Source organism: Nansenia antarctica (genome assembly GCF_963989245.1).
Source record: "Nansenia antarctica genome assembly, chromosome: 3".
Classification (NCBI taxonomy): Eukaryota; Metazoa; Chordata; class Actinopteri; order Argentiniformes; family Microstomatidae; genus Nansenia; species Nansenia antarctica.
In genome coordinates, this window is record NC_137688.1 from 29,366,696 (window position 1) to 29,438,784 (window position 72,089).

General features: G+C 41.1%; 4 protein-coding genes across 5 annotated transcripts; all 4 read right to left on the reverse strand.

The window, feature by feature from the left end:
• Positions 1 to 16,095: 16,095 nt before the first annotated feature.
• On the reverse strand, positions 16,096 to 24,563 carry emx3 (empty spiracles homeobox 3; the record flags this gene model as incomplete). Its single annotated transcript, XM_080525543.1, has 3 exons — positions 16,096 to 16,263; positions 18,522 to 18,706; positions 24,218 to 24,563. 3 exons carry the CDS (start codon positions 24,561 to 24,563, stop codon positions 16,096 to 16,098), a joined length of 699 nt encoding a protein of 232 aa, XP_080381669.1.
• A 5,335-nt stretch (positions 24,564 to 29,898) lies between these two features.
• On the reverse strand, positions 29,899 to 36,694 carry b4galt7 (xylosylprotein beta 1,4-galactosyltransferase, polypeptide 7 (galactosyltransferase I)). Its single transcript, XM_080526737.1, has 6 exons — positions 36,248 to 36,694; positions 35,162 to 35,494; positions 34,662 to 34,887; positions 34,423 to 34,506; positions 31,599 to 31,703; positions 29,899 to 31,006 (listed from the first exon to the last, which is right to left on the reverse strand). Exons 1-6 carry the CDS (start codon positions 36,298 to 36,300, stop codon positions 30,851 to 30,853), a joined length of 957 nt encoding a protein of 318 aa, XP_080382863.1. The 5' UTR covers positions 36,301 to 36,694; the 3' UTR covers positions 29,899 to 30,850.
• Positions 36,695 to 37,046: 352 nt separating this feature from the next.
• On the reverse strand, positions 37,047 to 40,975 carry tmed9 (transmembrane p24 trafficking protein 9). The gene is made up of 5 exons (XM_080525078.1): positions 40,824 to 40,975; positions 39,876 to 39,976; positions 39,622 to 39,747; positions 39,382 to 39,528; positions 37,047 to 38,818 (listed from the first exon to the last, which is right to left on the reverse strand). The coding sequence occupies exons 1-5, from the start codon at positions 40,969 to 40,971 to the stop codon at positions 38,669 to 38,671; spliced, it is 672 nt and encodes a 223-aa protein (XP_080381204.1). The 5' UTR covers positions 40,972 to 40,975; the 3' UTR covers positions 37,047 to 38,668.
• A 1,428-nt stretch (positions 40,976 to 42,403) lies between these two features.
• On the reverse strand, positions 42,404 to 55,616 carry lman2 (lectin, mannose-binding 2). 2 transcript variants are annotated; one of them, XM_080526569.1, is made up of 8 exons: positions 55,429 to 55,616; positions 45,647 to 45,765; positions 45,445 to 45,562; positions 45,059 to 45,138; positions 44,376 to 44,537; positions 44,133 to 44,247; positions 43,862 to 43,981; positions 42,404 to 43,724 (listed from the first exon to the last, which is right to left on the reverse strand). In XM_080526569.1, the coding sequence occupies exons 1-8, from the start codon at positions 55,562 to 55,564 to the stop codon at positions 43,564 to 43,566; spliced, it is 1,011 nt and encodes a 336-aa protein (XP_080382695.1). In that variant the 5' UTR covers positions 55,565 to 55,616; the 3' UTR covers positions 42,404 to 43,563. The 2 variants fall into 2 exon arrangements, with proteins under 2 accessions (XP_080382695.1, XP_080382694.1); XM_080526568.1 differs by lacking the exon at positions 45,059 to 45,138 and adding an exon at positions 45,183 to 45,265.
• Between the last annotated feature and the right edge of the window lie 16,473 nt (positions 55,617 to 72,089).

The window sequence follows — 72,089 nt, forward strand, 5'->3', positions numbered from 1 at the left end:
ACTCCACCGAGAGCCAAAGGGTTCAGAAGTCTTGAAGTATGTCTTATCAGGTGGATTTGCAATCTGACTCCCCTTGGAGCGGGAGCAGGGAGGAAATCCTTGAAGAAGTGTGTTGAGGGGTCGGCAGAGCTTAGAGAAATCCTTGACAAAGCGGCGATAGTAGCCACAAAATCCAAGAAAGGATCTGAGCTCTGTCACAGTTCGGGGTCGTGGCCAGGAGACAACAGCCTCGATCTTGGATGGGTCTGTCGCTATTCCGTCCTGCGACACCACATGTCCGACGTAAGTGACAGATGTCCTGCCAAACTGGCACTTGTCAAGTGATAGCTTCAGACCTTCCTCTTGAAGCCTGTCGAGCACCTTGAGCAGCCGTTCTTCATGCTCTTCGAGTGTTCGTCCAAACACAGTTAGGTCATCCAGGTATACTAACACCTCCAGAAAGTTCATATCACCAACCGTACGCTCCATGACTCTCTGGAAAGTGGCCGGTGCACCTGAAACTCCCTGGGGCATGCGTTCAAACTGATAGAAGCCCAACGGACAGATAAAAGCAGTCTTCTCCTTGTCAGCCTCATCCATGGGTATTTGATAGTACCCGCTCCTCAGGTCGAGCAGTGAAGAGCGTCTTCTATCCGCGGGACAGTGTACTGGTCCGGTATTGTTCGAAGGTCAAGACTTCGGTAGTCCACGCACATTCGTACTTTGCCTGTTTTCTTGCGGACAACTACTATGGGTGATGCATAAGGACTTCGCGATGCAGAGATGATGCCATGATTTTGTAGGTTCTGTAGATGCTGGCGCACATCCTCAAAGTCCGCAGGTGACAAGCGACGTGACCTCTCTCGGAAGGGCCTGGCATCTTTTAGTCTTATTTCATGTCGGGTACTTTTAGAACAACCTACATCCCATTCGTGCAGAGAGAAAACCTCTTTCCTTTCCATCATTTTCTCACAGAGATACCTTTTTGCCTCCTCTGGCATAGGAGATGCTCCAAAATCAAAAGATGAAAGGGTCAATTTGGTTGCAATCTGCTCCTTATACGTTGCTCTTGGCGTAGGAACAGGTGCTACTGGAAAAATATGGGCTAGTGGAGTCCCACGTTTCAATGAGATTCCTCTTGATGACAAGTTCTTCACCGTCACAGCAATACGCTTACTGGAGACGATGGATGCAGGGTGACCCTCAGGCCTCACCCACAACTCTTCAGGGGAAAAGGTGTCATTATGCTGATCTATCAGCACTAGCTGGCCTGTGAGAACACAAGGAAACTTTGGTAGTCCAGGGACACTAAACACTTGTCCTGGTTGCAAGATGATTGGCTTGTGTTGTGTGTAAACCACACAGTTCCACAATTGTCTGTCTGTCCTGATGCTTCAGACTTGGTGAATGTTTCATAAGCTTCTCGTAAGACGTAGGGTCAAAATTCCCAGAAAGCTTTCTCCAGCCTGTTCTTTACAAGACTCCACCAACTTTCTCACCAGCTGAGTATTTGTCCCCACCAGAACAGCAATGTTGCCATTTTTCACACGGTCTGGACACACTAAAGCCAAAGTGTCAACCGTCTGCGGCACTCCAGTTACAGTGGCAGTAAACTCAAGTTGAATGGACAGATAACCATCATAGGGGTATTGGTGAGAGCTTAAACCCCATATTTCCAGGTCTTTGAGTGGCTGAAGAGGCAAGTGTTTCAGATAGGTGTTATAGAATCTGCGATACAAAATAGTTACTTGGGAACCACTGTCAAGCAAAGCTCTTGCATAAACTCCTTCTATTTGGACAGGTACATCCGAGGTGGGCCCCACCAACCCTGCAGGTAACTGTTTTGATCCTTGCTTTGCTGGGGGTGAACACTGGGTAGAACGTATTTCATATGGAGCCGAGGACCGTTCCTTCACCTGGCTCCGGAGAAGTTTCCCGGCTGCCTGGTTGCTTTGATCAGCTTCTGATTCACTTTCCTCAGATCCTCAGGTTCCTTGCACTCTCTCCTAGTATGTCCATCTTGTCCACACTTGTAGCAGAAGATTCCTAATGGCAGCGGTCTGGCAGACCAAGTGGGTTTCCAAATTTTCTCTCTGGGTGACGTGTCCCGAACAACAGGTTCTGGTGCTGGCTGAACCCAGTTCTTGCTAGTTCTTGTAGATGTCGGGGTGATTCTCAACAGTCTGGCCACCTGAGAAGTCAAATCCTTTACCTCATTTCTTAGGCTGTTCAGCTCAGATGTAACCGAGGACTGTGGTGCAATAGCTATGGCGGCGGTAGCAATAGCCTTTACCCCTTCTCTGGCACTAATCCAATCCTCTTCTTCTCTTACGTGACGCATCAGCTGAGAAAAGGAAGCAGGATTGGTCAAGGTGTGGCTCATCCTGACACGGAGCGCAGCCATGTCTCGAGTGAGTGCACCCTTAATAAGCTGTTCCATCCGAGCTCGATTCATGTGTGCCGCTGCAATTCCTCCCTTTAGAAGGGCACAATGGAGAAGTTTGTCCAAGCGATATAGAAACGCAGAGAGTTTCTCTCCATCATTCTGGTAGGTGTGTCTGAACTTAGTGAAGATGTCTGCTCCACTCTCTGTGTTGCCATAAGCAATGTCAAGAGCAGATAGATAATCAGTGGCCGTGGCAGTACTAACTTTAAAAAATCGGACAATATCAGTAGCAGACCCTTTTAAACTCTCCACTATACGCTGTCTCTTGGCGGCATCAGTACATTGCCATTCACTGATCATTTGGGTAGCCTGTTCCATCCAGGCATCATATTCCTCCTCACCTGGAGGTATAGGTCTCAGTCCTGAAAACACTCAGTTTTCTGTAGCTAGGCCCATCAGTAGACGCTTGGTTGCACTAGTTTGCCAATAGCAGTTACTAAATCAATGTTCACATCACCTTTGGGAGCTTTATCCTCTGAAAACATAGCCTTAAAATCATCCATTGACTTGCCCTCCTGCTCCAACAGTAACACCAGCTTTGCATGGAAAGCGTCCTTTTCTGGAGCATGTGTCTCGAGGTCTTTCAATAAATGGACAGTCCATGGCCCAGCTTCTCCTTCAATACCTACTAGTTCAGGTACAGTATACTGGGTTAAATCAATAGTAGTCTCCGACTCTCCACTAATATGAACAACTGTGTACCAGACTACCAGTGGAATCCCCACGGCATCCTCGAATCTTGGTACGACCCAAGACTTTCACTGTGTTTAAGACCTCAGCAATGGTCTTCTTACTAGTCTCTATGGGCACATTTCCCAATAGTAGGCCAGTAGAGAGACTGATATTCTCCTGCTGGGCCCAGTCTATAGCCTGAGTCAAATCCATTGTCTTGGTACACTGTTACTGATTGATGAAAATACAAAATCTGACCTGTCTGGTAAACAACAAGGGAATCTCAGCGGAGCCTCCAAAATGTAACCCTCTCCTGAGGTACTATTTCAATAAATTAAGATATAACAGGATTCTGAGTCTTAGCTGTTGATGGTGAACTGACTAACTCTCCTTGTTTACAAACAAATCAGATACGTGTATGTAATTGTAATTGTGTGTCCCCATAAACCAAGTAAGCATATAAACCGATATACAAACAAAATACAAAGGACAGCAATTTAGAAGGAATATCAAAAATATGTTTCTTTTATTTTAGGTATATGCTGTGAGCTACACTATGTGCTAGGGTTTGTATGTCAGTGTGCTATACTATGTGTAGGCCTATGTGTTGGTATGTAAGCTGGTGTGTGTGTGTGTGTGTGTGTGTGTGTGTGTGTGTGTGTGTGTGTGTGTGTGTGTGTGTGTGTGTGTGTGTGTGTGTGTGTGTGTGTGTGTGTGTGTGCGCGTGTGCGTGTGTGCGTGTGCGTGTGTGCGTGTGTGTGTATGCAAAACAAAAATAACAATGAAGTTGAAACAAACACAAACCTTACTACAATCAATGAAAAATAATAAAGAAAGTCCAGAGTTCTAGATTCACAGTTTGAGGATTACCAAGCGCTTGGGTTTTGTTGGTGCACATATGAAAGAAAAATAAGTCTGTGGTATCAATAATCCGGTAACTCCCAATTACTCACGGACGGTAGAATGGTGGAGGTGAAGCAGATGGGGTTGAGTTGTAAAATGAGTTGGGTTGACACGTTGCACACACGGACTCAGTCCTGATGGCAGCAATGTTGATAACAATCTTCTGGTTCAGTCTAGGGTACAAGTTGCTGCTCCGGTAGCAGGCAGAACGTCCCCGGTTTGGTCGTTGTACACGGTACACGTTTATCATAAAATGAAAAATAACAAACCGGCTAACCCCTTTAAACTGAAACAAAACCCGAAATTGCTAAATGTCAAACAGTAGTCCAAACTTAAATCACAAAATAGTCGCACGCTCTCCAAACACACAGCCAACTCTGCCACAGGTGTCTGTTGTCCTCTCAATCATTCAATCATCTGTCACCCCCTTGCACTTCCTCAAACTCTCAACATATAACTTCTCAAGTGATCTGATTGGCTTAGGAGCACATCCATCAAACAAACAAGTATTTTCTCAAAAATACAAAATAATGAAATGTGGAAAATACACACTTTTGGTTTCTGTTTATATTACATTTTCAGATCTCTACAAGTATACTAAACAGGTGGTAAAAAAGGTGGCTGAAGAAGCTTGCCATTGGGTCCAAGATCCCGAGGGCCTTCCGCAGAGGCACAACCAAGAGCATTCTGACTGGGTTCATCACTGTCTGGCACGGCAACTGCACTGCCATCAACTGCAAAACGCTACAGAGGGTGGTGTGGACAGCCGAGAGCATCAGTAGATGTGAACTTCCCTCCATCCAGGATATATATATATATATATATACAACAAACGGTGTGTCCGCAAAGCCTGGAGGATCATCAAAGTACCCAGCTACCCCAACTCTTCCGGAGCCTCAGGGCCAAAACTTAGAGCTACTTCCCCCAGGAGATCGGACTCATAAACAAGCCTACAGTAGACAATTGACTATCATCCCCAAGCACATCCCATGTATACGGACTACCTAAACCTTAAGCTTTACTCAACATTACCTCTCACACTCACTGCCACTGAGTGCAATACTCATGACATCCTACTTGTACTATTTTATTTATGTTACTATTTGTACTGCTAATTGTATCCTGTCTTATTTGTCACTTATGTCTTGTACTATTGTCACTTTTTTATCTCGACTTTTCTTGCCTTTTGCCTTATTGTCTTGTGCTGCAATGTCAGGAACCAAAGCCTACACATGTTATTCTCTTACACTTGTGTAATGTGTTGTAACAATAAAACTTGAAACTTAAACTTGAAACATGAAACTTTATGCTTACAGGCCCTGGAATAAAATATTGTAACAATGTTGTTTATGCTAAGTTACATGCCACAGGGTAATCAATAGCTAACTAATGCTGAGGATGATAATGGGATAACCAAACACAGGAACACATGTGCCATGATAATCCTGGAATGCACATTAACACAATAGCGATATTAGATTAATCATTTTGTCTTGTCTTTGACAGCTGTGCTTCTTCACCCCGCTCTACCATTGCTGCACAAATCAAGAACACCTTTGGGATGTAGTAGAACAGGAGATTCACAGCTTGAAAGTGCAACTAAAAAATCTTGAAGAATTCTGAAGAATTGTGTGATGCAATCATGTCATCATGGACCATAATCTCAAAGGAATGTTTCCAACATCTTGTGGAATCAATGCGACAAAGAATTGAGACTGTTTTGAGAGCAAAGGGAGGCCCTACCCAGTATTAGTATAGTGTTCCTAAAAGTATTCCTATAAGTGTACCTAAAGTGTTCGTGAGTATAATCTAGATATACCAAGGCAACTACATTTGCCAGACCAGTTTCCAGGTCAGAACACACTCTTGATGTTCTTGGATAAGAATATTCAGAAAGGCATACTATGAGTCACACACAGGTAGAGAGCACATGGCAGCCACAAGTGACTGAAGGAAAATTTAGAATTTGCGTAATCCTTCCTTGCAAAAAACACCTCTGCTGTGTTTTGCTCAGGTGCCTTGCTCAACCACCGCGACCATGGCGACCATGGCCATCCTCTCTAGGCTCTGGCGTCACGCTTGGTCATCTGCTGTTAAAACTCTTTGAGGGAAAGTAGCCCTGCTAATTTGCAGGATGTGGGAGCACCCTGCTACTTAGCATGCATGGATGCAGCTTTGAAAGCACCAGGAGGCTGGGAAAAGGTTTGGCTTTCAATGTGGACGGGCAGAGGCCTCAATTTCACCTACTTTCCTTTTTAAGCAAATAATCCCTCCTCACTAATAGGCAAGGCCAAGTAGCCAGTGTCTTGACAGCAGGGGAGGCTGGTGGAGTTAGAAATCAGAGGACTGGCTCATTGTAATGCATGGAACGGAATGAGGAATGGTATCAAACTAGTTTGATACCATTCCATTCTATCTTTTTACTTCACCAGCCACTCATGCTCAGCATCCCTCATACACTTTAAATACCACAGAGTGTATCTGGACAACTTGTTGATGTTGTGTTCCTATCATGCTGCTGGCCTGTATTGATGCCCTGTCTGTGTAGTTGTAACCTTTTTTAATGTTTTACTTATCCAGAGCAAGTTACAAGTACATTAGTCTAAAGTAAGTGAATTGACCGTACACCACAACCATCGCAAGTAAGATTTTCTATTAGAATAAGTGGCAGCGAGAAAGAGAAGAAAACTATTGTTGCAACTGTTACAGGGAATGTTATCACAAAAACAATTCCCTATAAATCATATCGATTAGCAATGAAAGTATATTCTATTCAATTCTAATTCAGTTTTAAATATTGCACAGCTCTAGACAATAACCTCTTCCAGGGACAGGGAGGCGTAGGATAAGCCAGTGTTATTGGTGATGCTTTGGTGTGTTCACATAGGCTGTGTTTACACAAAACACCGGGTCCTGGATGCACCAGCACCCATATTTGCTTTGGATTTCTTGTAGTACAGTGGCTATGGAAATAAGTTGTTGATAATATCACCAAATCTGTCAGAAAGGTAGATTCATGTACCCTGAAAAGATTTACATACAGTATGGAGCCACCACAGATTTGGTCCCTGGTGGCCATAGCAAAACGGTGGCTGACAGCACCACTATTTTACAAACCTCTCATTCTCAAAGTGACGATTGTGACAATATCACCAATTTAGCAAAGAGGTAGATTTACCCTGAAATGTGTTGCACCGCAGAGACCATATATTTATCATTAGACCAAATAATTAAAAAGAGAACCAAAATAAATATACACATTCTGAGCAAAGTATCGCAAATAGACATAAAAAGCACATACAAAAATGACAATTTCCCAAGGTAGTTTTAATTTGTGGTTGACTTTGCACAGAGCATAATTTATTATTAATAATTAGCTATTGTTTCTTCAATATCTTCCGCTGTGACTGTTGCCACCAATGAGAACGTCAGGTGACAAAAGAGCTTCAAGGCACAAAGCAACACAACTGAGCAGAATACAGGTTGTGCTACAAGACCTCCGACAAATAGAGGATATTGGATACTCACAGGCAGTTTTTGTTTTGGCACAGGTTATGCAAATGAGCTGACGTCGACTCACGCTCTTGTTATAACATTAATTAACACAGTGCTACCTTGCTCAATATTTGGTAACAGAACCACTGTCTGCGGATGTAGAAATTTACAGGATTCCACTTTTAATTAGGCAGTCAAGCACAGGTGTTTCATCCTGTTTAGGACAAAATTAATTAGTGATGCTCAATGACATTTCTGAGAAGAAACGGCAGAATGTGCCAAAATGCAAATTGTCCCTCCAATGGCGTTGTGGGTTATTATGCATTGTTTGAACCAATTATTTCAGTTAGTTAATCATTCGCTAACTATTACAAAATTAATATACCACAAAATAATGGAAATACCCCCACTTGGGAGTTGTTGTGGATGTGCTATTAGACCTACAACATAACACCACACATATTAGCCTAATGGCTCATTATGTTGACTATTGACCCCCTGTAATACAGTATGTACTTATCAAAGTTCAATCATGATGAAACTAAAGGACAATTTACCCAAACCCCATCTTAAACATGTAAATTTACCCTCAGAGATTACCATGTTTAAGTGTTAATTTTCATCGAACATAAAGTAATAGCGGCTCATTACAGTTAGTCAGATGACGTGGAGCAGAGCTGTTAAGGTGAAGTACAGTTGTGTAGATGAGAAACAAGTTGAAGTACACTTCTGTAGATGAGAAGCAAGGGGAAAACCAAGATTTTGGTTGTTGGAACATCGTCGAATGTTGACTTAACCCCAGGCTTGATATTAAAATGTTCTCCTTGTCTGCTTAAAGCAGCAATTAGAGTGTTGTGAAACAAAATGTTAGATACAACAAAAATCTCTCTCACACGATATCTCTTCTCACTCATTTGGGGGCAAACACTTTTTTATCTAAGTTAGGCTCCTCCTCACATTTGTACATTGATAAAAAAGACCACAAAGTGAGCTCTTTTTATCCCAATCGTACCACCTAAAAAGACCAAAGACTTCCAACAAAAGGGCCCTGACTAGACAGCAGTACAGCAAGCCTCTGGCTACAGCGATGAAGAAGTAGTCACTATCCTGTGTGGTATGTCTGCAAATTAATGATAGAGAAACGTGCCTTCGGAACTTTACCAGCACTCACGTCACCATTACCTGCAGTGAGCCAACCAGGAACCTGTATTACCTTTTCATTGGTCTGGCCCCATTCCAGCCAGGATACAGCCCACTCATGTTCATCACAGGCGTCACTGCTCCTCCCCTCATCATTTATCTTATTCTCATCGTCACTTTGCTGTTAATCATACCAGTTTGGACTGTAGCCTGTGTGTGGGATGATTGTTCAATGGCTTCTGTTGAATCTCCATCACGAGTGCACAGTATGCAGTATGCAGTATGCATGGCATGGGTCATCTGAGGAGAGCGTGGATGTTTCCTCTCTCCCTACTGTCCTGTTTACAAAATGGCCTCAAGAGCTAAACAATGAATACCATGTGTGGACCTGAGTCGTCCATACAGTACAAACACCAAGTACACCTAACCGTGCATCACCACTGGTTTACACATACAACAATGCCTTGCAGGTCAGAAGAACATGAAGTGGAAGAAAAGAAAAAAGAAAGAAGAAACAGCCGGGCCCCTTTAAATAGTAATGCAACAGCAACACAAACAAGGGATGCGTGATCGCATCGAAGGAAACCTGCTGTCGAGTGTTGAATCTGGCTGTCTGGGAAGTGCCAATGGGGAAGCGTGTCAGTTTTATAGCCCAGCCTGGAGGAGAGGCGTTGGCAGGGGAAGAGAAGGCACTCATCAATGTTTATTAATCATCAGCAAGATATGATACTGTAATAGCTGTGGTATTTTTACACCCCATGAAACATACACAAAGCGGCTCTGGCTACAAGTGGAATTTACTTAATTAGTCATAAGTCTGCGTTAAAAGCCACGCAAAACTGTTGCTGGTATAAACAAGAAGACTAAGTTGTCAACTCATCAACTGTCAGTCAAGGACGTGGCTAAGATGTCTGATTCACAGAGTTGTGATTGCAAACAGTCTGGCTAAGAGTTGGCGACTGAGAAACACTGAATAAGCAGGAAAGGTCTTTCTGTGCCTGAGGTGAATCTTTGCTTGTCAATCCCAACGGCAGCAGCAGGTCTGAATGGATGTTGCAGCACTTCTTCTGTCCTTGTTTCTGAGTTGTGATAGTTACATGGGCTGGCCAGCTCCAGACCTCAACCATCCAAATTGGTGTCACACTTTTTCTGAAGCTCAGCATTGACATTAATCGATCAATAAATTGTTGGTGTTTAATAGGCTGCAGTTATTGTTGTATATTTAGGTGTGTTAAAGCCAGGCCTATAGCCTACTATTGTGCCTGGAGAATAACATATTGTGTGGAACAACCTTTTCAAACAGGTGTAAACAGGGATCAGTCATTATAAGCTCATATGCTATCAAATAATCATTAACAGTAAACAAACATTTATCACGCTAAACATGCTAGACTGAGTCATTAGAACTGTGAAATTGGTATTTGTATTCCAAACATGTAAACATCTAAAAAATAGATATGTTTATATATTTTCCTTACTTGGAATCTGCTGCACACTAGTACATCTGGTTCTGTTACATTCTTGGTCATCCAAAATGTCTGTTTAAACGCAAAGCGACAGTTAAAATAACACGTGTGTGCTGTGTGCAGACGTACAGTATCATATTAGTTTCGACCTTGAGTGGCAATTATAAGCATGTTCTAATACTGGTGCATGGCGTGCCACGGTTTGCTGAATCCCATAAAACAGCTTTGCTTACTGTACAGTGTGTACAGTGTGTTCTTACCAGTGTAACACCCGGTACAGAGTAGAGCCGACACAAAAACACGTAGGCCGACTTAAATGTTCTTTCGCTGACGATTTCTTTAAAAATCTGTATTGTGCAAATAGCATCTTTTTTATTTGCAACATTCATTACACTTTAATTTAAGCTCTTTTCTGATTTATAAAACTAATCAATTACGATCCCGGGCCCGACTGGCAGCACCCTATAATTGGGTGGCTGCTTTCCTTTTCTCAAGTGCCCTTCAGCCAATCGTTGCAGACTAAACAGGTGGCGTCTGAGGAAACAAGCTCTTCCAGTCCATAAAACGAGCTAACTAGCTCCCCGAGATTACCAGCCTGTAATTATCCTATCATTTGGGTTGTAAATCACAGGTTCTTGTCATGGTATCATCAGATCCACAGCAATTTTGGGGCTACAAATCTACCTGGTCATTTGGGGAGCTCACGTGATGCCATAGCTAGCATGGCTAGCACCCAGTGGTGGGAGACTTTGCTGGGCGTAGCAACAACTTTTGGTAATACATTTGAAATGAAATGTATCTTTATTAAATCAAATTGTCCTTATATATTACAATGTTCAATATACAATACAATATATACAATATATAATTCAATGTTTATATCTCATGACCAGTCTATATTGTATATCCCATGAGAAAATTAGGTCATAGGCCTAGAGCATTCAACTGTTATTATTATTATTCTTGAGAAGTCTGTATCCATCCATACATATCCATCTATGATGTGTAATTGAGGGGGGAAGAAAAAGGCATACCGATGCCCAAAGGAGAGCACACTAGAAATATTCTGGAATTTCCCTTAGTCAAGTCATGACATTAACAGTTCCTTGGTGCCCACCCATCTCCGTTCTCTTGTCTCAACAGCTAACCCTAGATACCAATGATACACTCCACCCATTATCACAACTATCAATCATTTGCGTGTGTCCTGATTATTTGAGACAATGCCAAATACATAAAAATATCTGAAAGGAGTCAAGAATAAAATCTCAGATCCACTTATTAGATCTATGTGTAGTATCCACTCTTATAAATGTAATGCATGTATTGTCATTAAATTCTTTGCTGTACTAGCATTGGTTCCATAGAAAAGACTAACATTGGTTCCAACAATATATCATCCTGATAATATAAATATAGAATAGAATATATATATATATATATATATATATATAAAAATATCAGAATATGATATAGAAAAGGCTAAATTTGAAGTAGTAGTAGTAGTTTGGCTTGTTCTGAGTATTTGTAAAGACACCCAAATCTATTAACTTAACCCTTTCCTCCTCCAAACCTAGCTACTTGTTGTGTCACTTTCACATACCCATATCTTCCAAACACAGCCGACTACACTCTGTTCTGTCTGCTACGTTTCTGTTTGCTAGAGGACTTGGCTATATCACAATTGGCCATAAATAAGTGTATAACTACTGGGTCTTAGAAGTAATTGGATAATGTTGATTGCAACATTTCACTAATAAAACTGATTAAAGGGTCAGTGAAGAGCGGGCCACAGGGAGTGTTTTTAATTTGTATTAAATAACTTATTTAATTACAGCTGTCTGAGCCTATTGTCCTGTTTCTGATCAACAGGCGCCACACACATGCACGCATGTGTCTGAGTAGTGCAATCACTTATATCATTATTTGACACTTTCCCTCATAAAACACCCTCTCTATCACATAGAGCTAAGCAGGAAAAGATTGTGAAACAATTTCTGAGAAGAGGACAAATCTACTCATATGTGAACACACAACCTTCACCAAAGGAAGACCTAATCATATTTTGTGTTACTTAACTTCATCAGTCAAACAGGAGAGAACAGTGCAGTTGAAAAGAAAATAGCTTCAAACATGAGAGAACCTAAATAAAAACATCTACAGTATGTCATGTCAAGTTGTTCTGCTTTCTTTGACATACATACTGACACACAGGTGCCACACAGGGGGCCTCCTGATATCATTGTGATTAATTACATACATCTTTGAATGTGCCTCAGAGAAGAGACGTTTAGAAGATCTACACCACGGAGCTACGGTACATGAATGCAATAAATATAAGTGTTGCAGTGGATAACATTGTTACTTGACAGTACTACAAGAAACTACATTAATGTATATTTGGAATGGGAGATGGCTGTACAGAATTGTATCTGAAACTTCATCTAACTAGTTTCAAATCAATAGCATAGCATAATCATGAAAGAGATTTATCTTGAAATACTGTGGCATACAAAGCTGAACATGTTGTGCACCTACATGCATTCTACCATCTGTTATTGTATTTGCGCCTCTACAGTAAATTTCCAATTTCCATGGCAACACCAAAGAGGCAGGTAGCAGGAGCGTTGTAAATGTTTGTGCTTGAGTATGGCCGTTTGGGTGCATGTGCTTCAGTAGTGTGCTTAGTAGTTTAATTGAGTTAGTGCAGAAACTTGAGCTCTATGGTTTAGATCATATAGGCATTTTAGGACAGACTTTACTCAGTGTGAATACAACACAGTGTGTGTGTGTGTGTGTGTGTGTGTGTGTGTGTGTGTGTGTGTGTGTGTGTGTGTGTGTGTGTGTGTGTGTGTGTGTACACGTGTGTACGTGTGTGTGATAGCACACAATTAAACAATTAAAACAATTTAATTTAGGGTTAGGAATACAATATTTACAATATTTAACATGAATATTTGTTGTATTATGTATGCTAACCATGCATTTATTGCAATGGCTGTTTTCAATATATCTCAGGTTGAACCCAGAACAATATTCAGCCGCAATTAACAGGAATATGAATAGTTTGCTCATACAATTTCTTCATAGTTTATGTGCATAACTTCCGATAATGAGACTGTCTATTGTAAAAAGGTGACGAAAATGATGCAAATCTAACACCTCTCAATTGCTCTGCGTTTGAAGAATTAGCAGGTGTAAATCACAACGCATGAAGGTGACATGAATTAATTTTCCAGCTGGTAATGGAATCCCACAGTCCTATCTGAAAACCCCTCTGAGCAATGCTTTATCAACCTATTGTATTAACCTACTGTAGAACAAAAACAAGCTATTTCAAGTTACAATCACATAATGAATGAAATGCAGGACAGCCTGAATAACAACAATGTAGGTATTACATCATTGTCCATTCGGGGCCTAATTGTATAACTGCTCACTGCCATGCTGTGCTAATAGATAAAAAATAAAAAATAAATCAACAATGTGTTTACAGCAAAATGTAAATCTAATGGATATAATATGAAGATCCACAATGTGTTTACAGGAAACGTAAATCAAACTCGCACAACACAAGACTATTTGTCTTGACATTCCAAACAGTTGTGAGTCTGACTGTGTAGCTGTTTAGCAAAACGCCTCTTTTCACTTTGTTTTAAAAGATTGCTTATTGCATCGCATAATTATATAATTCTGACTTCATTTGCAAAGAAGGTATATGTCTGGATAGTCTATCACCTTCTCCCTAAGTCGAAAAAGGGGAACAAATGTGGTTAGGGCTAGTATAGGCCTGCTGTAAGTTTACTGTTTATGATTAACAATGGGGTACAACTTCTGCTAAACTTGATATTCGTATATATATATTTAATTAAAATGTACTTACTTTGGATTGTGTTGTTGCTGCCGTATGCCGTAGGCCTAGTCTTGAAAGTCCGCGGGGAAGTCCAGAAAGAAGGCGAAATATTTACATTTAACTGCGCGAACAGACTGTGACTTGACATCCGAATGTTAAATGCCTTATCACTCTGACTAGGCTATATTACAATTTTCAATAGCCTATTATTGTCATTTGATGCATACATGTTTTGCCCGATTTCATATGAATTTCTTAACATTTGAACAATTATTCATTACATCAGGTGTATTTACTCATCGAAATTACAGAAAATAATTTCAAAAACGTTGTTCCAGAAGAAAATATTGCCTAATATGCCTGCCAAACTACCACATAGCGGGAACAAGTCGTCTCAGTTTGAAACGGTGATTAATGAGTTGGCTCGGTGGACTAATAAATCTGTGACACAATGGACAATTGACAGGCCTACTTACCATCGACACTGGATTATACATGTCTTGGATAGTTTTGACATAAAAGCATATCTAATATAAAGCTAAAGTCTGTAATTGCAGTCCCTCTCTATTCAAATATACGATTTCTAAAATTATCACTAAAATAGGCCTAATACAAAGATGCATATTTGTTGTTATAAATACTGGTCGGTGATATTATACTAAAGAGAAAACCCTCCCCTCTGTGAGTGTGTAAGAAACACGTTATTAGCCATGTTTTCAAGCGTCTTGTTTATCTTCAGAACACGGAGGTGTGTATGTCTCACGCAATTCTAATGACAGTGTAATTTAAGTAACCTATGTCGTTTGTTTCGTGTCATGTCTTTTATTGAAACAAATAAAGCAAAATACGAATTATTGGCGCATTATTGACTCATTTCATGTTTTATCTTGCGGACAATGTTGTTTTTATGCATGTGATTGGGCGTCTGTTTTTGATAGAAACAAATCCTTTTCTCATATATTTGTTTGTTGTTTAAAAAAAACAATTCATAGAATGGTTTCAATGTAAAACCCAAAGCTTAGAGAATAAATCCTCTCATACACATTTGCACATAATGTATCACTATATATGTTTCTGAAAATAATGTAATATTGATGCTTTTATTTTCCTAATGTCTGAGTACATGGTTGAAAGTACAAAAACGTTCACTCTCAGGCAGGGTTAAAAGAAAATCGAAGTGTACTTATAGTGCATTACTTCTATCTATTAAAACAAATACAAAAATATATTTCACTACTAAGTGCTACATAACATCATGATATCCCAGGTATGGTTATGGTTGCTGAAACAAATGCATCATGTTGAGGTAATTTAGTTTTTCATGTTATTATTGGACCAATAATCCCCATCCACTACACATTCTAGATGGTCTCTGAGTTGGATTAATCCACAATTATTTAATCGAAGACCAAAACAATCTTGTGACAAAATAAAGAAAGAGTACACAATAGCCTTAGACAAAAAAAAAAAAGTAAAAACAGGAAATCCGATGCATAGAATACCTTTGTTACAATGTACATATATACCTACAATTCAAATTGCCTAAATTAAATGAGAGACTCAAAACATATTCAAAGGGTGTGTGGCATCTGGATAATTGATAATCACCAGCGGCAGCTTGCTTTTTACTGAGACTCGTCCAATTCTGTTGACCACCAGACAAAATGACCAACATGTGTACATATTTAGCATTGAATAATGAGATACAATTATACACCCCAACAAATGAAAAACACTAAAAACAATCATGATGTTTTGTTTAATGCAAGTGTACAGTATGTAACATAAGGACAATCTCACACTCAGGTACAGTCAGAAAAAGTCAACTGTATAGGATAGTTCTTGCAATGGTAAAACAGTCACTCTTCAGAGGGTTTGGCAAGTCCATATTGACAGCGGTCTGGGGTGTGATCAAAGTCACCAAAGACCCTATAGCCCAGCAACATCAAATGTGTCTCTCTCTGGATCAGAGAGTGCTGTTCGTGATCGTTCATCTGTTTTATCTCAGCCCAGGATGTGCCATAGAACATCCTGATCGTTAGAGCACACAATGCATGTCATGTACATGTCAACAGTCAGAGTGTACAGGATGCTTGATTGATGGGAGGTGACTCAAGGTGATGTCGGCTATGTGAGTGACGTCAGTCCTCTGAAATGACATCAATGTCCTCGGAGCTGCCCTGCTGCGTGGCGGACCGCCAGCGGCTGACATGCTGGCTACCTTTCCTCTTCTGCAGCGACTCGGGGGACTCCTCCTCCAGCTTCTGCCTCTTGTGCTTGGTCCTTCTGTTCTGGAACCAGACTTTCACCTGCAAGGAGACATCACGTTATTTTGTTTTGCATTTAACCGTTATTTTTTCTCATCAAGATCATATCTGAATGAGAAGAGATACCTGGTCCATATTAAGTAGTACATCAGATCTACTACAGGATCTAGACTTAGCATCACATTGCCTAAGGCATTCACAGTAATACTTTACCGCGGCTCATTTATCTGCATTGGAAATCATATACTATTTCTGTTTCATATTTTGGATGTCGTATAATTATCATTGGTATGCCATATCGATTGTTAATTTAAGTGTTGGTCTTGAAAGGTTGGGCACATTACAATACAGTGGGGTGCAAACATTTGGGCACCCCTGGTTTAAATGTCTATTACAATTAATCTCCAAGTGATTGAAAGCAAACCTGAACACTAAATGCTACAAAGTTAAACATGACACCTTTCTGCACATTTTAAAGCAAGGTTTCTTTTTAAATGATAAAAAAGGAAAAGGGCCCTATGCAACAGTTTGGGAACCCTTTTGGATTTTGCTGTGTTACCTTTAGAGAAGATGATTACTAAGGCCCAGACCAAGGTGATTTACTCGTTAGGGCTTCAATGAGTCAGGTGAATATAATTCCAGGGTTGAACTATATATTCTGAAGTAACTCCATGCCTCTAAAGTATCCGACTGCACCTCTAAACAGTTGTCCAAGGATGTCAGAATCAAGATAGTTCACTTCCACCATCAAGGAGAAGGCTACAAAAAACTCTCGCAATGTTTCAAACTACACATTTCCACTGTCAGAAACTTCATCAGAAAATGGAAAATAAATGGGAAAATTGATGTCAAGGCAAGATCTGGAAGACCAAGAAAACTTTCAGATAGAATGGCCCGAGATCTGGTGAGAAATGCTCAGAAGAACCCACACATCACTGCAAAAGAGCTGCAAAAAAGAGTAGCAGACACCGGTCTAGTTGTTCACAGGACAACAATACAGCGTACCTTAAACAACAAAGACCTACATGGCAGAGTTGCCAGAAAGAAGCCTTTCCTACGACCTCACACAAAATGAAGCGTCTGAAGTATGCAAAAGAAAACCTTGAGGAACCTGAAGCCTATTGGAACAATGTGCTTTGGACTGACGAAACCAAAATTGAACTTTTTGGCCACAACCAAAAAAGGTATGTTTGGAGAAAAAAGTGAGAAACATTTGTAGAAAAAAACACATTGCCAACTTTTAAGCATGGAGGTGGATCCATTATGCTTTGGGATCCATTATGCTGGGGGCACAGGCAACATTGTGCGGGTGGAAGGAAGAATGGATTCCACCAAATATCATGACATTCTAGAGGCTAATGTTCTAAGGTCAGTCCAGAAATTGAAGTTGAAGAGAGGTTGGGTATTCCAGCAAGATAATGACCCGAAGCCGAAGCATACCTCGAAATCAACCATGAAATACCTCCAGGAAAGACGGATGATGGTTTTGGAATGGCCATCACAGTCCACAGACTTGAATATTATTGAAAATCTGTGGAGAGATCTCAAACATGCCGTACATGCAAGAAGGCGGAAGAATATTTCTGAGCTAGAGGTGTTCTGCCAGGAAGAATAAGGAAAAATTCACAAAACAAGAATTGAAAGACTCTAACCCTAACCCTGGCTACAGGAAGCGTTTACAAGCTGTTATAGTTGACTGAGGAGGAGTTACAAAGTTCAAGCTGACAGGATTCCCAAACTTTTGCACAAGGCCTTTTTCATTGTTTTATTATTTTGAAACTGTAAAAAGTACAAAATAAAAATGTATCTTGCTTTAAAATGTGATGAAACGTGTCATGTTTAACTTTGCACCATTTAGAGGTTAGGTTTGCTTTCTTTCACTTAGATATTAATTGTAAAAGGCATTTTGACTAGGGGTGCCCAAGGTTTTGCACCCCACTGTACATCAAAAAATCAAAATGTAAGTTTGATGCATGCCAAAAGATCATTGAGCATCAGTATATCAAATGAGGTGATTGTAAATACCTAAATCACTGTTGATTAAGCATGTCTTTGGCAAATTAGGTCATAAATGATTGTGAAATATGCGTTGTTAGCAGTGCCTTCCCCATCTCCCTAGCTACACGCCAACAAACAATCTCCCATGGTTGAGAAACCTTGTGTTGCTGGAGCCTATGCTCGTAAAGGAGGTGTAGCAGGTCTGACTAAACGCATACTCATATCCCCTGTTTCAGTATTCTGGAATGCAGCCCATGCCTTTGGGGGGTTAGGGTGCATCAACATCGCCGTGCCTCCTTTACCTGTGTCTCTGTTAGGCAGAGCACGCTGGCGAGCTGCTTCCGTTCTGCGCCCACCACGTAGTGGTTCTTCTCGAAGGCCCGCTCCAGTCGCAAGAGCTGAGAAGGAGAGAATGCCGTGCGGATGCGCTTGGGCTTGCGGGAGAAGGGCCCATGGAGGAGCAGGTTCTCTGGGCTGTTGTCCTCACCTAGGGAGAGAAGAGAGGAGAGGAAGGGAGAGAAGGAGGAGAGGGAAGGAAGTAGAGGTTTTGAGATGACAGACAGGAATGACACTAGCTCTTGTGTAAGTGTTCAGAAGTTTGACTACAAAGAGCGAAACCTCATGTTCTATTGTAACCCAAGCAGTAAACTGACACCAATGACAATAGCTGCTGCAAAACAACCTAAGGCAGAGCCTTGACGCAGACCTCAGAGTGGATTCGCATGGCATGCTCCCCAGTGCAATATTAGCCATACAAATGTGTCCCTGTGGAGCTCTTGACTTGTGTGTCTTACAGTGAGTAGCAGCATGAGTAATTAATAAACAGGTAAATAATGATGTTACATCCTTCTGCTGTCCTGTCATTTCGCAATGCTGCTACCACACCTCATTCCAATGATACATGCTTGCTCTAGTAGTGTATGTGCTGTACGTTTTCACATTTCTGGGGTTTGGAGATGCCAAATGGAGATGATATACTGCATCAGCTCACGTTTGTCATCACACAGTCAGTAAATGGTGTTGTGTAATTGACATAGCTACGTATGCCCTGGTCCCACTGACAACCATCTTCAGAACAATCTTTACTGGTGACTGATACATATAGGCCTACTGATCCTACGTAAATACATACTACGTATTGGGAGCGATCAAGATTAACGTTAAAAAAATAAAGTTACTGGATTCAATGAGTCACTGATCTAGTTTCAATGAGTCACATTTCATTGAAAAGCTTAACGGTGTACTACCACTGTGGATACCAGCTCAGTGACTTAATCTCTCCATAGAGTGATGTTAAGCTCATTTGTATACACAAGTGGGGCCTTTAGTGCATTCAATGTTCCGCATTAAGTAGTAATGCCTCGTGTGACATCATACGTAAATATCTTAGGTCTGAGAGATGCAAAAACCATTTGTTGTGAAGATGGTGATGTGCGATTAAGCAAATCTAATCTTGTGCCCATGTCTGATTTCATTCAACACAAGACAATAGCAAAATGTCGTTGTTTTTCTGTTTCATGATAGTGTACGTGACTTTTTTAACCCCAAAGGCAACATCTGGGGTGTCTGGTTTATGGTCCGTTTATTAAAATCATGCATAAAAAACAAGAGACATTTTACATAAACAAATAGACATAGAACTTCTTTGACCGCCATATGTAAAAGGTTGAATCATGCTTGAAAGGAATATTCAGCACAAATATAACCTCAAACACGTGTACGCAAAGTTGGTTGAATCTAGGCTGTTGGGGGACAGTTTGTGGGATACACGAAAGGCTCTAAACAATGATCGCCTGTCAAACCTAAATGAAAGGCAGTAGTGATGTCCAGTATACATTGTTATGCAAAAAAAAAATATATATGCCTGAAAATTACCTACTGACAACGACTTATGGCAGGCCATCATCTTGCAAATATGTATGGTTGCAATACGTTTTCCTACTTTTATGGAAGACTGTAAAAAGAATAAAATTATCTTGTAATGATATTGATAAGATACACCATAGCCACAATATATTAATATTCACTCATTTCAGATGAGGATAATGTGACATAATAGTCACGAAGGATTGACTCTCTTTGTTGGTTCATACATTGTTAGACATTGATCTGTTATTTGCCTGCTAGGGGTGAAAATGTGTGTATCCAAACAACTGTATATTTGAGAACATTATTAATGCATATGGTCAATATCTATTATAGATAGGATCTGCACTCCTCTCACACAATTGTTTTCTATTTACAAACCCACTGTCTTTTTCCTTAGCACCAGGTAATGATGTTTCCTTTGCTTCTACATGTATAGCTATTAGGTAGATTTTACAGGTCACAAAAGACAAGTCATGGGGCTTCCTACTAACCAAAACGATCTACTATATCGATACTATATATTTTTCTGCCCATTGCACAGATTGATATCACTTATTGCCTCATTAAATATATCTTCTCTGTTCGTCAGAAGCCATTAACAGTCAAGGTGCTAGTTTCAAATAAATGTATGTGCAATTCGCCTCCGCTGACTAAAGAGTGTATTATTTCACAGTCCATCGTTGACAACAGTTCTCAGCTGGTGTGCTGAAAAACCTTTGAACATCAGAGCCTGGGCCAAAACAATAGAGACATCTCAAGAGGCAAAAATGTGAGGAGCACGGCTCACATGGTGCACAAGAATGTAAATAGCGAGCTCTCCAAGACCCACGGGTGTTGAAAGAGAATCCTTAATGCTTCTCAAGGAGCAGTGAACATCAACCAGCCAAAATGACCCCGACCAGAAGCCTGGAGTTGTCTTGGCCAACTTACTATGCCCTAAAAAAAATAAAAAGTCAAATATTTTCTAAACTTCCCTGACCTCATAGAAATACTTATTCTATGGTGCATATGGCTTGTAAATTGAGGAATCAAACACAATATTGTATTTAAAACGTAGCAAAAACTTTATGGACAAAAACATATGATTTTTCTTTCCCCCTGCGATTCCTCTTCCTCCCTCACACACTTGCGCATGGCTGTTCTGGCTGGCTGTTCTCTCATGCAGTCTTCGAGTCTGGCATCATCTGCTGTGTGTGGCGTCGCTTCCAGCTTTCCCCTGAGAAGACTAAACGGGGGGGGGGGTGTCCTCTAAAGCACTACAGTAGGCTTCAGCTCTAATTGTGGCACAGCCCTCCTGAAGAGAGGGGGGGGAACCCTCTGGGGGGGATGGACTCAGCGACTCAAACAGACAGAGGCCTTCTACTGGGTGAACATGCCCCCGACATGACTACCAGGGAGCAGATGGCACCCCCGAGCTGCGTTGCTACCAGTCCCCTGGCACAAACAAGCTTGGTCTTGTCAGCACTATAGGTGGGGGTCCAATCTCTCATTAGAGCCTTTGGAGCTGGAGTCTCATGTACATGGCAGGCTGTATACAGAGAATGGATTATTTTGTCTTTCATGACCTGATTTGATCCATGCATGTAAAGTTTCAGAATGCGTCAGTATACAGTAGAAGGGAAAAGGAAACAGCATATTCTCAAATGAGGCATAAAGGGTTCTAATGTAGCCACAGTCATATGATGATATAAAAGCCTGATTTAGGATTTTATAAGCAAAAACAAATTTTTGCAAGAAAAATACGTGTTTTCTGATATAGGCTACCATTATATCACCATTAGAACATACCACTATATATCTTCTAGCTGAATTGATCTCTCTAAATAATAATATTAAAATATTTTTTGGTCAATGATTATTCTGAAATAATAGTTTTTAGCCACTCTAATATACCCTTGCACAAGTGTTATACAATATCATTGTCTGTCTGTCTGTCCGTCCATCTGTCCGTCTGGAACAAACGCGCTAAAATGAACTCTAAAATTGACTTTTTTTCTCCTATGAGTCAAGCTCTTCCGCATATCTGCTGACATTTGATGCTACCTAATGAATGACAAAGTGTCAGCTCAGAAGACATCTCCAGACGGAAAAGAAAGAGGGGTGGGTGAAGTGTCTGCCCTCTTTCCTGATAATAACAACTCTACACTGAAATGTACCCTAATCAAAAGAGATGCTCTCACACATAGGACCTGGTCAGTCTAAGATCCTGTTTATATTGTGCTGCATGATAGCACCAAAGGATTGCTACCCTCTCTCTCTCTCTCTCTCTCTCTCTCTCTCTCTCTCTCTCTCTCTCTCTCTCTCTCTCTCTCTCTCTCTCTCTCTCTCTCTCTCTCTCTCTCTCTCTCTCTCTCTCTCTCTCTCTCTCTCTCTCTCTCTCTCTCTCTCTCTCTCTCTCTCTCTCTCTCTCTCTCTCTCTCTCTCTCTCTCTCTCTCTCTCTCAAGACCACTCAGGAAGTGGCAAAGTTGGAGAAAAGATTCACATGCATTTTCCAACAGTAATTGACACTTGTGATAAGTAATCCTTTCCCACTCAATCCTCTTGGCTGTATTTAGCCTTGTCTAAACAGTCGTTTTCATGGTCATTGGACACCATCAGTGAGTGGATCTGGGCCTGTCTGTAAACAAAGGGACTTTATCTGATCCCCTGATCTGAGTAGCATTGACAACAACATCTGACTTCTGTTGATCAGATGATATACCCTGAAGGACTACCTGGGCCCTGACTACAGCCTTAGAGCACACCTGATGTGGCTAACCTTCCACTGAGTCAACCAGTCAAATGTGAGGGTTATTGATCTGCTTGGTTTAACAAATTGCTCTGTTTTTGGGACCACCCAGCATCAGTTTCAGCGTGGGATGTTAACATAAGCAGCCCTGAAAACAGATTTTTTTTGTGCACCTGGAAATGTAAATGTTTTTTCTCTACAATATTAAAGTACTGGTATCGCTTCGAAATGCATGGATTAATTTATTAATTAATTTCAGAGCTTTTTTTCCACTTTCACTTTTCCGTTTCTCCCTGTAATGCCAAAGTGTACTCATTTCATTTCTTTATCTAAAGTTGAACACAATTTGCAGATTTAAATGTGCAGTTTTTCCCAATGTATCAATTTATATATTTACATTTATTATTATACATGTATTACTATTACTAGTATTATTATAATTAATATTGTTATTATTATTATTGTTGTTGTTGTTGTTATTGTTATTATTATTATCATCACATTATTAACACCATTACCAGTAATAGAATTGCTAACGTAGGCTATGTATTACAATATTATTAATATGCATTACTGTTTTATTGTACACATTAATTAAAAGCAATCTAAATTCGAAAGGAAACTATTTGTATATGATTGTCTTCTTATGTAATCACACTGCAACATATATTTTGATCCAAATTGTGATTTGGTCATTTTCATCGACTAACAGCATAATAATCCATAGAAAATAACAAATCTATTTTACGGTTGTTTAATAATTTAATTTAAGAGATAAAGATTATAATGCAAGTTTTGGAGAAATCGTACTGTCTTGGATGTGGCTACGTCTTTCCTATTACCGCCGGGATGAGGACTATGTTTTTTTTTTCTTCTTCTTCTTCTGTTTTTTTTTAAACAATATCACCACTGGAACAACAAATACATAACTTAAAATGTCAAATTACTCATTATCCATTTACAATGAGTATATTTGAAAACACTCACTGCTAAATAGAAGAAGAAAAATAAGCCTACACATGGGGATGCTGACACGTTCCTGCATGGACGGACATCGCTCATAGTTGTAGTGTTGGTGAGTCCATAGACTCTATGGAGAATATTTGATGTGCAATAGCCTTCAGTTTGTCTTGCTCTGATGATTAATGCAATATTCTCAAATTGTTTGAAGCTTGCAGACACAACACGTCCTCCCTGGAATAGGCATACACGGTAACATCTCGCGTCTTCTCTCCTCTTTCAGCAGTGCATCAGTGCATTTTCTATTATTTAACATCTTAATGTCATGAGTAACGTGCGCGTCAAACGTGTGTCTTATGACATACAACAATAAGGTTAAGCTCTAAGATATTCTTCTAAATTAAATTGCAATGATGACCTATACAGGCAACATGACCTACCTTGGAACCTGTGCCCAAGATATCGGTTTCGAAGAACCCACGGATAGAAATTCAAAGCTTCTCTCTGATGCTGGTGGAAGAAAGGCTGGGAGGGCATCTGGAGTGGATGCAGAGGCAGTGCGGAGTTGGTTGTGTGTGTCCCCGGGTCTGGAAACATCAGATCTGGGCTGCTGTACAAAGTCCTGCCGGAGTTCTGAAAGCAACTCCCAAAGGGAGCAGTATGGTGAATTGATTCCGTGAATCTCAACGCCGTTGGTCTAATAGGTTCTTCCCCTGCAGCCGAGGAGTTTGCGTCTTTGCCGACCAGGGATTCGATGGTAAAACATTTCTTACTGTTTTGGTACATGATATCAAATATGTAATGAGTTCTCCAACTCAATAAAAAAATATATAATATGATGAAAAAAGAACCAGTGAAAGTCCGGCCACTGTCTCAAAAATGCTCACAGTGGTTCCTGAGCAGTCCCCGGGAAATCCATAACTTCCCTTGCCCGTAAATACCGAGGAGCCTGTGTTGTCCTTCTGAAAGCAGTTCGCCTGTCAACTATTCTTGTTACTCTTGTATTCAATATGAACGTTTTTTCGCTCCTGGAACAAAACGCCAAAATCAGATTCTTATAGCCAAGTGCAAATCAAATTGCCATAAATCATTCGCGATATAAAGCGTCAGATCAATTCGTTTATGATGACTTCAGGTGTATGACAGACTAGCGCTTGTCTCATCACTCCTGAGAACCATTTTTGGACTTTGCTCTATAAGGATCGAGGATCAGTAGCTTAGCTAAGCCTTTGAGAACGAGCTTGTCACTCATCAGGCTCAATACCTGCCTTCAACTGGCGGTGACAGAGGTGTGGTGAGCATGCGCAGATGTCACCACAGAGCGCATGACAGCCATTTTGTTAAATGAGTGGTCTCTAGTTATGCATTTATTTGAGTCTTATTTGAGCCATTATCTTGAAATAGACTAACAGAAGCCTGATATAGGCTACATGCTGTTAGTTGTTAGTGAAGTGTATTTAGTAGTCAGTCATATAGGCTAAATGGTTCAATTGTCTCAAAAGCAATTTAAAGTAGGCAACATCATACAAAATAATAACACAGTTATCCCAACTATTGGGTAGGCTACTGACTTTTTTTCTATTTGCTTGAAATGTGAAGTTATGAGACTAGCAGCTGCATAGCCGACATCTAGCAGGCCGAGCAGGAACGAGCAGTTGACAGTTCCACCTGCAACGTATTCAATCACTTCAATCTCAGGGCCAAAGATCAGGCTGACTTGAGGAAATGTGTTTACCACTCCTACATCCATGGCCTCTAGAACCTCTTTGAGGGAATTATCTAGCCTATTTGTAGGCCACATACTGACTATGAGCAACTCTATCAAGGCGTCTTAACCCAATATGGGCCGAAACTTTTTACAGATGGATTGTTTAAAGTGTAAGACAGGTCTTTGACCGAGGTCAAAAGGGCTTGGAAATGTGTCTCTCTATACTTCAGTTTCCAGGGTGCCTTCCTTCCCCTCCCTCTTTTGTTCGTTACAATCTTAGATGTTGTTGAAGGAGGGCGGGGGGGGGGGGGGGGGTACCAGAAAGTAGATCAGAGTCCCAAGGACCCAGGACAGATGTCACCCCATTCAGGAGGCATAATCGTGGCTCAGGGACGGACGACACAAAGGCCCCCCTGCTTATTTCTTTCATGATCTGCTCTGCGGAAGCCCATGTGAACCACGCAGGCCAAAGATCCCTTTGAGTCCCAAAGTAGTCCTTTCTCCACCCCTCTTGTCCCTGGCTGCCCAATCCCTCCACATATAATTAATAGCTTTTACTGCCAGATTTTGCCCCTTTACCTTTGATTCAGATGGCCATTAACATCTATTAATTTTGCCTCTGGCAATTAATCACAGATTTCGCTGGACTGAAAGAAGGTATTAAGCAGTTGGAGTTTTTGTAGGAACTGAGGGTGTGAAGCTGAGTTAAAATGTGATTATTGTCCCCGTGCCTTGCATCAGCTAACTGGTGTTAAGCCCTCTTGCAAGGAATGAGGTTATTTTCTTTTACTGGTCATTAAAAAGGCACTGCAAAGGATATCACAGGAAATTGCAGCCAATTATTATAGGCCTATTGATTCTATGGAGTATTAGGACATTACTGCAGTATCAATATCAGTATAAAAACTCTATTAAGCAGAACCAGAGTAGCCTAAAACACACATTGATACATTAGGTAAAACCGGATCACGTTAGAATGTTTTTTATATGTTGAATTTGGAATGAAAACAGTGCAGTAGTTATTTAACTTCATTAGTTAGACATGGAATGTTTGGTTTGTGCCACTGCATGCAAGGTTATGAGTATATTTTCTGCTATATTTTATAACTGGTGGAGGAACTGTTCAGGAATGTCAGATTAAAGGTAACTCTTGAAATAATTGGTATGATGTAAATAAATGTAATTGTTTGTTGTATGCTTTACTAACGTGGCCAACGCCCTCTGGTGGATGTTTAAAGTCTCAATTGGTCTTGGTAGACTTCTTGAACAAAACCATGCTTTTATGAGAACATTGATATCATGTTCAGAATCAGACTAGTCAGTTGGGTTAAATCTGATACTAAATAAATGAATACACACATGGCCAACATATATTTTTGGGCTTGCAGCATTTACAAAAAAGCCCTTATTTTTAAAATAAAACTTGATTTGATTTAGGGGTTCAGAAGTTAGCACATGTAGGCTACTTTAAAGAAATTATTTCCATTTCATAATGTATTTCCAATAGATTCCAATAACATACTCACTGCTTCGTATAGCCCTACATGAATGAGAGTATATAAATCAACACACTCATATTGATTCATATAACTTTGTTACAGTTCAAGTATTTTGGGGATGCATACTGCATTGAATGCTATGGTGTTGAACTGATGCCCGCTTATAGGCATTAATTAGACATTTTTTCGTGCATAGATAGACTTAAATATATGGAAAAGCAACTGGCCTAGGGCCTATATCGCAATAATCCCCATAATATGTATTGTTTATTAGATTATTATTCCAAATCTAAAATGAAATAATATTTTCCTTTTGCCGTTGTTAAAAGGTATTTTGTGTTAGGCTACTTGAGTTAGGCTATTCATTTAGGCCTATTTGAAGAACTTGACTTATTTATTTCGACCTTTCACACAGACGTTTTCTGTCACCGTCAATTCGAACCCATAAATGTCAATTAGCCTAGGCCTATGGAGAAGAATGTCAACAGTATTGAGTCTGATTTAAGCTTTTTGCCTCGGCACACCTGGCTTCTCGGAACATAATACGTTGTTAAGTGGGATCCAGAACGCCTCGAGCGTGTTCTTTACTCACTGAAAACGAATAAACATTGTAAATGTACCAGTCTGAGTGTGTTACCTGCAGCAGACGCCCATCGCTCCATCCTAATCTGAATAGGCCCATAGGCCGACAAAGGGCATTAGATCTTCAATTGAAATATAAAGATATTTAAAAATGCCAAAACCATCAATAAATATTCTAGGCTATGTGGGATGATCAATAGGAATTCAGAAATACAAACTTTGACGAAGTGCATATTTCCTTCAATGAATATTATTTACAACAGCCTATATGAAAATGTATTTTATTAGTTTTTTCGTTTTAAAACAATAAATGGCTAACATGTTCATGTTCATGTCAGGCTACACAACATTCAATTCACATGAACAGCAAATTAGGCCTAATAACAAATGTCGAGGCTACACACACTAGACCTTAGGAGACCACGAGGATTATAGGATTTGATGACGAACAGCACATGATGAGACACGATTTAACAAATACACCATTGGAATTGTACCAAAACACGTTTAAAAAGATAAAACAATGCATCACTTGCATGGTCCAGTCATATCAATAGATCATACAACTGAAAGGTATACAGACAAGTGACTCAATGCAGGCCACACAGTGGAACCATTTAACAGCCTCTTGTTTAACAAGAATTTGATTAATATGAATGCGTAACGGCCTTAGCCTGTAAGACCTTCATTTCGGGGTAACATAAATATCACGTCAGTTAAAAATTCGCCCATGATGAAGATTCATCATTGTCCACTGATATAGACTCGTCCTCACTGACTGGCGTATCGTGATTAGATTCATTGCTGTCTGGCGCACTGGCCGCTGTGTCCCCGTGGCTCTTCCTCCACCTTGTCCTCCTGTTTTGGAACCAAACTTTAATCTGCGTCTCGGTGAGGCGCAGTGTTGAGGCTAGAAGCACTTTCTCCGCTCCAGTCATATATTGTTGCTTGCTGAATACAGCTTCCAATTTGGTGAGCTGCTCGTCGGTAAAGATTGTGCGGATTCTTCTCCGCACGGAGGAGTACCCCCTCGATAGACTGCATGACTGGCCTGCACATAGAAAAAAGACAACATTGTATTTTATTATCCAAATTAGGCTACACCATGTTAATTGTATGCAAACCTCTAAGCATGGCACAAAGGCAAAAACCTGACCTAAAATAGAGACATAATAATAACTATAATTAATAATAATTAAATCTTACCTTTATACATAAGTTGTTTATAAGCATTTGGTTGCAGATGAGCTAAGTAAAGTGGGTGAAGTGAATTCGTAGTTGAATGTCCAATATGAGCCCATGTCGCCATTGACGCCTGATGACGCGCGGCTGGTTGTTGCACTTGCGTCGCTTGTGCAGGTGATTCCCGGGAATCCACGGAAAGAATAGCTTCAATGCTGAAACCGCATGTTTTCTTTGCCCTGGTCACTGGAACATTGTTCGGCAGCCACGAAGACGTGACCGCATGACCATAAAAAAGAAAGGATGATGGCGGTGGTGTTGAATATGATGGTCCGCAGTGAGACCTCGCGTCCAAGCTGTGTCTAGTCATGTTGCGTGTGCAGTGTGACGCTGAGCTACGGCGCGGGACCAGACCTTTATACCCCGCCTAACCACTCTGGATCAAGCCCGAGGCCAGAAACGACTTTGAAGAGATTAGTGTAAATCAGCCCTGGTGGGGGTAGCTGAGGTTGACCGAAGGCTAATAGATCAATTACAACCTGACAAACACTCTACACGACTTCTGACAGCAGGATCTGTATAAAAAAGGTCAGCTAAAGTGACAAATGATCACAATCACAGGTCTATACGCATTATTCAGTAGTCAAAGTGGTTTTCCTTGATCTATGACATTCAAATGAAATGACCCCAACAAAAACATTGATTTGAGACCCCCATAAATACTTGAGACTATTCAGCAAATTAATCCCTAATTTGGGACTTAATTTGTTCCAGGGAGGCAAGCTTAATCACACAGTCAAGTATTCAGTATTTGAAAATGCTAAATAAAAAACATTTAGACCCAAATAGGAACAAACACAGTTATACTGCTTTATACATTCCTGTATTTTTAAAGTAGATTCAAAACACTTTAACAGGTGGAACTATTCATTGTCAGTCGAGTTCAAAGGTGTAAGCCCTCGCTAATGGCTCTTCACAGGATCATTATGATTAAAGAGACACCTGAAATGACAGGCTTGGCTTCAAGCACGGCCCTGGTGGCCTCATGAGACAGGTCTCAGACCTGCACTCCCAAGCCATGTGAAAAACCTACACATTTCCTGAGTTTCTAGAGCAACAGCACAGCACTGCAACAAAAAGAACCTCATTATAACATTATTATAAATATTATGGACAACAACATTCACGGTAAGTATTGAAAACACTCAAGCGCACTGATGAGCTGTGTTGCATATCGCTGCATTTGCAATGAAGGGCTTTAGAATGAGACATGATCATGTTTCTCACGTTCATAAGTCATACTTTATAAATACTGAATATTGTACAAATACATGGTACCATTGACTTGCACTGTATTTAAAAAAAACATTACGACAATATGGTATAGCATACACTTCTATGCTTAAGCTTAACCAAAACATATTTCCATAACGCCTGGTCTGTCCCTAAGCACCAAATCATAACTGATTTACCATACCCAAACCCTAAATGGCACTGATACCCAACACTGATAGTTGAGCACACGGTTTAGAAGGAGTTGACTCCAGTCATGGAAATGGCATGGAAATGGCATGCCAATCCAGTGCATCAAATAAAACAACTTCATAGTAACTTGGTCCACCTCTGGTGAAGAATGTAACACAGCAGCTACTGCTGAGGAACAGGGAAGGATTCCTGAACGTTGTGGTAAAGATCCATCAGGAATTCTCTCCAGAAACGTATGGTAGGGCCATGACTGTACCGTTTCCTCATTCGCGTACCATCGATAATGGTAAAGTGTCTGCTTGGTAAGTCCCTGAAGTTCGCTCTGAGATCCAATCACTTCTGAATACTTAATTAGGCATCTACGTAGCAGTTCTAACTTCTAAAACATAAAATATTAACTACAACAAAAGAAATACAGTTCAGTATAAATACATTCCATCTCACTAAATTGGGGATTTGCTGAGTTGAAAAGGCCCTCTCTCTATCTCTCTCTCAGCAGCCAGATGGCACCCATGTCCTTTGGAACAAGCATTGTCCTGGCGGGCACAGCAAGCAGGAGAGAAGCCGCGTCACTCTGGAGTCATGTGACACACCACATGAGCGGGCATGGGGGCCTGTCAGCCCAGCAGGCACCATGGAGTCTTGTCCTGGTCACATCCCAGGTGGGTATTGATGACGGTGCAGGGGGCTCCGCTAATGCTCAGCTCTTGTCTGGACTCCACCTTGTAGATCAAGTTAGTCAGGCCGCCCTCAGGATCCACTTTGAATTGCTCCTTCCAAAAACACAAGACAGAGAATACCAATAATATTATTAACCTCGGCGGGAATACAACGTATTAATACACAATGTGGTATACAATTTACTGTAGAAATACAGCGTACTGTAGAACACATATGTGACTGCTCCTGGTGTTTCTGGACACCTCTCGGAAATGAGAAAGACGTCAAATTCGTCTTTAAAGTTTTTTTTCTTTTTTTTTCTGATTTTCGTTTTTTTTAGCTAACATTCAACTCGAAGATGTGAAGTACCCACTCGTTATTTTTCCGAACAGTTTTACGTTCATTAAATAAGTGTAATCTATAACACAATGACTTCGTTTCTTGTTGTTTGATGGGGATTCATTATCTTTGATGGGGATTTTCTGTGCTTAGTGATTTCCGGTGTAGCAACTTTCAAATACTCATGTCGTCTTCAATTTGTTTCCGATTTCAATGTATGATGCATCATTTGAAAGCTTACAATCTGTAGTTTAAGCACATGTAAAAAACTGAAAAATGATTTCGCCTACAGGTAGCCCTTTTCATTGGGCTGTGTCACATATACAATATGACAGATGTGACCATTGCAGTGGGGGATTTCAATACCTGCTTTTGAGAAGCTACTCTCTTCTGGTCTCTCTTCCTCCAGGCGGGGTCGTGGATGTGGCGAAAGGTTTTATACCCGGTGGTTATCCCACTGGGCCTGAATAGCTGGCGATAGAGAGTGGGTGAGATTGATTATTCACCAGGGATGCAAACACAACTATTAGGGGTGTAACGGATCATGGCTGATCCGTACAGATCGCCCCCCACGGTTCGGCACGCATGTGTACCGCGGATCAATTGCAAAATGTAACCAAGTAATAATATTACTTAATATTAGTTAATATCCCTTGTAAATCACAATGTGATTGAGTTGCCATGAAAAGATAGACGCGACAGTTGCATGCTTTGTTTTAGCGCAATGATAGGTTGATAATGCAAAAAAAGATCTGTTGTTTACTCACTACACGTGAAGCTGCGTTCGTAAATTCGCTCTGGAATCTGATCAGCATTCATGGAACGCCTCTTGTCCAATCAAATTACGTGGTCCCTTTATGACGTCGGACTCAGTGTGCTCTCCGGCGCTCTCAGAGCAAATTTACGAACGCAGCCCAAGTGTATCATGGCGAGTAGAGTAGTGCTGGTAATGTTGGCGGCAGAGAAGAACTTGAAATGCCTCCCTCGTCATTTAAATCCCATGTATGGGAGCACTTTGGCTTCTCTGTCAATGGCTTCTCTGACGGGAGGCATGAAAAGGGCAGCGTGACAACTTCTGTAGGCATTTTTTTCATACCATGTTTAAAATAAGGTTTCACTTTATTATTTAGTTAAAAGTGGCACAAAACATGTTTATTCGTCTGCTTTAAAGAGCCCAGTGATTCACTGCTGCAACCAGGCGCCTCCTCCTTCTCTCTTACTGCATCAATTAAGTTGAATGTGTATTTCTGTTTAATATGTAGCCTAATGTTTGAGTGTAGAATATGTTATGTATATATATATGTATATATACTACCAGTTTTGACATCTTGAATGTTGTTGGGTTTTACAACCAAAAAGTGGTGTTTTTACAGAATTCAAGGAAAAATATGTTTAAAAAAAATTTGTTTTATGTTTTGTGTTGATCTGAAAAATGATCTGATCCGTGACTCAAAAACCGTGACACGATCCGATCCGTGAGTTAGGTGATCCGTTACACCCCTAACAACTATGGTGAAAAAAGAGAGAACTACCCGAAGTCGTTGCGGGTGGGAGGAGCGGTACGGCGGGGGCTAGTGTTATAAAAAGCGGTTATGACTTAATTCAATCGTTTGCTCTGAAGAAGCTCCTCTCACAAAACTGGCTACTCTTCTCTACACTCACACAACCCACCTCTGCATTGGATATGCCATCACACATACTGGCAGTTTAGGTGCAGCACTTTGCCGGATCTTCTCAGCTTGGTTGCTGGGAGTGGGGTCTCCTTTCCAAGGAGCTGTTTCACACTTTGTGTTGTTATGATAGTGGTCACCTTCTGTCTGTGGAGCTGTCTGTCTGTCTGACAGTGTGATATGCACGCCATTTCCTCTACCATCTAGCATGTCCTTTTTCTATCAATCAGACAGTGGGAACTTATGGTTCACTGACTTAACCTGAATTGTGGCATCTATCTTAGCCAAAATATTGCAATGAATTGGATTCGGTGAGTAATTCCCACTCTACCTAGTTAACTATAACACTACTTTACATTGTTAGCAGGCTCACAAAACAAGCTGTGTTAGTTGAATAGTGATGTGTCATTGATTTTCAACAACGCTTAGCTCGCGCTTTTATTTTGAAATCGCGAAAACGGAAGTGTCGGAATGTGCCTCTTGTTGTTGTTCAGACGACAGATGCCAAACTACCGACATGTTTGCTGTAATTATATGACTTGGCAGAAGGCAGGCATCAGTCAATAGCTCTTTCAATAGCCATATGACACCGAATGCATTTTTTTCTTCTATTTTCGGCCCAATACATACGGTGGCCGAACTTTCGGTGCATCCCTACTTCCAACTACACTTGCTCCCTGCATCCAGTTGTTGCACATGAACTGCATCGCTCATCAAATTCCCTCACTCTGAAAATGAAAGCAGTGTAACGTTAACTGCTGTTATAAACGGAATGATGACATGAGGTGCGTGTCCACTGGCGAGCGGTATTTTAGAGCTGACTACAGAGATGGTGAACATTAGCACTAGCTAACACTAGCTAGATATTTACCTTAGCTGGGTGCCGTTTAGCTAAATATACAGCTTGTTGGTGGACACAGCCTAAGTTAACTTATCTAGCCAGCTAGCTAACGCTATAGCGCTGAACTGCTCGAACCTGCTGAAAACCATGAGGTCCAGTTAAGCTAATGTAGCTAAGCTAGCTAGCCTAATAGCTTACGTTAATATAGACTCGGTGTAGCTAAGAGAAGCTGGATTGACACGGAAGCTTGTATTGACACGGAATACAATAACATTAGCAAAAAAAGATCTACAGAGCTAGTATTGACGGTCCAATCAAACTGCGCTCAACGGAGGAACGTTACCGGTTCACAGCAAGTCCTGACCCCTGACGCGCAATCCATTCAGGCTGTATGAATACACTACAGTATACTATAGGAATAGTTAAGGAGATTTGTCTGTCACCGCCCCCCCCCCCCCCCCATCCCAAATAAAAACTCTTCGGATCACACAAGTCACCAAAATTGACGTGAAAAAAGCGGAAAGCGAGTTGTTTGCATCCCTGATTCAGGACTACCTGCATGCAGAGTGGAATACAGATGCTTGTCGTTAATTCATTCAAGAGGAATCCAGGGATTGACCAAACTGCTCCCTGTGTCTCTGTAACACATCAGTGGAGGAGTCCTAGATGTTAAGCCTACCTGTAATCCAGCTGTTCTTAGTCTTCTGTAGAACTCGTCATCTTCTCTCCCCCAGCCCCAGAACCGATTGGACATGCCATTGCACTTCAGGAGGAGAGAACATAACACACTCAACACCATAGATCAAGTCCATGCACAATATTAGAATATGTATACATTTAGCAATGGGATTCCAATATCCGTGGTAAATATTATTGGTATACAATTTAACGTAGCAATTAACTTTGCAATTGGGTTACCATGTGGTAATGCTCCTTGGAGAGCAGCAGGATCCCCCCCACGTATGTCTTATAATGATATAGGGGGTGGAGCTCTGGCGAGGCCACATGGAACGGTCCTTCCTTTGGGAACCCGTAGTCCAGAGCCTCATTCAGAGGCAGCAGGTCCACATCGTGCATAGCAATATAATCTGTGTCGTTCCCGCTCTCTGTGTAACCCACGTTGATGAGAGCGGCTCTGTTAAACCTGTGAAACATAATAGTGCCAAGTACAGTCAAGTCAGCGCTTCATTTGGTGCTTAGAATCAGGATGACTTCGGTAAGACACAAACAGCCAGGTCATGCATCCGAAATTAGAATAAAGCTACAAACAAGGTAACATCCTTGTTATCTATGACGTGATTCTTAACGTTGTCCAAATCTCTCATGGCTAGTTCAGCTAGGCTATGCTCATCAGAATGCATGCGAAGCTCGTAAACAACCACTGGGCTACTACAGCGACATACCAACTCACCACTTACCGATAGTGATCCACTTGGTTGATGACAATTATCTTATGCAGGATTTTCTTCTTGTTCAGGTATGAGTGCATGAAGGGGACAAAGATCAGCAGCTCCTCAAAACGCTCTCTAAAAGGGATGATGAGGGCCAGTTTATGAGGACCCCACGATGGGTCGTCCCCAGTGGATACCTGTCGCTCCAGTGGGCAGGGCTGATGAGGGAGGCGGCCGTCGTCCCCCGCGGCGCGGTTCATGTCCCCCGTGCAGCTGAGCTGGAGCCACAGTAGGGAGACCAGCACCAGGATCATACACAGGCCGAAGAGCTTGTAGACGGTGCATTTCCCTGAGAGAAATCTGAAGGTACAGTAACAATATAAATAACTGAATAAATAAATCTCCATGATGCATCATGCTTCTGAAAATGCAGTAAATCCGCCTAAAAAACAACAACAACTGCGATAGCCATCCATGTAAGGACTCAGGCCTAAACAATGAATCCACACAATGAAAAAAAGTTGTTAGGCCTACATACAGTATAAAGGTGCACACACTGAACAATTTATCCTCAAGTGTCAGTAAGTACAATAGCTTCTGTGTAGTAGCAGAAGTGTGAGTAAAGGGAAATTAGAAACACATGGCTAAATGTTACAATAACTCGGTCTACATGCATATTTTGCAACAGCCACAATAATACAAATGTAGATGTACACACACATGCCTATTATCCTGATACAGAAATGTAATCAGCATACCGGTACTTGTTAAATCTAATGCAGCATCATTCTCTCACACAACACATTTGAAGAGCAACACACTTTAGGCTGCCTACACTTAGGCCAACTCACTTATTAGGCCTACTCTCCTCTTGAAGAATAACTTTTGGTGTCTCATTTCTTTGAAGTTGTACAAAGACAGTGTGTGAAAGGTTTGAACAATCTTAAACATCTGCGGTATAATCATCATACCCAACTGCATTACCTCATCATAACATTCAATGCCAGCGGATGTAACTGGCTTATAATGCACATAGTAGATTATAGAACATATATGTAACACATTGTTTTTTTATCAATCCACAGGACCTGATAGTAAAATGACAAGTCTTACCTTCTATCTTCCTTGAAATAGAGAACTGGTTTTCTTCGTGATGAGTACATCATTTTCAAAGATAAAAGTACCAAAAGTGTATAGATTGCGAAATAACAAGCAAGTCAACAAAAACTAAACGTTTCAGAGAATGATCTCATTCTCCACAGTCGAACTTCTCCATTCTTCCACCCTCTTTTCTCTGCAGCCGTCCCATTGCATTATATCAACGCGTGAAATATGAATCTTCTCATGACATACTGTTGCTAGCTATGCTTTCTGATATTCAAAGCGTTAACATTACGATAATAACATCGAACTGTATCGTTACTGTAAGCTAGCGGGTATACAGTGAGTGAGTGTCCACGTAGCATCTCATAGCGGAGCGAGGGACATGCTGTTCTCCCAGAGAGAACCCTGTGGATTTTGGGAAAACAAAATATTTAAGGCTAACGACATAAATAAGGTTCCATAGTTATCTTAGTGTTTTGAACACAAACACAAGTAAATTACACTGACATTAGATCATTCTATCATTTAACTATGAAACTTCTACTCAAAACATTATCAAAACCTTGATTTCGTCGATGTCCGTCCCTACATTGCTCCTAAAGGGAACCTTAACTCAGGCATTAAACGTTCCTACGTGCCACAAGTAGACATATCAAAGGACATGCATGTAATTACCACAGCCCTGTAGGTTCTCTGGTACACAGTAGCAACCTATTACCTGTTAATGGAAAATGTACCATACGTAATATCCCAATTAGGTTTGTAGAACATTTATGTAATCAATTATTCAAGTAGTCAAGCAAGCAAGCCAAATGTGACAAAACTTTATTTTTGAGTGCAATTTTAGATTTCACATTAACCGAATGTCTCAAAAATCCCCACTCCCCAAAACAAACCTTCACTAATTAATTCAAATCAAGATTCTGAAATCTACCCATAACAAATGCAGGAAATAATGATGTACCATATCAAGCAAAGGTCTGAGGATATTGGGGTATAAACAAAAATAACCGAACAAAAAACTTTTGCAACTAATATCCAGTAGGCTACAGTCAAATGGACAGATGGTACAGACTCATTTCTAAAGTCTGTATATTACCTTGATCCTTGTCAAAGCATGTTCAAGTGTACAATGGATGACAGGTTGTCTCACTTACCAACCCGTTGTACTCAATGAGCACTAGAGTTATCAGGAGCAGTTCTAAATTGAATTAAATCAGTGTCTTCATAACTCTACCTGAGTATTTGCAAAAAGGAAGCAGACAAACAGAAGAAACAAAACAAACAATGTCCAGAACCTAAAGATATCAAAGTAATCCAGGATCTCTTGGACATGTTGTACAAAATAATTTACACAAGCAATACCTCATAAAACCATATTCAGGGCAAATGTTCACTTTTGCCAACACCAAGCCAATGGGTTACAATAAAGGAACATCTTTGGCAGTGTCTTATGCATATAGGAAAAACTGCATTTCATTCTTATTGAAGTGAAATGCATAGTACTTCACATGAATAATTGATTTCCACATAAATACAGGAGAACTGCCATCCCAGACTAATATCAGAAATATGGCACCACAACCTAAATCCAAATTTAGTGATGTTTCTTGTCTCCTATAGCAGGTGTATAGATTAAACCATTAAACAGAAACTGTACTTTTTTATTAAAACTCTGCATATCTTTCTATACACACTGACCCCCAACCAACACTTGGATAAATCCATCAGGGATGAACGTACATTCATTTGAATCAGAATAAAATGGAAAGATAAGTATGCACATGACCAAACATAACAGTTTCCCAATTGATAAGTCACTATTTTTGAAGTATGGCTCGAAACTAAATGGGTGATCTCTCCAGGCCAGTAACACAACCATTACAATTGAAGGTAGAAAGAAAAAAAGAAAAACAGAGGGAGAAAAAATACATCAGTCAAAAAGTATCCACCTGGTGCAAGACCATATGAAGACCATATGAAGACCATATGAAGAGTATTCCATCACATGTCAGTGCTGCATAACCATCATATGGATTGTCAAATTTAGAGAGTACATGATGAAATACACTACAGAAGTGGTTTTAACCTTTGAAGAACAAAGTGTGCCATCATCATGTACGCTGTACAAAAATGATGATTCTGTCCCAAACTTAAGGATATAACCATTTTCTGGCCATGGTAAAATGTAGCAGAGGAACATAAATAAAACCAATTTCAGACATTGTCTGCCTTTCAGAAACATAGGGCATATCGAAATTCCAAAACAGAGCCCTTTCCAGATAAAATAAAGACAAATAGGTGGACTTTCACTGTCAGGATGGTAGCATCACCAGTCTGCACAAATATCTTTTGAAGGAAAAAGGATTCTGACTGATGTTTGAGTACTGCATGAATAGGAAAACAACAAAACACGAATGCAGTCAGAGTCTACACTAATTTCTTGGCTTCAAAGAAGCTCTTCAGATGCCTCATCTGCCAGAAGCCAATGGCCACAAGGATCAGCGTCTGGACGATCGACCACCACAACACCCTCTGGTTGGTGCTCTCACTGGTCTGCCTGAAGCGCTCTTCGCGGTACTGAAAGATGAAGAGCACAGATTAGAATTTCTGAGGGACAGTGCCACTCATACTTTTCATTTGATTGGACAGATCTCGTGATATAGACAGGAAAGTAAGGAGAAGAAGGGAGAGAGGGCATGTCAGCAGGGTATGGGCCGGATTCCAACCCATGCCGACATGGGCATACGTGTGCACTGTAGACCATGGTGCTAGACCACTGGACCACCCCAGGCCACCAGATTAGAAAATTCATAGCAGCACACATGGGTCGTTTCTGTTCCCTATGTAAGCTTAGGAGGCTTTTTTTTTTTTGGGGGGGGGTGTCTATGGTTCAGTTAATTCATACTGTTTGTATTGTATTTATTGTTATATTGTTGTAAAGCGTTTGGAGGTTAAAAAAAATAAAAATAAAAGAGAAAACACAATACGAATACATTTTGATTGACTGATTTAAATAAAACTGGTCCCAAAAGACCAAATGCGTAGGCTATTCCAGTCTCAAGAGTCTGGATCAGCGTAAGCCACTTACTCTATCTACCTGTTCTAGACCATATTGGGCAGACAGCATTGTCCTGACTTACCCTTTGATAGTTCTGCTCCTTCTGGATCTGGTCCACCTGCTCCACCAGCTGCCTCACCCTCAGCTGCAGCTCCGTCAGCTTGTCTTTGGCTGCGATCTCTGCATAGTTATTGGTATGCTCCCCGACTTGGATGTCCAAGTGAACCCTCTGATAAATAAGGTGTCAATGAGAGGAGCACTCGATGCAGTAAACAACAAGCATGAGACGTGTCGTTTTACAGTCACAGCCATATATACTTACAAGCATTCCACCAGCAAATAAAGCAAACTTCGATGAGTTGGAGTGGAGGCAGATCTGATGTTCTCCAGGGGTGTGTGAGGTGAAGGTGAATCTTCCCTCCGAACCATACTGACGAGACAGGATCACCTGTAGACCAGGGAGTGTGCACGCACGCACACCAACAGTCAGTGTCATCCATTTCTCTGGAATGTTTCTTCACAAGGGCATGTTTGAAGTGGATAACAATAATCACACGGATCTACTTCACATATCACCTTCTCATCAGGATCTTTCACTTCAACAAACATCCCTAGTCCCTGTGTGGCAGGCAGGTACTCTTCTTTCTGCTTGTCATACAATTGTGTCCGGTAGTTTCCTAAATGGAAGTAGAATTGTTAATAACATCAGTCACAAAACCATTCCATGGTGTGCAGATAGTGAACCCTATCTAGATTGGATGAAGAAGCACCTAGAAACAGAAAAAAGTAAAGTAAGTTTAGCATTTTACATTCTAATTGTTATGGTTTGTCAAAGGGCAACTTCTATCCATAGCAGAAGAGAGTATGAAACCGGAAGCGGGTATGGAAATGAATTCTGACCAAATGTATGTTTACAATTGTATGTTTCATAGTCATTTAACACGTGATTTCACTAAATGTTACAGATGTTCTCTGTAGTTAAAGAGAAGATAACAGCTCATGTTATAGGTGGTAATGCTCCAATAGCGTTGGATATCAATCGCCATAAAACCCCACTGAAGAAGAATCAACATTTTGGCACCAACAGCAATTTGTCATCTCAATGATCATGAGTCATGACTAGTTAGTTGACCAGCTAATTGAGTGCAGTGTTATTTGGGGTGGAGGATTTGACAGCTGTCTGTTTGTTGGCTAGCTAGCTAGTTGACACCGTAGCACATCTCTAGCTAGGTAGCTGTCAGTGTGCAGCAATACAACTTTCCGAGCCCTGGAAAGTTAGCTAGCATGCTTATTTATTTGACAGCTTAGAGGCGTTTACAAACGATACGGTAATTGCATGCGTGTCGTGGCTCATTGTTTGCGTGGCATTGCTTAGTAGGTCAGATATCTTCTAAAACGTTAGTTTACAAACCCTACTTTCGAGCTACTTCCGATGTAAGCTAAGCTATCTCAGCTAACAAGCTAACTTGAAAGTAGCTGCCCATGCTAGCAATTTCAGGACCATACTAAAACGAATATACTGACCGATGATCATTGTTTCATCCGGAATTTCCTCTATAAAGCATTTCTTCTCCGTCTCCCCGATGTGAAAGTACAGGGAGGAGACACAGCTGTAATAAACGTGTAAAAGCAAAACTGACAACACACAAGACTGCATTTTGACTGCCACCATCTTCCTGCCGGTGAAAGAAGACGACGAAATGTTGATCTGAAATGATGATCTGAGTCTGCGCAGAAGAATCAGTGCCACGTAACCTATCGCTTGCCATACTAGTAGTCCAATCAACACTTGTGTTTGACTCCTGGGTAATGTAGTTCAAGTGCTTTCCTCGCAACTGGGCTGTGTTCATTATGAATAACCTCCAAAAGCAGATATATACCTAAAGCTTTTTAAAACATCGGAAACACATTAGGTTGGGGGGCATTGCGAGTAGATATTGCACAAACGCTAAGCACAACCATCATTCGAATTACTGAATGTAGAATATAAAAACAAAGACTACAATAACTGGAGATAACTTTTTTTAATGAGTTATAGATCACTGCCCTCTTGTCACTTATGCAATGTAATGTGGATATTCCCATACAAATAACTGGGGTGTGAAAGAAGCCACCCCAAAGAAGAGAAACTGATTCAGAATCCTAAAAAAAAGAAAAAATGTTCCATAGAAAAAAATAGAAGGTTGTTGCAATCTTATAGCATGTTGAATAACCTTGATTGGCTGAAAATCCATTCATACACCTACCCACACACAATAAGGTATAACAAGGCCAAAACCTGAACAAGACTGCGGTTGTCAAGATTTACATGTATAGCTGATCACTATCATCGCATTCCAAATCATTCTTCATATACAGCTGCTATACAAACACATTATGTGGTTCTCCCATAATTTACAGTATAATCCCACTGTGACACACACACACACACACACACACACACACACACGCACACGCACACACGCAGTAAAGGCCTAGCATATGTTTGAAGTACAGCAATCTTATTCAACCGAAAAATCAGATTAATAAAAAAATAAAAGTAAAAACAATCAACTTCTATACATATGTAAACTATTCCAATCATAACCCATGGGTACAAAACCTAAATGAGAGCACAAAATAAACCATCTTTATACAACATTACCATACAACATGTGAAAATAAAGTAAGAATTTGACACTCAGTCACTGAGTTAAAAGATCCAGATTGACAGAAAGTAAATTGCATTTTCCCCCAGAATGGAAAGCTAAATTAAGGTGTGTGTGTGTGTGTGGGGGGGGTCATCAAACTGCCTCACCCATGTGGTCACCCCTCACCATGAAGCCCAGTTTATGCTTCTGCGTAAAATCGACGGCGTAGCTTGCGTAGGCTACGGTGTAGATTGACGCGCACCTCTCCAAAAATGTAAAGGCCGGTTTAGGCTTCTGCGTCGAATTTACGTGCGTAGACTACGCGAGGGCTATCCAAGTTTATAGTTCGACGTTGGTCCGCGCTGCAATTACACCGTCACATTGCTAGGTGGCAGTGTGTTTTCAGCCCCTGTGCTGTGCCTCTTCCGGTTAGGAACTCAACGGAGCTCAAAGCTCAAAGTAATAGCGATCTTTTTGTTGGTATGCTTGTTGTAAATAAAAGTTCTATGATGCATTGAAATGACATTAAACTAAGATAATACGATGGTTATAATAATTTTTCAAATCTTTATTAATAAGTAATTACAGAAAAGGTGAATGACATTTCTGTCATGACTTCCGCATTTTGGGCGACGAGAGAGTCGAGACTTGTCTGAATCATGTGCTACCAAGCGGACCAATCACAGAGCTTACGGTTACGTGCGCTCTGACGCGTGGTTAGATTTTTTGAGAGGAGCACGTCAAGGCTACGCACGGTCATGCGGGACTACGTAAGCTTACGCGTAGCCTACGGCGTCGACTTTACGCAGAAGCCTAAACCGGCCTTAAGTACGCGGCAGTGCCTACGCAACCGTAAGCTCTGTGATTGGTCCGCTTGGTAGCACATGATTACGACATGATTCCGACTCTCTCGTTGGCCAAAATGCGGAAGCCATGACAGAAATGTCATTTACTTTTTCTGTAATTACTTATTAATAAAGATTTGAAAAAGTATGATAACCATCGTATTATCTTAGTTTAATGTCATTTCAATGTATCATAGAACTTTTATTTACAACAAGCATAACAAAAAGATCGCTATTATGCCGCTTTGAGTACAACGTTCCAACGGAGCGCCCTATGGAAGCGTCAGGCACAGCCTTCCTGAGCGCGATTCACATTTACGAGATGTACAATCCTGTTTATTTAGAAATAAATGATTAGTTACAGGGAGCCCCATGGCTGTTCGTTGGGTTTAAATTATATTTATGATGGACATATTTAATGTTAAGTTATCTATAAGAACTATGATTGGTCCGCTTGGTAGCTTCACATTCCGACTCTCGTAAATGCGGAAGTCATGACAGAAATGTCATTTACTTTTTTCCGCGGACCAACATAGAACTATAAACTTGGAGAGCCCTCGTGTAGGCTACGGCGTAGCCGCGCGTAAATTCGACGCAGGAGTATAAATCAGGCTTCAGTCACCCATGGCTTTTTTACCAACATAGGAAGATACCCATAACTTACTCTCATTGCAGTGCTTCAATGCTATAAACATTTATACAATCTTTAGAAAATTCACATTAAATGTGTTGAATCCATATTCGCAATAGTTCATTTCATGAATACCTCTCACATAGATTTTTAAAAATCTAGTAAAACCTCTTGTTCCTTTCCTGGCGTTTCTGGAAGACCACAGCGCCTACAACAGCACAAACTACAATTCCCAGTAGAGCACAGAGCAGAAGCAGGAAGACCTTCCATCCTGTAAGAGGACTGCTTCGGAAGTTACCAGTTGGGTCATCAATGTTATCTGAGAGAGCGTATAGGAGAAAAAATAAACAAGATTAACCCTTATTCTTTTCAGCTATCAAACTCTACATACTAGAGTATGTTGACAAATCAAATTGTATTACCAAGTATTGATTTAATGTGATCATTTTGTGCTACCTTTGGGGGACTTTAGCAGGTTAACACTCGGTTCAATCTTGGTCCAATCCAGATTGTCCTCATCAGGTGTGTGTTCCACCATCAGCTGGTACATCTTCATTGAGAGGATGTCGTGGTGATCTACGACAAGAGAGTAGTTCCGTGTCAGTATTGATCCCGATAGTCACAACTGTTCTACAATCTAATAGAAACAGTCTACATAATATATCTAATAGAAACAGTCTACATAATATATCTAATAGAAACAGTCTACATAATATATCTAACCTACCAGACAGATCCCCTGTAGCTGCAGAAGCTCCAAAGAAATATCCCGTAGGTAGGCGGACACCTCCAATGTCAATGCACTCTTTCCATTCATTCTTGTCATCAATGTCAACCATCACCTGTACAAAATCAGAATGGTGCCATTCATCAGGTTGGAAAAAGATTGTCTATTATGGTCTATTAATCATATAAATGAAAATAAACACTTTTTTTTAACACAAAGATTGAATGTTAAAATGAACCATACTGTGAGTCTGCCTTTAGAGTAGCGAATGGCAAGATAGGTGTCGTGGTCCTTGTTCCTGATCTCTGCGGAGCAGCCTCCCAGTTCCGCGGTGCGTCCATCCCTCCCATGATCGTACGGCAGGGAGCCGTTGCTTACCGTGGCAGAGATGTATGGAAAGGTACGCTAAACAAGCACATTACAAAGAAAACTGTTAAAATCAAATATATTCTTGATTTTATTTTATTTTGCACTGACAGAAAGAAAAGGTGCAGGATGAGGATAGAAACACTACAAGGCTTCATTCTTACGGATAAAATAATTAGAAAAGGTGAGGCATGAAAGCGTACTTCAATGTGTTATAATATATTACCGTGCAAAACAATAAGGTTGAACATATTGGAGTACAACATCAAAGCTGTAATAACATTTGATTTAATGGTTTCCACAGGTTGTGTGTCACGGTATTGACACATCCTTTTTTAAATATGTTTGTTTGAATGGTTGTTTCTGTTTATTTTGTCATGGTATTTAAATTAATCTAAAATGCATCACTGACTAGGGCTAGGTCATGGAATGCACTACAAATCACTGCTTTCAGAATCCATTAAATTCAAATCCTTTCACTTTGAAATATGACACACAAAAAAACGGAACGAAAACATGTAATAAAACGCCAATATTTAAATCCAGTACATTCAACTCACGTCAGCGGCTTCATCATTAGGGTATGTGTCTATAAATATGGCCAGCCCATGGTAATGAGCATTGCTGCCAAACACAGAACCTGCAATGAAAGAATCAGGTGAGTCACCTAGCAGAAGCACTTACATCCATTCCATGGAGGTCATTGCGGAAGGTATCCACAAAAATAGCCAGGCCAACATAATGATCTCGGCTTCCAAAGACTGGGCCTGGATGGAAGCAAAGATAAGGTGACACATAGGCAAATAACTGAGAGACTGACTGCTTAGACCGGCTGTGCCTTTGGTAGAAGCTTCCCACTGTTCCCAGTCGGAAACACAACATGTGCTGATTTAAATTGTGACTCTGAGAAGGAGTGAGGATGGATTCATTTAAGTGGACATATTACCTGGCTGTAGCCTCTCTTTAGTATACCAAATGGCGATACCATCTCCATGGAGATTCTTCTTCCCAGACCCATGAATTTTGTACTGCACATGCATCTCCCAATCTTTCTCGAAACAAGGCTGCATAGAGAAGGACAGTTAGTAAATTAGCTCAGACTCATTTGGAAGGCTGTTAACTAAACACATTTTACAGTAGTTTCTCACCACAGTATTCCAAACGGAGCCTTCTTTGCTTTTCTCGTCAGGTGTCAGACGCACATACTGGCTGGTCACTAATGTACTCCCTGTGAAGTCCCACTGACTGGATGAGCTAGTTCCCACACCTGTAAAACGTGATGAAGAGTCAAACCATACACTAGGGCTGGGTTGCACCAACCTGGTTTAAAATTGAAACCGGTTTAAATCAAGGTTTATCTACTAATCCTGTTGCACCAAACTTTAATCCTAGCTTAAACCTAGTTTAATTTAATCCTGGTTTAAATCTAAGCCTCTGCTAATCCAGAGTCTTTTAAATCAAGTCTGTTGCACCAGTAATTTTAAACCTAGTTTAAACCTGGATTAGCAATTATATTTAAACCACCCCTGGAGGAGGTTTATGTTAGGTTTATTTCAGTTTTAATGACAACATGGCTGCATATCTTCGCTGGATGAGAATAACGGAAAGAGTTTCTCGCAGGAAAATTCAAGACAGATTAAACCCAATTTTATTTTATTACATTTTAATAATAATTTTATTGTGATATCATTTTATAGTGATATAAAGTGAATAATTCAATTGTGAGTTTTCCCAATGGTATAGCTTTACAAAATACTGTTTACTGTCATACACCTCAATGGGAAGGTTGCACCAGCTATCAAGCATGGAAGTGAGAGGAACTCTCAAACGCCCTCCAGCATGTCTACTACCTACATGGATTGTACAGTATTCAGAACCATCTTCAAACCAATATGAATAATGAATACACCAACCAAATAATGTGATTGATTTAGCTGTTCATATTATAGGGTCTGATATCTATTTCATATGCAATGTCCTGTCCTTTTTACATACTCAGTATTTTGTTTCCCTCAAAAGTAACACTGCATTGAACCTGGGATTTACTAATTAATATTACACCTCTTGGAAGAGGAAAGGGAAAGAAAAAAAAACATAGACAAGGGTACAGTTATATTTTGTGTTCCCTTGTAAATGGAAAATTGTCAGTGTGAAATAGCGCTAATGGTACAGGGTAGAGTGGTAACAAAACTGCTCCCTGTTTTATTTTAGATTCAATGCATGACATTGAGCCATGGTGACAGAATCAATCAAGTTTATTGTTACATCCCATTATACAAGTATCTTTTTGGAGTTCACTAGACTAGTCCACAGTGTGCAGAATTGTCAGCAGAGTGTCAAAGGTATATAATAATATACCATGCCATCTACCGCATCGCGCAAGCCTACCACCCGGCAATCACTCGCAAAAAGCTCCGCTAGCACCATCGGTGGTCGGTGAAAAGCCGACGTGGCCGTGCAGCACGACCACTGCAGCCCCGCAGAGGCGGTGGTGTCAGTCGGCCAGCAGAGGTGGAGGAGCGGAGTGAACGGGCAGGTGTATGGAGGCTGATCATTGCTTGCATGTAGCAAGGGACAATTCCTTTGCTGCCGGGTAGGCGAGCACACAGGGCTGCAGTGGTCGTGCTGTCACGTCGGCTCTTCACCGACCACCGATGGTGCTAGCGGAGTTTTTTTGCGAGTGATTGCGGGTGGTAGGCTTGCGCGATGCGGTAGATGGCATGGTATATTATTATACTTTTGATACTTTGCTGACAATTCTGCACACTGTGGACTTGTGAACTCCAAAAAGATAGGCCTACTTGTACAGTATGTAGGATGTAACAATAAACTTGACTGATTCTGTGACCATGGTTCAATGTCATGCATTGAGTCTAATGCGAGCTGCTATGGGGAGCCGGTGATGGGCGCGGAGGAGAGGGGGACTTTGGGGAGGTTGAACACCAGACGGACGGTAACATCCTGGATGAGCTGCAGAGGTCTTATGATACCTTTGATAAGTAAGTAAGTAAGTAAGTAAGTAAGCTAGCTAGCTAGTGTCGTGTATTCTTATTGGTTATGAATCAAACAACAGCTAGTGAGTTTAAGATGATTTAATCCGAGTTACAAACAGATTTATACATACACGTGTTTAAGCTGGGGCCTGGTGACAAAAAGAGAGCGCTTCCTCCCTTCCTCGCTGGTTTTACCCAGTTTCCTAGATCCCTCCCTCTTATGCAAAATACAGTCACAGGTCATAGCCTATCACCTTATCCAGATGGCCATGAGGGCCGTCCCCTGTGATGTCACCACAGCCCCAAGTCCGAGGGGCTGGTCAGATTACAAGAACCATTGCACAACACTAGAAAATAGGATATATATAGTAGAAAATATACGACACATCCCCCCTCGGACCACCCAGAGGGTGTTCCGAAACTAAACGACCACAAAACAAAAACAAAAACACAAAACCCCACATAAAAAAATAAAAAAAATAAAAAATATTTTTTTTTTTTTTTTTTTTAAAAACAACAACAAACAGAAAAACTACACCAACACACAACACAAGAAGCACAATAACACAGACCAACCCAGGACCAGTATTAGGAACCAAAGATATCATAAACAAAAAATAGAAAACAACCAATAATAAAAAGAATTTTGAAAATAACAATCACAATTAAACTAAACACAGTTTATCATGCACAAATCAATACAGAAACTTCCAACGACCGATGTTTTCTTTGTCCTTGAAGCGTCGGGGTCAGAGGTTACTAGCACTTGTACCCAGTTGGAGAACAGCCTTTACCGCTGTCTCAGATTGATAACACTTCCATAGTCAGGAGCTTTCCATTTTCGTTGCGCTAGGAACAGAACCTCTCTCCTAGCTTTGTATAACCACCACATCACTTCTCAACTGACCTCAATCACACGATATAGAAACAAACAAACAATACACAAATAATGACATTCAGTTATCATAACACATAATTCTCCAACAGTAAGCATAGGACAAAGGGAATGCATTAATGCATAGATCTTCACCTCAGGTGAGGACTAGTCTTCTGAAAAGTTCATTAACGTGGACTGAGTGACTGATTTTCCAAAAACAGTCAATGAGGCCCTGCCTCCTAAGAAAGTCAAAAATCATGTCTGCTATAATAGGTGCTCCTATCTTGGCAAAATAAGTTTCCCATGCCCCTAAGACCGTTTCCAGCCATGCTATCATCTGCTGTCCATTCCCGTCGTTCCCTTTGATCTGCTGCTTCACTACCCTATTCATAGTCTTTAATCTTTTCCTAACTGGTCGTCGTCCGTCAGTGTCATTGAGGTTAAGGCAGCCGCCTGGTCCCCTCCCACGCTGATCAAGGTCTGGGGAGTCGCCCTCAGCATCATCTGAAGCATGGTGCAGGCACTCGCCAGCATCCCCAGTAGCACAGGTGTCCAGGCTTTGGACACCCCCAGGCTGGACCTCCAGACTGTCAACACTCTCTGCTTCGTTGGTTTCTGGTTCATTGGCATCTGGACAGCTTTCCGCTGTCCCCTCGGTTTCAGGCACTGCCGGTAATGTCACTGGCTGTAACACTGGCATTGCCACTGGCTCTGGCAACACCACAGCATCTCCTCGTAGCTCCTCCTTCTCAGGTTCTCTGGGGACCTCGGCACCTGTTGGCACAACATCCTGCCTACTCTGTACATCCACCCCCCTGTCCACCACCCGTGGCCCTATTGGGGTAGGGATATGCCCAAACACCACTGGTGTACCCACTCTGATGTTGTTTCTCCAACAGACCCCACATTGACCTAAAGCATGGTCAATCTGTTCCATCAAATATGGACTCCAAAACCCATATTTCTTGGTGATCTTGCGTCTTACCTCCCCCCTAGCCACATGTGCTAATCCATGAGCTTCCTGTATTAACATGCCTAATAAATCTGAGGGTGCTACAACCAACCCCTCATGATTCCTCCATAGACCTGTGTCATCCTGACTTGCCCCCCTTGCTAGCCAAACGCTCTTGTCTAACGTAGTTACTCTACTCTGTAACATCAATAAATCCTCAAGTGTGACCATGCCCTGTAATTGCTTTTCATGTGTGACCAGAAGACCTTTACCTGCCTTGTCTGCTCCTGTAATGGCTTTGGCTGCATCTTCTGCAGCCCTGTTACCTTGTGTGACATGTGATGAGTCAGACCTGTGTGTGGCACACTTCACTATAGCTAATTCCTTTGGCTTCATCATGGCTTGTAACAGCTTCATGATCTGTGCGTGATGCTGTATAGGCGTACCATCAGTTCTCTTAAAACCCCGCCCCCTCCATACAGCTCCATTAAAATGACAAACATTATGTGCATAGGCAGAGTCGGTGTACACTGTCACTCTCCGTCCGGTTCCCAAGTTGCATGCTTCTGTGAGGGCAATCAATTCAGCCAACTGAGCCGAGCAAGGCTGAGGAACTGCCTCAGCCTGTTCTACAATAAACTTTGAATTCTGTGCTTTAACTAAGGAATACCCAGCGCACAACGTTTCTCCTACCCCGTAACAAGACCCATCAACCCAATATTCTATATCAGCTCCCTTTAAAGGCAAAGCTTGTAGGTCTGTTCTATGCTTAATCACTTTGGCTGTCGATGGAACCTGAGCACCGCTGTCAGGTGTGCATTTTACTGTACAGTTCAATTGGCATAGAGCATCTCTCCCTAGCAGCCCTGTTGGCGTGTGTTCTGACACAAGTGTTGACAGAGTTGCTCTCTGTCCCTTGTACTCTAAGTCTACAAGCTCAGTTGTAGGAATCAGCTGTTTAATTCCCTCAAATCCGATTGTCTTCACATATTCTCTAGACATAGGGAGGTGCGTGGCGCCTTCAGGCTTCTGTGTCACCACCAGCTGGCACCTCCCACTCGGATCTTCCGGGCACCCCTATAGGCCAGCTGCTGGGCCTCCGTAAGGGTTCATCACTCCTGGAGCAGGTGTAGTAGGGGGCCAATATCCTCCTCCTTGGCTCCCCCCTGCGCCCCCCTGGGGCCTGTTGCAGCAGGCACAGGCTAGATGTCCATTCTGGTCACATTGGCATGGTTCTAGCATCTCCTTCCCTGCTGCTGTCCATCCCCCTGGTGGTGGTCCTTGGCCAGGCTGTGTGTACATCTGGCATGGAACCGCTTGCACCCCTGGTGGCCCTTGTGGGTATGGATACCCCCCTTGTGGCCCCTGTGGGTAGGACTGGTAAGTAGCAGGATACCCCCCTTGTGGCCCCTGTGAGTAGGACTGGTAAGTAGCAGTCTGCACTCCAGGTGGCTGTTGCTGTGGGGCTAAAGCCTGCACTCCCTCTATGTTCCTCTCGCTTTCAGTCAATCGCAAATGAGTCAATATTCTGAGGGATTCTTCGTCTCGTGCCTTCTGTATCTGAATGTTCTTTCGATATAACTCCACGTGATGAGCTACGTGGTCTATATAAACAGCTTTGTTCATGTGTCGTAGCCCCACCACTTCTGCTAGCTTATCCTTAACTGGGGTAGGAAGCCCTTCTTGTATTTTTTCCCTGATTATGGATTTTTCTAAGGGGTTATCTTCAGCGTCTTTCCCTGTCACACTTCTCCATTGAGAGTGCATACGGGCAATATAACCCCTGGGATTCTCATCCCCCCCCAGTGGCTTCACAATGATATTGTCTGGGTGAATGTGAGTAGGGTAGATCTCCCTGATTGCTTTCCACAGTTTGCCTCTGTTTGCTGCGAAAAGCTCTGGATCATAAACTGATGTATTGATATATCTATGAAGTCCTGCCTTCATCAATATTTCCTGCATTGTATCCAATCCTGCAATAAAAGCTAAGAGTCTTTTCAGGTCTCCCATCGCGACCTGCGTTCCTGTCAGTATCACGTCGACCCCTCGCGTCCACGAATGTCCTCCCTCTTGAAGAACTGGGAGTTTCTCGATCACTTCAGACAAATCTGTATGATGCCACGGATGATATTCCATCTTGTTACCCCGAATCAGCACTGGACAGTTCTTTAATGTATTTGATGACATTCGGTGACAATCTCCCTCTTTCTCCGGGCGTCTTCTCCCACCTTTCCTTTCGGCTGTGGCTATCATCTTCCTGCCCTGCGCGTTGTAGCCTCCATCTGCATTGTCGTCATCACTTGAGTCTGCACTGCCATCTTCGCTGTCATCTTCCTCGTCACTCCTGTCGTCCCCTTTTCCCCTTGGCTCCTTCTTCTTCTTCTGGGAATGATCCTCCAGTGCCTTAGCATATGGAGGGGGACTGGGGGCAGGACACTGAGCTATTTTCTGTCCCTCTACCTTAAATAGATCTAAAATAGCTAACTCTAACTTGCGTTTCTCTGATCTAATCTTTCCTCTTTGATGTGCTTTGTGCCCATTGATAAGTATCTCCAATGTTGTAATTAATTGTAAATTAAGGCTGCCCCCTTTCGGCCACGGCTGTTCAATGTATGCCCAACGGCTATTCCATTTCGTAGACATTTTGCTAATTTCCCTAACAAGAGGATTCATTTTTTCCACTACAGCCATAGGGGATAACGTAGCCAACATTCCACGATGTTCACTAATATCTTTTAACAGCTTCGTGGAATTCGACCCCATTCTACTTGGCTCAATATGCTGACAATATTCTATATTAGATAAGGTGTACGCTTCTTACAACCCACCTTATTTTGTCTTGTTTGCTAAACAAATGCTAGTCCAATATAACTGTATTAACCATCCCCACAAAAACCCTGCAACTCCAGAATAACAGACTTGCCTCTTGTGTATGTCAGTGCAGTATTAACTTAAATCTAATCTCTGTGTAAGTACTTTATACTTAAATGTGTTTCCTAATTGTTTATGAATGTATCTTAATTACTCATTCAATACTAATTACAGTTCTGGTCAACACAATTATTAAATCACAAAGATTGGTCAACACCTAAGTATTCACTGATTTACAAAAACCCTTTTACTGCTTAATTATCAAATATGTACTATTCTGCTATTCCTTAATCAAACACTGTGGAAATGACCTAACTAAAATAAAAGATGTAAATTACAAATATTAATTATAACCTGTAGAGAAATCGACTTGTTATTTGGAAAAGAATGAATGATTAATTATTAATTACACACTTAAAGAAATCGACTTGTCATTTGGAAGGAATAAAATGATTAATTATTCATTACAATCTGTAAGGAAATCGACTTGTTATTTGAAAGGAACAAAATGATCAATTATCAATTACAATCTTTTATAACCCTCTATTTATTAATGTATCGGACTGTTTCATCGACCTCAGCTGTATCTCCCTGAGGATTTAGTGTCTTAAAATGTATTGTCGTATTTCGACCAGCAGATGGAGCTGTGCTCCGGCTAACGCGCATCGATTGCGCATGCGCCAACTCTTAGCCAAGGCTATGAATGTTTTAACCGTAACTCTAAACTATTTAAAATACCCCGAGATCAATTCACCATATCTCTATCTTAAATACTATAGTCTATGTAAAATGATCCGTAAGAAATAAGGAATGTAATTAATCAGTCAGGTTCCTTTCCAAAGGAATGCTTTCCAAAGGAGTGCCTGTTTGCAGAGGCAAGAAGAGGGGGCTACAACCCGTCTCCCCTGAGAAATCACCGCGTGTTTGTAGCCTGCTCCAAAACAATCTCTCCAACACAACTACTTTTCACGACACAGCAATATCTTTCAATCCAGTTAAACCACTATTTATCTCATTCAAATATTCTACGTTCACGCTTCCCTCACAAAGATGGCCTCTGTGTGTGTCCTTTAGACTCTCTGACACACTGCAAATGGCGTCTAAATGCAAATGGCGTCTAAACTCCGCTGAAAGTACACTGCACGTTTCCCTCATAAAAATGGCGTCTAAACTCCGCCGACAGTACACTGCAACACCCTCATAAAAATGGCCGCCCACACAATAGCGTCCTCTCACACAGACAAAGAGTAATGGCGTCTGCTTCTTTCTAAAGGGCTCTGCACACACTCCTGCTACAGTTCTACAATAATGCTCTTTCTTACAAAACAGACTTGTTACACTTTATCAGAACACAATTTTACACACACACTCACGATATTCCGTAATACCGCTATTAGTTACACAACTAATATTTTAACATAAAAAAGCGAATTACCAAATTCAGCCCTATATCACCAATACCAATCTAATCGTATATTTACAAAAACGGACTTCAAAGTCCGGCTCTCACCAACCCCAGCTTAAAGATTATGAAAAGTGTGTTTCTATTCCAATAAGACTTTACTTTAAGGTTGTTTTAGTCACAAAGAAATTGTTTGAAAACCCAGCTGTTGCACACGCGCCCCTAGCGGTTTAAACAGAAAAATAGCGCTATTTTAATTCTTACCGTCTTTAGAGCTGTGGCTTGAGCTTAAGTTTTCAAACGTAGATTTCCTTTTTTGGACTCCGTGCTAGGCTCGCCATCATGTCGTGTATTCTTATTGGTTATGAATCAAACAACAGCTAGTGAGTTTAAGATGATTTAATCCGAGTTACAAACAGATTTATACATACACGTGTTTAAGCTGGGGCCTGGTGACAAAAAGAGAGCGCTTCCTCCCTTCCTCGCTGGTTTTACCCAGTTTCCTAGATCCCTCCCTCTTATGCAAAATACAGTCACAGGTCATAGCCTATCACCTTATCCAGATGGCCATGAGGGCCGTCCCCTGTGATGTCACCACAGCCCCAAGTCCGAGGGGCTGGTCAGATTACAAGAACCATTGCACAACACTAGAAAATAGGATATATATAGTAGAAAATATACGACACTAGCCAGCTATGACTGGAAACAAATGAGTATCCAGTTATGGAATTTATCACCACTTTGGCTGATGTGATGATGTGACGTGGCTTTGTTTGGCTAGTTAACTAGTCACCACGTAACATTCGCGTAGCGAAATTAGCATGCTAGCAGCTGTTTTAATATAAAATGGTCATGCCAAGAAAAGCAGCTAAGCTATAGCTGACTAGTGAGCCCGCATCAACCTTAATGCTATTTATGTGTGAGATGCTATCTATAATTTATCTAGGGCCATATTTATCTAGCCAACATCATATATTTTTTTACATTTCGTCTGAATCCAAGATGGCGGACACTGAAAATAAATTAATCCTGATTTAAACCAGGTTGAACTAATCCAGGATTAAAATGATGATGTGCAACGCGTCTCTGATTAACTTTAAACCTAGTTTAAGCCTGGATTTACTAAACCTGGATTAACTCTAAACCAGGTTGGTGCAACCCAGCCTAGGAGTATTTTGGGGACAGATGTCTGGGGGAACAATATAGGGAACTGTGTTGCACATATTAATGTATTGTCACTGCTGCTCATTGAGACATCATCCATCACCTACAGTACACAAATCATCATACAATATAATTTGCTTTTGGAATGATGGTTTACTGCTGTAGCTGTGTCACTAGAATGATCCTAAACAGACAGATAAGATAGTTCACTTCGCCTTCCTAGCTAATGTGGCAGACCATTTGATCACTGTCATGTTATATGGCGGTCTTCGAGGCTGTGTTAACTTAACGTACGTTGGACACTGTCGTTTCAAACAGAAGTTAAGACGCCCACAAAAGAAAACATTGGCAAAACTAAGTAAGGCAAGTTAATCACGACCTTCCTTTCAAGCTCACATTAGCTCTCTAGTAGCGAAAACAAAACTATGTGGCTAGTTTGCATGTCCACCGTGTTAGGCTAGCAATCAAATGTAACTCACAAAGCTAACATAGCTAGCTACTTGGATGTAGTTGGTGGCTAGCGTTGACAGCTGTCTGAGGTCGGTCATAGCAGACATAGGGGACCCAGGTGACAGCAGACAGACAGACAGAAAGGCTGGGACGTGGGTACGGTTCTTTGGCAACAAAAGTAGCTAGCAAACTAGCTACACATAGCTGACTAGCTAACTTACCTTGAAACGGTTTCATGAGTGAATGTTCACGCTTTAAGTGTTCTGCATTTCCGTCTGTTATATCGCCTTGCACCCATGTAAACTGCAGTAACAACAGCAGTAGGGATGTGCTAAGAAGTGAACCGAAGCCTTTCATTTTGGTAACACTGCCCAGGGAAGTAAGTGACACAACTATGTTGATTCTTTCCGACGCCATGATGCCTCCAAGACCCACATCCTCACATTCCTGATGGGAAACTTCAACTCACTCAACATTAGTTCCTAGGGGTTATTCAATACCCGAATTATTCCTATATTTATTATTTATTTCATACTTCCCAATGTTTACTTAATATGAACAACACCCAAATAATTACAAACTCGTTTAATGAAAGCGTTTAAATGTTAAACCATGTCACATGTGTGCCTTTCAGCACCGTCTTTCAATTTAAACGGTTGTTCTACTACGGCATATTTTTTGGGTAGAAATCAACATAGCCTGTCATAGACGAGCACATAGTAGAAACATCACGAAAACAACCAATCATGGGCTTAGTTGGGTGGTTGAAACGTTGGTAACGTTGGATACATTTATGTCTGCAACGTTTCACCCTACTGAACACCTTTCAGATCAAATGGTGTACCCTTTCGATGGATGCTCGATTCATCTCTGCATATAAGCAGAGATTGTATATTGAGCCTTTAAAGAGGCTTTGATATGAGTATCAATGAATGCTAACATTTTCTTTTCGTGAATTCATTTATGGAATTCATGTTTGTTAGAGGAAAATGATGCCGAGCATTCTCAATGTTTCCACTAGATGATGCTACAGGGTTCCTCATGTCTTTGAGGATAGGAGGCTACATTGTTTTCACTGACTTTTGATATCGTTTTGTTCCCAAATTCAGAACATTAAGTGGGATACTTGGGCTATACTATATATGGTTACTTGCTCAAAGTATTTATAGCAGTTCATTTAAGTGACATATTTTGGCATTTGTACATTCTGGCATCCTTTTTTTGGCCTGTCAATTATGAACCAACCACACAACACCCCTTTTGATGGATGTGTAGTGATGAGTCACACTAGCAGGAAACTGATTGATTTGTTAGATGGGTCAATGACGTGACGTGCATATTTTTGTGTCATGTATATTATTTCCATTTAAAAATAGATTAATCAATTCAAGTCATATATGATTTTATTCTATACAACATGGTTAGTTTGAATGTATTGTCAGTACATTCTAATAATATGGATTACTTTGTGTTTTAGCATCTCAAACCCCCAAAATGTCAGGTGGCGCAACCGTCTCAACAAAGGAACATATTAAGAACACTGTTAAAAGTGGTATTTTAATAATAATATATTCAATATAAAATACTGTGGCATGATTTTATGTTTGAAACCTTTCAAATAAACACACATTTACAAATAACAATAGTTTTAAAGCTATTGAGATAATTGAGGAACTTTTGTCCCGTAATTTTTTCCCCTCAAATGTCAGGGTGGCACAACCGTAAACATGGGACTTTCATTTTGAAATCAAGAGACTATTGCATCAGCCAAATGTTTCGTCATCCAGAGGACCCTGTCTGACATCTGTGGCTGAGTGAAAAGATTTGTAGAGCGCTTTCAAATATTGATAAAAATAGATAGTTTCACCTCAGAGGTAGGAGGGTATAATTTCCATGTCAGGTGGTACAACCAATGTAAAACTAGGAACATTTTATTTTATCATAAAACTACTATTCTGTTTTAAAATGATTTGTATGATATTGCTAGCATAGGTCAAAGCTAATGCAGGTGTCCAAGTAGAAGTCTGTTTAATTTGAAATCAGAGGCAAAAGTCAGGTGGTGCAACCGGTATGTCAGTTGGCGCAACCACAATTAATGCCACTATATGGAATAAATACTGTTATTTAAAGCTCCAAGATGCTCTAAAATGTGTATTTGTGTCTATATATATTAACACTTTTAAACATGTCACGATTATAATGTCTTTAATTTTAATCATTTTAGATGCCACTGTCGGTGAAGGAAAAAGCAGCCCAAAAACAAATTTTGTTTTTGTTGTTTTTTTGTCTAGATACATGACAAAGATTTCACTTAATAAATAAATAATAGGAAAATATAAATACTTTTACAAATAATTGGTTGCACCACCTGACAGTTTTTGAGCAATTAAGTAAGAAATACAGTATAAAAAAAAACTAAAAAAAAACAAATGCGGCATGTTTAAGCACATTGTCACATACTCAAAAATAAAAATGTTATGTATTTTGAACAAAGTAAAAAAATAAATAAAAAATCGAAGCCTTATTCGTCATTGACCCAGATACACTTGACATGTTTTGCAGCACAAACACAATGTTTCTCATGGTGCTTGTGTCAGTCATGGCAATTTATCATCAATATATAGAGTTGTTTGACATAACTGGATATTAAATGACATTCAATTAAGGGAATGTTCTAATGTGATATTTATGAGAAACATGCTATTTACATTTACATTTACATTTACATTGTTGGCATTTAGCTGACGCCTTTATCCAAAGCGACTTACAACAAATATATGGGTCTAAGTAAGTGCATCATCTATACATCAGTCATCATAAGAAAGGCAAGGCAAGGCAGTGTTGTGTCTTTGGTAGATGCTATGCCTTTGGTAGATGCTTTGGTAGACTGCCATTAGCAGTCACAATAGAGCTATGCTCTTTTTCTTTTTCTTTTATTAATTTATTTACAGTAGAGAAACTGTACCACTGTAACTGTATCACTACCGATACCGATACCGATACCTGGGCTTCGGGTATCTGTGATACCGATCCGATATTTGTATACATTTTTTGACCCCTGAATAATAACAAATACCTCCCCAGTATATAGTCCATACCAACAACAGTTAAATTAAAGACTGCCAGCCTTTATTAAAGCAACAAAAACAGTACTCTGCAGTACTCAGTGACCAGTACTCAGTAACTGGTTTAAAGTTAAAACAATTTAAACAGCAGCATTCAGCATTGTAGAAAAAAGAGTTATGTCTGATATCTATTTTAGTGCCTTCAGGTATTTATCTTCTCTTACAAATGGCAAATTAAAATCTTTTTTCAAGTGTAGCCTAGCAACTAACAGTAAAAACAAAATGGCTGTAAAACACAAGTTAAATATAACTTCCCAAATAAATATGTAATATTATAAATAATAAGAATAACAGCTGCTTTGACAATTGTAAACAAAACAACAACAAAAAACAACAACAACAAACGTTTCTTATGTGCCGTTTCTTTGTAACAAAGTTCTTTAACATATTGTTCACTTAAGCATGAGGGAGAGATTCTTCTTCAGGAAGATGAGCTTTTCAGCATTCTGTGCACTGCAGTCAACCTGTTCCTTCTGTCATCAATAATAATTGAGGCTGTGCTAAAGAGCCTCTCACTCTCTACTGTACAAGGAGCACAGAGAAATGTAGCTGCTGTGGCTGCCAGGGAGGGCAGTCGAGGTTGGTTGACTTTCCAGAAAAGCAAGGGATTGTCTGACCGTGGAATAGGTGCCTCACTGAGGTAGGTCTGCACTTGAATTTGTACACTTGTGGTTATCCCAGGATCAGGTAGGCCTACTGTGCGTTCCTCCAGGATTTCATCAAAGATGTTGCCAAGGCTGCTGCTGCTGGTACTGGTGCCTGTCGCCTCCAACCGTGGAGTCTTGTCTGCTGGCTCAGAGGCTGTAGTTCCCTCCTCCAACACTTCCTCCATCTTCCCTACCTCTGCCATTAGTGCTGTCTTTGCAAGCCTCACACTGTCTGCATTTGTGAAGTACCTGTATAATAAAACAGCTAATATTAGTCAAATAATTTCCGTAATCAAGTTACTTGTCACACACACACACACACACGCACACACACACACACACACACACACACACACACACACACACACTTTCTGGCTACAGAAAGACGTACCGGACTCGCTTGTCGACCTTGAGGGCTTCTCTCTCGTGCGCTCCGATCGGAACTCAAACTCCGGGAAGCGTATAGGATGCGTATAGGATGCGTATAGGATGCGTCTTCATCAACCAGAAGTGGTGCTCCCAATTCACTACAAGAGAGTCTGTCTGCAACCCTGACATTGAGCTGGTATGTTTAAGCCTCAGGCCCTTTTATCTTCCTCGAGAGTTCGGGAATATTGTACTATGTACAGTTTACATTCCACCGAGTGGTAATGCTGCTAGAGCAGCCAGCGCGATAGCAGACTGTGTGCACAGACAATTGAAACGCACTCCTGAAGCACCTTGTTTTATTGCCGGCGACTTTAATCACTAGCTTGAGTCTGCGCTGCCTGGATTCACGCAGTATGTTAAGTGTACGCCGCGTGCACACCGCGGACCGTGACCCACCGTTCTGGCGCAACCTGGTGGGATGGACTTGACGTACTTCAACGTGCGATGCAGATGCAAAGCTCTACTCGTGTTGCTAGCGAAGTTTCCCACAGAAGTGGGGAAAAAACCGTCAGATTAGATATATAAACGGGTTATTTTGATAAACTGGACACATTTTGTGAATATATATGGTTACTTTCTCGCCTGAAAACATATAAAAACTTCATAAAATGACATATTAACACTTGTAGAGCCAAATTACAGATTTTAGCCAATGGCGGCCAAAATTGGCGAGAGGCGAGAGCTCCGGGCAAGAAACTACTTCCGGTTTACTTCCGGATCCAACGCAACCCAAAAAGCCGAATTTTTTTGACTGATTGCCGCACCCTGACGGTCAAGAAACGCAATGCAGAGCAAGGCAAGGTTGCGTTGATCAGTTGCCTTGCTCTGCATTGCGTTTCTTGACCGTCAGGGTGCGCCAATCAGTCAAAAAAAATCAGCTTTTTGCGTTGCGTTGGATCCGTTGAAACAACCGGAAGTAAACCGGAAGTAGTTTCTTGCCCAGAGCTCTCGCCTCAGATGTAAAATCCTCAATTTTGGCCGCCATTGGCTAAAATCTGTAATTTGGCTCTACAAGTGTTAATATGTCATTTTATGAAGTTTTTATATGTTTTCAGGCGAGAAAGTAACCATATATATTCACAAAATGTGTCCAGTTTATCAAAATAACCCGTTTATATATCTAATCTGACGTTTTTTCCCCCACTTCTGTGGGAAACTTCGCTAGCAACACGAGTAGAGCTTTGCATCTGCATCGCACGTTGAAGTACGTCAAGCCCATCCCACCAGGTTGCCAGAACAGTGGGTCACGGTCCGCGGTGTGCACGCAGCTTAACACGTGAGGTGAACGAATCCTTGATAAATGTTATGGCAATGTTAAGGACGCCTACACTGCCAGGGCTAAACCCCCGTTAGGTAACTCCGACCACAATGTTGTCCAGCTAATTCCCACGTATAAATCTCTGCTTAAAAGTAGCAAACCCCAAGTTAAAACAGTTCATGTCTGGAATGATGATGGCATTGAAACCCTAAAAGGCTGCTTTTCCTGTACCGACTGGGACCTCTTTCACGGTCTGGACCTTGAAGAGGCTACTGACACTATTACAGATTATATAAAGTTTTGCAGAGATAACGTGTTACCCCTGAAATCTATAACTGTGTACCCTAACAACAAATCCCATATCACGAAGGAAATCAAAAAGTGCATAGTTCAGAAGAGAATTGCATTCAGGAATAAGGATCTTTTGGCCATGAGGAACATCCAAAAAGAACTGAATCACAAATTAAGGGGGGCCAAGAGGAAACAGAAAGAGACATTTGAATCCCACTGCTCTTCTATGAACACAAAAAAACTATGGGACTCCATGAAATATATGACTAACATGGCCCCAGCTAAAAGGTGCCTTAGTGTCCTAAACGAGGGTGAAAAAGCCAATGAACTTAACCATTTTTATGCCAGGTTTGAGACTGCCGACTTCTCGATGGAGCAAACAGTGGCTCTTCAGGCGCTGTCTGAGTTGGAAGCAAGTATCACCATTGAGCAGCGCGAGGTACAGAGACTGTTCTCTAACACCCGCCCTAGGAAATCCTCTGGACCGGATGGCATCTCTGGGCTCATGCTAAAGTCCTGCAGTGAGGAGCTGGCTGAGGCCTGGTGTCCTATCTTCCAGAAGTCTCTGGACTCTCACACTGTTCCGTCCATCTGGAAAGACGCTATCATTATTCCTGTTCCTAAGAAGGCTAGCTGCAAGGAAAATAATGACCTGCGACCAGTCGCTTTGACTTCTGTTGTAATGAAATGTTTTGAAAAATTCATTATATGTAAAGTGAAAAATGCAGTCAGTTGCTCTCTGGATCCTTTTCAGTTTGCTTATAGATGTAATACAGGTACAGATGATGCAACCTCAGCCATGGTGCACTTCATATCTAAGCACTTAGAGGACCCTACCTCCTATGTCCGACTCCTATTTGTTGATTTCAGTTCTGCTTTTAACACGATACAGCCGCACCTTTTAATTGAGAAGTTAAATGGGCTTAATGTCCCCCCCCTCATTATAAAATGGTATCACTCCTTTTTAACTAACCGCACACAGCGGGTCAGTGTTAATGGCACTCTTTCGGAACCCAGAACCATAAGCACTGGTGCTCCACAGGGTGTAGTCAGTTCCCCTGTGCTCTTTACTTTATACACAAACGAGTGCAGAAGCACCTACCCTAGCAATCGCATCATAAAATGTTCGGATGACACTGCCATCCTTGCTTTAATTAAAAAGGACAGTGACCTAATTGACTATTATTCTGAAATCCAGAGGTTTGTTAAATGGTGTGATGTTAACTGCCTGGTTTTAAATGTTAAGAAGACTGAGGAGATGGTGTTCGACCCCAGAGGTGTTGGGGACCACAGGCCTGTGGTCATCCACAAACAATCCATCTCTCAGGTCGCCTCTTACAAGTATCTTGGGGTTTTCATTGACAACTCACTCACCTGGAGCACTCATGTAGACAGCCTTTGTAGCAGATTACAACAACGACTACACTTCCTACGCCGCCTTAGAGTTCATGGTGTTGACCAAAAATGTATGCTACTCTTCTACCAGTCTGTCTTAGAGAGTCTCATCAGATACGGCATTACATCTTGGTTTGGTAACCTATCTGTACAACTAAGGTCCAAACTGGTCCGACTGATACAGACTGCATGGAAGATCATAGGGGTGAAAGACCACTCATCCCTGCAGTCTATTTTTGAACAGGCTACTCTCAGACAGGCTAATAGAATTCTCATGAATCCCTCCCATGTCCTACATGCAGAGTATGAACTGCTGCCCTCTGGGAGGAGGTTCAGAGTCCCCCGCGCTAGATTAAATAGATTTAAAAATTATTTTATTCCCGTTTCTGTTAAACTTTTAAACTGCACCAGATGAATGTGAACATATCTTGCTTATCGTTTTATTTCCACTCTTGTTTTAATCAGGTCTGCCTTCTGTTTGTGTGTTAACATTCTGTATTGTCTGTTGCTCTTTGTTGGCTGCTGTAGGGTGCAAGCCCAATACAAATTTCCCAGTGATGGGACAATAAAGTGACTTTTGACTTTTGACACACACACACACACACACACACACACACACACACACACACACACACACACACACACACACACAACGTTGAATCAGATTAGGCTAAATAAAGTTAACAGAAATTCCCTTACCTGTCTTTGTACCGTGGATCAAGCAGGGTTGCAACCGAGTATAACGGTTCAGACTCCAAGTTGTCAAAATGCCTGTTGAGTGCGTCGAGGAGGGTGCTTTTCATCGTTTTAATCCCCTGGTCAGTGTCGTTTTCCCGACTGAGGACACGTCTCAGGACACACACGATGGGGATGACATCAGCTAGTGATGCCGATGAGGCACTCACCTCTCTTGTCATCTCCTCGAAAGGGGCCAAAACCGTGACAGTCCTCTCCAACAGCCCCCACTGGTTTGCTGTTAGCGTCGCTGGCAGGTCATGTTCAGCCACATACGCAGAGAGTGACCGTTTCTGCGCGATGAGGCTTTCAATCATGTAGTGGGTGCTGTTCCACCGAGTCTGAACGTCCTGCTGCAGACGCTTAGGCGGCATATGAAGTTCTACTTGTATGTCCTGCAGCCGTGAATATGCCAAGGGCGAGTGCTTGAAATGGCCTACCATTTTCCGCCCGTTAGCCAGTGCGTCACTCACGCTGCGACAACAGTCCCTCATGCACGATAAGCTGCATAGTGTGCGCAAAGCATCCCAGACTCGCCACTCCAAGTTGGTCCATGCCCTTCTTCATATTTTTAGCATTGTCTCTTAAAACGACATGGACTTTACTTTTGTTAATCTTCCATTCGAGCAGCATCTCCTCCATGGCTGCCTTAATGGAATCCCCAGTGTGTGAGCCACGGAACTCACGGGCATGCAGCACCGCTTTCTTTAAAGTAAAACCAGAGTCTATCCAGTGTGCTGTGAGACTCAACAACGACATTGGACACACGTCTGAGCTCCAAATGTCCGTTGTGAAGCTAATAGCACCGACATTCTCCAATAGTTTGGCGAGGAACTCACACACTTCATTGTGCATTTGAGGGATGGCTTTTTCGGTTATATAATGCCGACTGGGTAAAGTATAGCGCGGCTCTAGGTGCTCAATTAAACTCAGAAACCCCACATTCTCTACCACCGAAAGTGGTTGGTCGTCGAGCACAATAAACTGAACTAATTTCTCCGTTATCGCTTTTGCAGTTTTGCTGTCTGGGGGGAGTTTCTCTCGCCTCTGCATTGTTGCAGGGGCTTTTTCTTTGCAGCAGACGCTTGCAGGTAGGCCTGGTGCTGTTCCATGTGGTGTTTTTTTAAATGTTTAATTAAATTAGTGGTGTTAAACTGACTAGCATCGCTGCCACCCCTCGAAACTGTTATTTTGCAAATCTTGCATTCCGCTGATGGACTTTTTTCGTCTTTAAGACTGAAGTATTCCCACACTGCTGACATGACTCACACACAGGTAGCTAGCCAACTGTCATGCACGTGACCACTGGCTACTACTGTTGTCGTCACTTGAGTGACACACCAGATCGAGAGCGCGGATCGCAGCCTTTTTTTTTTTGGGTGCGATCCGCAATCCAGCATTCAGGTCCAATATCGTGGCGATATGCGATATCAGTATCGGATCGGGACATCCCTAATAAATATCTAATAATCCAATGCGTACTTGCGTTTCAATAAATGATGAATGCCTACAAAACATCAACAACAATGTTCTTGAGCATGCTAGACACACTATAAAGCAACTTATTGTCGATACTTTTACATCTCAAAGTGAGTATGAAAGAAAACTCCATGCTACATTATATGCCTACTACACTAAATCCCATTGCCGAACTACCATTAAGTGCTTAAACCTATATAGCCATGAAGTACATCAGGGGAGGCTGGTGGTGGTAGAAATCTGTATGGCCTCATTGTAATGCAAAGAATGGAATGAGGAATGGTATCAAACATGTGTGTAGTACACCGACCCCAAATGTTGTTTGTTTGTTTATTTATTTGTTTATTAGGTTCCCCATTAGCTAATGCCATGACATTAGCTAGTCTTCCTGGGGTCCGTTGTCTATCCAAGAAAATGCTCACTACATTCTCTCTTCATTTGACCACACCAGACATTTGTGAAAACAGGGTAAGTTCCTCATAAATGATGGAGGCAGCTTGTTTTGTTTTCCTCATACTTATGTATTTGCCTTTTGCATGGTTGGAAGCAATGCACACAAAACTGCCATAGTGCTGACAATGGGTCCTCTTCACCAGAGCCAGCCGAGTCAAGGAAAATGTAGCAGAGACTGAGAGCTGGAGATTCATAGTGAAATTATATATTTTCCGGCTCTCTGTATTGATAAACAGAGTGAGATCTCTGACATTTTCACTGACATAAAAGTACTAAAACACATCCAATGATAACAAATGGCTATAAATCATAGAAGTATTGGGGGCTGTTCCAATAAAAATAGCTCAGAAGAGTTTTTACTAGTTATGCATTTCTTCAGCAAGTGCCTGATATGCCATTGTGATTCATGATTGGTGCTGAGAGTGGTTTCCTGCTGTCATTGCAGGGTGTTTTACATGGAACATGCGACTCTGATGAGTGAAAGATGTCTTCAATATCCCTCGCAAAACAGCTCCTTTACTCATTGGTGCATATTTCTTTTAGAGTGTGGTCCGAACTGAACAAACAGAGATTAAAAAGCAATCAAACTAAGTTACAGTACGTCTAGACTGGAGAAAACAAAAACATATTCATGACTTCAAACGAACAAATATGAGCTAAATTACCATATACGTTTATGAAAATATGTAATTTTTTCCCCGAGTTCGATGTTAGGATAGGTCTGATTGATTCTTTATTCATCCTCTGAGACCTATTGATTATTATTTATTCATCCTCTGAGACCTATTGATTATTATTTATTAATCCTCTGAGACCTATGAATTATTCTTTATTGATCCCATGAGACCTCATCAGACACTGTGATTATACATATGTTACACTCTATTGTAATCTATTGATTCTCTGGTACCTTCAATTCTTATATTGAGTATATAGTATCAATGTACAAAGTGAGTTCTATTTCCCTGTAATTGTAAGTCGCTTTAGCGTCTGCTAAGTCGCTTTAGAGTCTGCTAAATGGCAAATTGTAATTCTCAATGACACTGTGCTGTGGGAATGTGCTTCTGGCTCAAGTAGCATATGCCTTGCTCAGGATGAGTGGCCTCAGTCTCAGCTGCTACAGAGAAACAAACTAGAGTACAGCCACTTCAGCATGGTGTCGGCAGGTCTGCTCTCCATCACTCAGTCATCAGGCCTGGGGGAGTCATCAGCATCAGTCTATTGGAACTTCAGCTCTTTCCCCTGGCACAAACTATAAAAAAGTGCAAGGTCCTGGAAAAGGAACATCGTAAAAAAATAGATAGATATCAGAATGAGACACTTAATGTAGGACATGACTGGTAGAATCATTTCCCAGCAGTCACTCTGAAAATTCAAGGAATGTGCCAAGAAAGTAGCATCATAAACACAGAGAGATAGAGAGAGAGAGAGCGACTAAAACCAAGACCAAGACAGAGAGAGAGAGAGGGAAGGCCAATGCAGGAACTTAATGGGAAGGGTACAGTGTTTTCAATGTTTTCCTTTGTCACACATTAAATACCCTCAATGCTATGCAAATACAAGTTAATGACAAGGTATCTATACAGGCCTATCACATTACTTAAGAGATGGTCAAGGTGTGAAAATGGGTTACTGTCACTTCAGGTCAAAGGTCACAGGAAGATAGGCCATTTTGAAATAAACATGTGGGGACAGTGTGGCTTAGCCATGTGGCTCTAAGGACAAAGGAATGCTAAGTCATAAAACCTCCCTTTAGGAATGCCACAATGGCCTAAAACAGGTGTACCCCACAGGTATGAATGTGTGTGCAAAAGACAAATTCTACAGGTCTATACATTATATACAGTTTATGTGTGTGTGTGTGTGTGTGTGTGTGTGTGTGTGTGTGTGTCAAAATATACCTCACAGGCAAGGCACTTTAAGGAAAGGGCATCTGGCCATCAGGCAAACAGATCGCCATGTGACGGACAGCTGAATCCACGTATAAAAGTAAGCAAACACATCACATTTTCAAGGGACTAGGTTTAAAAGAGCTGTGTTATGCACCACTCCACCATGGTTAAACAGTGCTTTCGCCACTGGCTATGCGAGTTACATTTTAGTCATGCCACCCACTGTCCCAGCATCCACCTGCAGGTTCACTCTGTATTTTTACTTACCGGGTACCTATGGGGTTTTGAAAAGGTTATGGACACCCCGCCTTGTATTTAATGTTGTTTAACTTCAGACTCTGAGCTATAGTGCTTAGCCATCCAATTATGCGAAAACCTAATGTATTAGCATTTTCATTATACTTACAGTTAAAGCCCAGGTACACATGCCAGCAAAACTTAGTAGACCCATCATTGAACAACACTAACCATTACAGTGTGTGTGAAATGACAACAAAGTTTGTCTACCAAGAGCAGCAACTATGAGTGAATTCACCTGTATCACACTACTGGACCTCTGTAACACAGTCTCTAAATCTAATTCCTCCACCTCCTGCCTTGACCCTATACCAACAGCATTCTTCAAGCGGGTGTTTGATAGTGTCTCAAATCATGTGCTGAAGATCATAAATACGTCGCTTCAAACAGGCATCTTCCCAGATGCCTACAAAACAGCTGTTGTAAGACCGCTATTAAAGAAACCCAACCTCGACGCCGATGCACTGAAAAATTACAGACCGATATCCAACCTCACATTCATTAGTAAGATACTTGAGAAGGAAGTTTCACTACAAATAAACTCCTTTCTGAAAGAAAATAATGTCATGGAGGAATTTCAATCAGGTTTTAGAACATATCACAGCACTGAAACTGCTCTTACTAAAATAGTGAGTGATCTCAGACTAAACTCTGATGCTAATAAGGTCTCAATTCTCGTCCTATTAGATCTAAGTGCAGCGTTCGATACGATCGACCATGATATCCTAATCAATCGTCTCGAAGAGTTAGTTGGTCTTTCTGGCAGCGTGTTAAATTGGTTCAGAACATACATTACAGGGAGAAAGTTCTATGTCAAGCTTGGAGATCATGTGTCTGAGAAATATGACAGCGATTTCGGAGTCGCACAAGGGAGCTGCCTTGGTCCACTACTATTCTCACTATACATGTTACCACTCGGGGACATCATTAGAGAGCACAACGTATGTTTCCACAGCTATGCCGATGACACGCAACTGTACATTTCTGCTGAACCAAATGATACTTCAGCTATAGACTCCATTACGAACTGTCTTCTAGCAATAAATAAATGGATGAGCAATAACTTCTTGAAGCTAAACGAGGACAAAACTGAAGTCCTACTGATCGGCCCTAAAGCAAAGAGGGATATGCTGCTTAATAATCTAGGGAAACTGACATCATTGATTAAACCTGAGGTTACAAGTCTAGGTGTTATTTTCGACTCAGACCTAAGCTTCAAGTCCCATATTAACAAGGTGACGAAAACATCATTCTTTCACCTTAGAAACATTGCTAAAGTAAGACCACTTATAAACCAAAAAGATGCTGAAAAACTGATTCATGCCTTTGTCTCAAGCTGGCTCGATTACTGTAACACACTTTTTACTGGCCTTCCTAAAAAAACGACTGCAAGACTTCAGCTCATTCAAAACTCTGCAGCTCGACTTCTAACTAGAACCAAGAGGAGAGAACACATAACTCCGGTCCTAGCTACTCTGCACTGGCTGCCAGTAACATGTAGGGTTGATTTTAAGGTCCTCCTCCTTATATACAAAGCCCTTAATGGGCGAGGCCCAAAGTACATTGCTAATTCCCTTGCCAATTATGCACCCTCAAGAACACTAAGATCATCTATCGCAGGTTTATTAGAGGTCCCCAGCAACAGTCAGAAGAAGATCGGGAGCGCAGCCTTTGCCAACTATGCCCCAAAGCTTTGGAACACATTACCTTTGGAGATCAGGGAAGCCAGCTCACTAAATATTTTTAAAAGAAAGCTAAAAACGCACTTCTTCAATATAGCCTTCAACTAGCTTATCTGCACCTGCCCACTGCTCATTTGCCAGCTATTGCACTCCTTTAACTAGCTCATCTGCACCTGCCTACTGCTCATTTGCCAGCTGCTGCACTTTAAATGTTTTATCTATTTATTTCTTATATTTCTACACAGTAATGCACATGGTCTTTAACTCCACAGACTGTGGGGGGATAACATTGGTACCACAAAGCCAAGTTGGGCTACAGGTCCAGTTGACTGGGATTTTGCGCTGCTGTGTCTAGAGACAGACGACAGTTAGGCTACAAATCCAGTTGGTTAAAATACTGTGATCTGACACTGCCGGATCGATGAGAAAGAGGTGATTGTACGTTGTCAGAAGGTTTGAGTAAGTGCAAAAGAAAGAAACTGCAATGTTGATACTGGATTTTTGGTGCAAGGTCAGCCATGTTTGATAGGGAAAGGTATTCTGCTGATGAGAAGATGGATAGCGGTTACTAAGTGTTAAGGCAGAGGTTGTATTTTGTTTCTCTTTTTCTCTTTTTTTATTTATTGTATTTTATCTTTACCTTTTCTTTTACTGTTTTCCCCTGCTTTTATATTCATTCTATGCTATGTTTTATTATATTCACTTCATGTTCTTAGTCCTGTTGTAAAGCACTTTGAGCTGCATTTCTTGTATGAAAGGTGCTATATAAATAAAGCTTTACTTACTTACTTACTTACCATGGTGACAATGCTTCTTACACCAAAGTATTGTGCTGTGTTGTTTTTACAGTCATTTCCACTTGCTTTATTAATGCAATATCACAATCTCCCACTCACCTCGCCCTGCCAGGGCCTGACTGTGGTGTGAAGAAGCACAGCCACTAAGCACACCGTCTATTACAACTCTTTTACTCCTTTAAATCCTCCTTCTTCCTATTCCTCTTTTTTTTTCAAACCAGAAACTCAACCTGATCCTCACAGGGGGGGCTGATACAACGTAACAAGTCACTCCACACCACTATCAGGGGAATACATCCATTACATCCATTTATATGCCGATGATACCATTCTTTATAGTACAGCAGATTCCCCACATGCTGCTACTATCAACTTGCAGCTAGCAGCTAACTCACTGCAAGACGCCCTCTCGAGGCATAAGCTAGTCCTCAACTCGACGAAAACGAAATTCATGTTGTTTACTAGGGCTAGAAATGTGGACCTTACAAAGCTTCTTATATCCACAGTTGACGGCTCCTCCATTGAGAGAGTTACCGACTACAAATATCTTGGGCTGTGGTTGGATGAGAAGCTATCATTCAAAACGCATGTCGACGGCCTCGCCTCCAAACTTCGGCAAAAGGTGGGCTTTCTTTACCGTAATCGGTCTAGCTTCCCCTTGCTTTGTAGGAAGAGAGTTGTCGAGGCGGTATTCCTGTCCGTATTAGATTACGGTGATGTTATCTATAGGCATGCAGCTTCATCTACATTGAAACAATTGGACTCAGTTTATCACTCAGCTCTAAGGTTTATTACCGGGGACAGTTATGACACTCACCACTGCATACTTTATGACAAGGGTGGCTGGCCCTCTCTTTCTCTGAGGCGCAGTTACCACTGGAACTTGTTCGTTTTCAAGGCCATCTGTGGCAAGCTTCCTCCTTATATCTCATCTTTATTGGACTGGAGTCTTGGTACTTATGTGACCAGATCTAATTCTCTTCGGGTTCCGTATGCGCGTTCAGACCTGGGTAAAACAGCCTTTTTTATTGATGCCCCTAATTCATGGAACACTCTGCAGCAAACTCTCCGGTTGGAGGTCCTCCCCTCTGCCTCTACCTTTAAACTCTTGGTGCAAAAACTGTATTCTACCGATTGCAATTGTTTTTAGTTTTTTTTTTAAACCTTTAATCCTGTCTTGCTCACTGTTTGTTTGCCCTTGCTCACTGTTCTATTGTACACTCGACGTCACTGTAAATGAGGGTGACCTCAGTGCCTATCGAGTTTTAAATAAAGGTTTGAAATGAAAATGAAAACATCGTTTTGATAATTATATGTAAGCCTTAGCGTAGTCCTTTTGATAACTGTGAAGCATCAACAACAGTATTCCCTTGCAATCAAGGTAAACTGTGAACTCAACAAGAGTAAGGACCGAAGTGCTGGCCTAAAATGAGTCTATGGACAAGGACACACTTTGGCTCTGTTTATCTGGGCACTGTCACTAACCGTTGATAGATACATTTATTGTAAGTTTTAAACAATCAAAGTCATTGGGCCCTAAATTATCATGTTTGTCCAAATCATTCGGTTAAAAATCCTAATAACTAAGTGCTCAGATAAACAGAACCGAATCATGGATTGAAGTCTGTCCTTGTCCATAGATTTCCTTCAGGGTAGGGAACCAAATATCTGATTTTGTAAAACATCAACATCCCATGATAATAGCAATGAATCATAAGGTATTTTTTATTTTATTTTTTTCACAAGGTATAATGTAATACATTATAACTTTATAATATCCTAGTCATAATGCTATCTGTCTATGTAGCACTTTTTCAGCTGACTATGTTTGATGATAACTCAGGATGACCATATAATAATAATAATAATAATAATAATAATAATAATAATAATAATAATAATAATACTAATAATAATAATACATAGTAATACATTAGACTTATATAGCGCTTTTCTAGACACTCAAAGACTTTTCAACTTTACAAACTGAAAAGATCGAATAGTAATAAAAAGAAACAAAAGAAATAAAAGAAAGTATAATTTAAGTCGTGGGACACATGGAAAGGGGAGGGGGAGAGGGTTAAGGCAAGCTTGAAGAGGTGGGTTTTGAGGGCCTGTTGTTGTGAATCCCTCATCGGCTCCGCCCCCTCCTGCCTCGTTGGCGCTCGTTGAGCCTCATCAGGCTCAAGTGGAGACAGCTGGGTCCAGTTATCAACTCAGGAGGAGGCAGCCCTATAAGAAGCCCCAGAAACCTTCCTCCGACGCTTGATTATTTTGACCCATGTGGTTAGTAGTTTGGCTCTCCCTGTTGTCCTTCTCGTTCAAGTAGTTTCTCTTCAGAGTTTTGTTTGTTTGGTATTTTGCTAACCGTAGTTGTTTTCTTTGTTGATCCTCGCTCCCCA

What these genes read in the sequence shown, in the direction of transcription:
- b4galt7 (XM_080526737.1), bottom strand. Translation starts at nt 36,300, where the DNA reads ATGATGTACTCATCACGAAGAAAACCAGTTCTCTATTTCAAGGAAGAT. An exon ending in TAAGAACAGCTGGATTACAG is followed by an intron (nt 31,704 to 34,422) that starts GTAGGCTTAACA and finishes CTCTATCGCCAG; the next exon opens with CTATTCAGGCCCAGTGGGAT. An exon ending in GAGTAGCTTCTCAAAAGCAG is followed by an intron (nt 31,007 to 31,598) that starts GTATTGAAATCC and finishes TGTTTTTGGAAG; the next exon opens with GAGCAATTCAAAGTGGATCC.
- tmed9 (XM_080525078.1), bottom strand. Translation starts at nt 40,971, where the DNA reads ATGGTGGCAGTCAAAATGCAGTCTTGTGTGTTGTCAGTTTTGCTTTTA. An exon ending in GGATGAAACAATGATCATCG is followed by an intron (nt 39,977 to 40,823) that starts GTCAGTATATTC and finishes ACTTCCATTTAG; the next exon opens with GAAACTACCGGACACAATTG. An exon ending in TATTTGCTGGTGGAATGCTT is followed by an intron (nt 39,529 to 39,621) that starts GTAAGTATATAT and finishes CTTATTTATCAG; the next exon opens with AGGGTTCACTTGGACATCCA.
- lman2 (XM_080526568.1), bottom strand. Translation starts at nt 55,564, where the DNA reads ATGAAAGGCTTCGGTTCACTTCTTAGCACATCCCTACTGCTGTTGTTA. An exon ending in ACTCATGAAACCGTTTCAAG is followed by an intron (nt 45,766 to 55,428) that starts GTAAGTTAGCTA and finishes CACGTTTTACAG; the next exon opens with GTGTGGGAACTAGCTCATCC. An exon ending in ACTCTAAAGGCAGACTCACA is followed by an intron (nt 44,248 to 44,375) that starts GTATGGTTCATT and finishes GATTTTGTACAG; the next exon opens with GTGATGGTTGACATTGATGA.